We start from the raw sequence: 60,948 nt of genomic DNA on the forward strand, positions 1-60,948 counted from the left end.
GCACCGTACCATCAGTCCCAGAGGATCTGTTTGTAGCATCGGCTTAACACCTCCCTTGCCGAACACCACAGGTGGCGTCACGAACTATTCATCTAACTACATTCCACCATTCACATCTCCCTATTACTTGGGCGTCCAGGGCCACGGTCCGGGTCACCGTTGCTGTGACACATCCCACTGATACCGGCCCGGTACCGAGTACCCCACAGCCCTAAGAGGGCGACCCAATTTGCCATCGGGTTCTGTGTGCCTGAGATTTCTTGGATTTTGAACTTTTGAAAATGTGCAGAAGACCCAATTTAATAGACTGTGACATGAGTACTAAAAATGGCCGCTGGCGCGGATAGGAAGGGCGTGAAGAGATGGGAGGTCCTAGGAAAAGACCGCAAAGAGTCTTGGGCCTCCCCTGCCTGAATTACTATGTGACAGCAACATGGCCCACCCCCGAGGGGTTCGTATACTGGCTTGGTATGGAGGCGCTGAAAGAAGATGCTGCCCCTGGAAGGAGGGGCAGAAGAAGTCAGTGGCGGGAAAGGGGCAGAGAGAGGAGGGAGAAGAACGCCAGAACACCATCTTGGAGAGAGAGGGAAGGAGGCCTGTGGAGCGCGGGGAAGCGGATCTCCCCGGCGCCATGGCTGAAGGCTCCGATCCCATGGCAGAGATGAACCGTCAGCAACTGGAGGACGAAATTGCCCAGCTGACATGCCGCCTGCAACTGAGGCAGAAGGCACTATGGACATTGAATCTGCAGCGCGCCCAGGAGAGGCCTATGCCTGCGGTACCCACGACACCGGTACCAGCTGCTGCTGCACCAGACCTCCTCCGGCAGACCTTGTGGAGCCTGCGACCGCTGCCATGTCACCGGCAGCGTGCCTTGTTCCCTCTCTGCCGCTGCCACCGGAGGAGTTGTACACAGCCCAGGGAGGAAGAAAAGCCCCTGCTCGGACCTGACGCGGCTGCGCAGGTCCCGCCAGCGACCCCCGCGGAGCCAGAGCTGCCATTGGCTCCGCCGCCGTCCCCAGTGTCTCACCGGGCGGCGTCCATTGCCACCATGCCTGCATCGGAGCGGAGACCACACCGCCAGGAGGCACCAGGTATATACCCCGGCCCTCCTAATGGGTTGCCATCCGAATTCACGTTGTCAGAGGCGGGTTTGCGGCAACTCGAAATGGGGCAATTGGAAGAGTCAGCTGGCGGCACTGGACTGTCGGAAATGGGGAGGTGGAGGAGGTCCCTACAGAGAAGAGTATGGCTGGAACAGGCGCGCACGATTCAACATCTTCGGGGAATAGAGGAGTCTAGGTCGCTTTGGGAAAGTGATCTCGGGATCCCTTCGCTGCCAAGCCCCCATGTAGTTGCCTATCAGCGCCGACAAGCTGCGGAATCCCTCGGTGCTAGGCCTCGTACCAGAGCAACGGAATCACCTATTGGGGAGGAGCAGTTGATGGGCTTTGAGATTCATCATGGGTTCCCTTTACCACAGCTTCAGTGCCCTATAGCAAGTAACCAGCAACAGAATGAAGACACCCAAAGTACCACATCTGGTAGCAGTTCCCAACAAGCTTCCAGAACCCCAGGAGGGGACCAGCACTAAAAGTTTGCACTAACTCTCGTGACCCAGGAGGGTTTATTTGCACCAGTTGACCATCATGGTTCAGTTTTGGTTTTTTCCCAGTGTTGCCCTGTGTTGTTGGCAGCCTTGCTATTGAACTAGCGATCATGAACTTGGAGTGATCAAAAAACTTTTACTTGTAAATAGTTGTACCTCTTTAGGTGCCCTCTCTTGGTTTTACATATGGACACTTTTCGAAGAAAGAGTCTACCTCAACGGACACTGCAAGAAATCCCGGCTGGAAGCGGTGTCCAGCACTTAAAAGAATTTTTGAAAAGTTTTACTGTGAAATATTTGATAATGTGTCTTATGGTAGTAAATGGCTTTTATATTGAAGTAAGAATGTTTTGATACGTAGAGATGAGAAATTTGAATAAAGAATTAAAAATTTTAGGTGACGAACCAGGTATTTACGGTTGTCATCCCGAGTCTAGAAGAGACAGTGAAAAGGAAAGAAATGTATTGATGAAGAAATACTGAAGTGATAGAGAGTAACAGATGACAGCACCTTGAATTAAGTAAAGATTTGCACTTTTGACTTAGAATTTTAGATAGGCAAGTAGGAATTGTTTGCAACATTTAAGAAACAGTGCCTCTCATATTGGAAAGTTATAGTATAAGAGATGTTGTTCAGCATTGCAAAATTTTGTATGTTCCTGTACTGTCAACTTTGTTTATCTTGCAGCCTGCGGACGTGCTGTGTTTAACGGGGGTATGTGGCGCCCCTGAGGCTCTGTCGCCACAGAGGTACTGCACCTTCTCCTAAGGTGTAGTGCCCCACCATCCAGGTGAGGTGGGAACTCCTTTCCACACTCCAACACTCGCACCCCACACAACAGGGTAGTTCTGCATAACCACATTGCGGCTCCTTGCTCAGAGGGTAGCAGAGCACCTTTGGTGGTTCCCTGCTTGGAACACTGGACGTGCTGGGAGGTGGGTGGAGTTAAGATACATAAAAGAGTGGGACAGTGTAGGATGACAGGGTGAGTCTTACAGAAGGTCAGTCGGGTAGGAAGTCACTCAGACAGGAGTGAGGATCCCTGGAAGAAGGGATGGAGGAAGGAGTGCTGCAGCTGCCTCAGTGATCTGAGCCAGCAGGCACGGGAAAGGAAAAGAAGGAGAAATACGTAGAACTCAAATCTAAGCTTCCATAAGAAAGAAAGACAAGTACGGAACGAAGGAGTAGAGAGAACAGAGAGGACGTGGGTTAGAAGAGGAACCCTGCCTATAGGTTCTCAGTGCAAGGCCGGGGCCCGGTCCCCAAGGTTGTATGGACACTTATGGTTCTGCAGCAGACACCGGTGGAGTAGTTGGCTGTAAATGCACAACTCCCATCTAAGACTTGGGGCACAACAGCAATTGGATAGAGAGCCGGGACTCAGGAGAAGGGAGTCCCTGAAGCAGGCTACAGCTGTCTGCCGTACAAGTAGAGTTGTTGGGAACATCAGTCAGGAGGAACTCCAGTGTAACTCAGTACTAGGAGATCTTCACACTTTAAGGTGCTGTAGAGGAGTCGTTCAGGAAGGTACATGTTGGCGGAGTGTTGGAGGGGAGAATCCTAACTTGCCCGGAGGTTGATTGAGTCTCTGACCTGGAGGGCACGGCACAGAAGCGGGCACTACAGACTGTGAGTAAAGCGTTGGAACTGCATGCCCTGGTGTCCTCCATTCCTTCCTGTGTCCGTCCGCCCAGCACTGCTACATCCCCTGCGCCGGACACTACACCATCTAAGTGTCTCCACATCTACACTGCCCTGGGACAACGGCCCTGCCTGTGGAGGGCTATACCAACATTGCTGCACCACACCATCTGTCCCAGAGGATCTGTCTGCAGCGTCGGCCTAACACCTCCCTTGCCGAACACCACAGGTGGCGTCACGAACTGTTTATTTAAACCATTACATACCCCCCATTACTTGGGCGCCCAGGGCCACGGTCCGGGTCACCGCTGCTGTGACACATACCACTGACACCGGCCCGGTACCGAGTACCTCACGGCCCTGGAATGGCGACCCACAGCCCCAGCGAAAGATCCGCGAGGGACGTTACTGCGACAGGAGCAAAGGTGCAAGTACCCGGGCCTGGAGACAGAGAACTGTAACGAAGCTACGACGACTAATAAAATCCGGGACTGTTACAAGTGGAATCTGTCTCCTATTCGTCTTTGCCTTGTCTGGTAAGCAGCGGTCCACCCCCCAAGCCCGGCCCCTACCACACATACAAAAATGAGGTCAAAATCTGGTTCATGTAAAACCCTTGCAAAAGACAAGGGGGCATTCTGCCAATCTGGAGAAAGAAAGGTTCAATCTCCATAGAAGACATAAGAATCATTAGTCTGTGGAACATCCGACCTCTGGACCCGGTTACAGAGGTTGGTCTCAGAAAAGGCTTAGATGCTGTTATAGAAGAAAATAAATTATTAAGCAGTTGTATAGAATTCTTGCTCTGAGTTGATCTAAACTCGGGACCAGGAGGGAAAATGTGCTCTTTTAGGGCAGACTGTGTCATGCATTAAGGATGTACCCATAATAACCTGTTACCTTTATCCTCTCTTTTTGTCCATGGATTGATTGAAAATAATAACTGGAGGCATATTTTTCTTTCAGTGCCCATGCCAATTACCAGCAGCAGTGGTGCTATGACTTGCAAACGGGGCAGACGCCGCTTCTGGAGACCCCTAGATCCATGGGGGCACTGGAAGGCGAGTATGCCTCTGTTTATTATGTTTAATCAATCCATGCCTAAAAAAATGATGTCCCTGTTATTAATTCCTCAAAAAAATATAGAGATATTCTGTTCTGATTATGGTGATGTGTTTGCTGCCACCTACTGGCCCTTTTGATATAGCAGTTCATTTATGAAACCTTGTGTACTTGTCAATAAAGTTTTTGCTGTATCCTACAAGGCTTCTGAAGATGTACGCAGGCCGCAGAGGCTGGTTTTCTGAGAGTGTGGAGCGTGACCTCGTCCACATCTGGGGTTAGGAGAAACATTATTATGCTCTTCAGTTGAAGCTGTACATGCTGTTACCAGGGGCACAGATATATGGCTGCAGTAGTGAGGCCGCCATGATAAAATATCTCTGATGAACTCACAACAGACCTGAGGAAATCCTCACACAACAGTAAAGAGCAGGAGAGGGAATGTACCAAGGTGGGAATGGCTGCAGTGCTGACTATAGACGCTTCATGACTGGGGAAGGTTCAGACTGAAAGGAGCGGTCCTAGATTAGAATTTATTAATTTATTTTTACAGAAATATAGATTAAATAAAATACTAGAATTGCCCCTCATTACAATGAAATCTGGATATAATACCATATCAGGAACTAATACTGGGATTATCAGGGACAAACATTACCACAATGATCCACATAGAATATGATTCCACCATTCCATCCCCAGATATTACCTCCATACAGTGGCTGAATGATACCATAGAAGCTCAATAATGCCACCATTCTGTGGCTCAGTAATGCTGCCATATAGAGACAGGTTGATTGTAGTCATCCACTTCTACTGTTCTCTTCATTTGATACAGGCTTTAAATTAAAGGGAACCTGTCACACGAACAAAAAAAACACTATTAGGCTGTGTGCCCACGTTGCGTTTTTTTCAGCGTTTCCACAGCGTTTGTGCCGGCTCAGACGCTGCAGAAACGCTTACAAGATGCTTCAAATTAATTTGCATGCTTTTTTAGCTTTTTGTGCCAATGCATGCGTTTTTAACCGCTCAGGAATCGCTTAGCGGCTAAAAACGCAACATGCTCATTAATTTCTGCATTGCTAAGCGTTTTTAGCCTTCCCCAATGCTCCCAGAAATCACCTGTCAAAAAATGCGTCAAAAACGCGCGGCTTTTTTGCCAAAAACGTGCAAGAATCGCGTGAAAAAAAGACGCGCGTTTTCTGGGAAGGGGATCAGTTTCCTGAGCGTTTAAAAACGCTAGCGTGGGCACATAGCCTAAGGCTACTTTCAGACATCAGTATTTTAGCATCAGGTGCGATGCGGCGAAAAATGTAAAAGCCGGATCCGGCGCCGGTTGCCACCGGATCCGGCTTTTATCCCATAGACTACCATTATTGCCGCATTGCCCCTGATGGCCATGCTGCGTGTCCGGCTTTTGCCGGATACGGCAAAAAATGCCTGTCCGGCATCTGCAAAAAACGTTCCCTGCAACGTTTTTTTGCAGCAGCGGAACGGCTTTTTACACAGCGCATGCCCGGACACTGTGAGTGTTAACCCCACAAGTGCCCGGCAAGAGAGAGATCTCTCTCTCTCACCTGGACACTTGTGAGAGATCTCTCTCGCCCGGACACTGAGTGTTAACCCCACATGTGTCTCTCACTTTAACCGCCACCCCCTCCCCTCCCCCCATACCCTTCACGGCTGTCTCTCTCATCCTCGATGTATCTTCCTCCTGCGGCTCCTTTAAATCCTGTCTGAGCCGTATCAGACGCCGCATACACATCCGGTGTCACCGCTGCAGGCCGGACACACACCGGATGTCTGAAAGTAGCCTTAACCTGCAGATATGTGGCCCTGTCTGGCACCCACACTTAGAGCCCCGCTGCTGGGACGAAATGAACTTTATTCCCACTGCAGCATTCAGTGTTAATGCCTGCTTCACACTTCAGTTATTTGACGTCAGTCAAAATCTGCCATTTTTTAGGAAAAAACGGATCAGCTATTTTTTTGGCGGATCTGTTTTTTTTTTCCCCATGGACTTGCATTAGTGGCGGATTTTTAGTGATGGTCGTCCGTTGCATCCTTTTTTTGACGGATCCGTTTGAATTTTAGCGTTCGCTGGCTGGAGTAGACAGACAATGTAACATTTTTTTCCAGCGGCGACCGCTATTTGAAACTGCGCATGCCCTGAAGATTTTCCCTTTCATGCAGTTTAGCCCTAAATGGCATTCTGGAAGCAGTGAAAAAATCTCTCTCCTTTAAATTTCAAGTACTTAGTGGATCCTTCCATGAAACGGATCCGGTGGCATCTGTTTGTTACAAAACGGAAACTGATCCGTTTTTTCACACTTTGGCGGTTTGCAACTGACGTCAACCAACTGAAGTGTGAAACAGGCCTAAGTCATAGGGGGTCTCTGGCACGGGGTCAGTCACCACTATATGTACAGAGAGCGGCAGCTGTTACCATACCCCTGACACTGACTGACAGCTGGTCCTAATGCTGAGCTGCTGTCAGTCAGTCCCAGGGGTGTGGGTAAAGCCAACTCTCTCTATACACAGAGCGGAGACTGAAACCATGCCAGTGCCACCCCTAAGACTGAACGCCGAACACTCCTGGGGGGAATAAAGTTAATTTCCTCTCGGAAACAGAGCTCTAAGTGCGGACACCACGGATGGTCAGAGAGCTACTACCTTGCAAAATAACCCCATATCTGCAGGTTAAAAGCGTTTTTCACATGACAGGTTCACACATTTAATATTTGGTGAGCATTTTACCTCAGTATTTGTAAGCCAAAACCAGGAGTGGGTGATAAATACAGAAGTAGTGACATGTTAGGCCAGGGTCAGACTTGCGAGAAACTCGCACGAGTCTCGCATCTTAATACCCGGCATTTTCACAAGAAAATTATTTCAGGTCCAATTTTTTTTATTTTACCAAGGGTAACAGGTGAAATTGGAACCCAAAAGTTATTGTGCAATTTGTCCTGAGTATGCTGATACCCCATATGTGGAGGTAAACCACTGTTTCGGCGCATGACAGAGCACGGAAGGGAAGGAGCGCCATTTGACTTTTTCAACGCAAAATTGGCTGGAATTGAGATCGGACGCCATATCACGTTTGACGAGCCCCTAAAGTGCCTGAACAGTGGAAGCCCCCCATAAGTGACCCCATTTTGGAAACTAGACCCCCCAGGGAACTTATATAGATGTGTGGAGAGCACTTTGAACCCCCAAGTGCTTCACAGAAGTTTATAACTCCCGGGCGTGAAAATACAAAAAATCATATTTTTTCCACAAACATGATCTTTTAATCCCCATTTTTTTATTTTTCAAAGGGTAATAGGAGAAATTGCACCCTATAAGTTGTTGTCCAGTTTTTCCTGAGTACGCCAATGCCCCATATGTAGGAGAAAACTACTGTATGGGCACATGTCGGGGCTCGGAAGGGAATTAGTGACGTTTTGGAATGCAGACTTTGATGGAATGGTCTGCGGGTGTCATGTCTCGTTTGGAGAGGCCCTGATGTGCCTAAACAGTGGAAACCCCCCATAAGTGACCCTATTTTGGAAACTAGACCCCCCAAGGAATTTATCTAGATGTGTGGTAAGCACTTTGAACCCCCAAGTGCTTCACAGAAGTTTATAACTCCCGGGCTTGAAAATAAAAAGTTGCCCAATTTGTCCTGAGAACGCTGATACCCCATATGTGGGAGAAAAATACTGTATGGGTAGGGCATATGTGGGGGCTCGGAAGGGAAGTAGTGACGTTTTGAATTGCAGACTTTGATGGAATGGTCTGCAGGCGTCATGTCGTGTTTGGAGAGCCCCTGATGTGCCTAAACAGTAGAAACCCCCACAAGTGATCCCATTTTGGAAACTAGACCCCCCAAGGAACTTATGTAGATGTGTGGTGAGAACTTTGAACCCCCAAGTGCTTCATAGAAGTTTATAACGTAGAGTCGTAAAAATAAAAAAAATCTTATTTTTTTCCACAAAAATGATATTTTCGCCCCCAATTTTTTATTTTCCCAAGGGTAACAGGAGAAATTGGACAGCAAAAGTTGTCCTGAGTAGGCAGATACCCCATATGTGGGGGTAAAACACTGTTTGGGCACATGGCAGAGCTTGGAAGGGAAGGAGCACTGTTTGACTTTTTCAACGCAGAATTGGCTGGAATTGAGATCAGATGCCTTGTCGCGTTTGGAGAGCCCCTGATGTGCCTAAATAGTCGAAAACCCCCAATTCTAACTCCAACCCTAACCCCAACACATCCCTAGCCCTAATCCCAACCCGAACCACAAACCTAACTTTAGCCCCAACCCTAACTTTAACCCCAACCCTAACCCTAACTTTAGCCCCTACCCTAACCCTATCTGCCACCTTAACCCTAACTTATCCCCGACCCTAACCCTAACTTTAGCCCCAACCCTAACTTTAGCCCCAACCTTAACCCTAACTTTAGCCCCAACCCTAACTTTAGCCTCGACCCTAACCTTAACCCTAATGGGAAAATGGAAATAAATATTTTTTTTTAATTTTATTATTTTTCCCTAACTAAGGGGGTGATAAAGGGGGGTTTAAGTTACTATTTATGGTGGGTTTTTATGTATGGCAGCTGTCACACGCTAAAAGACGCTTTTTATTGTAAAAATAGTTTTTGCATCACCACATTTTCAGAGCTATAAGTTTTCCATATTTTGACCCACAGAGTCATGTGAGGTCTTATTTTTTGCGGTACGAGTTGACGTTTTTATTGGTATCATTTTCGGGCACGTGACATTTTTTGATCGCTTTTTATTCCGATTTTTGGGACGCAGAGTGAACAAAAATCAGCATTTCAAGAATTTCTTTTGGGGGGGGGCGTTTTTACCGTTCCGCATGTGGTAAAATTGATAAAGCGGTTTTATTCTTCTGGTCAGTATGATTACAGCGATACCTCATTTATATCATTTTTTTATGTTTTGGCGCTTTTATACAATAAAAACAATTTTATATAAAAAATAATTATTTTTGCACAGTTTTATTCTGCGAACTATAACTTTTTTATTTTTATTTTTCGCTGATGATGCTGTATGGCGACTTGTTTTTTGCGGGACAAGATGTTGTTTTCAGCGGTACCATGTTTATTTATATTGTCTTTTTGATCGTGTGTTACTGCACTTTTTAATCGGCGGTATGATGATAAAGCATTGTTTTTTTGCCTTGTTTTTTTTTTTAAAGGGGTTCACTAAAGGGATTAACTAGTGGGACTGTTTTATAGGGCGGGTCGGTATGGACGCAGCGATACTAAATATGTGTATTTTTTTTTTTTTTCTTTTTATTTACAAAAAAAAGAATTTATTAGGGAATTTTTTAATTTATTTATTTAGGATTTTTTTAGAATTGTTTTTATACATAATTTTTTTTTTTAAACTTTATTATATTGTCCCATGTGGGGACATCACTGTAAAGTGTCAGATCGCTGATCTGACACTTTGCAGTGCACTGTGTGATCTGACAGGCACTGCAGAGGCTTTCTGTCATGATCCAGGTTGGATATGACAGGTTTTGAATAAGTAACCTTTTTTTTCCTTTGAGCTGTTTGCTCAGGGTTGGTTTTGCCCCCGGTGGCCATTAGGGTCTTTGCACAGTGGTGTCTTTTGTTCTAGTTTGCCCCCGGTGGTGGTGTCATGTCGCCGTCAGATTCAGGGCCTGCTGTCCCGACTTCGGCCGCTAGGAGGCGCCGGACTGTCCCATCGCCGTCTGACTCAGGGCCTGCCATTCCGACCTCAGCCACTAGGAGGCGCCGTGGCTCGCGCCCGAGTGATGGCGGCGGCAGTGGAGGGGCTTCTGCACAGGCGTCTAGTGGACGCAGACTCCGCTCCGCTGTCAGTCGTGAAGGGGTTGGTGCATCATCATCAGGTCTGGTCCTAGGGGTGGTCCTGATGACATCATCAGCCCGAGAGCCTGTGAGGGATGACCTGATCCCTCAAATACCTTGGGACTGGGCTTGCAAGCCGCCGGATATATTCTTGGTTCCCCTGCGTGTTACTGTGTGAATTGCTATAGTTGACTGACTCTGACCTTGGCCTGGACTTCTGACTCTGCTTCTGCCTAACGATTCTGTACCTCTGCTGCCCTCCTGGTTTATGACTCTGACCTTGGCCTGGACTTCTGACTCTGCTTCTGCCTAACAATTCTGTACCTCAGCTGCCCTCCTGGTTTATGACTCTGACCTTGGCCTGAATCTGACTCTGCTACTGTCTACTGTTTTTGTACCTTGCTGCCCGACTGGTTTAGACCCGGATACCACTACATTTTTGTCCTGTATTGGAACACCTTTCTGGCGACCGTCCTGCTCTGGCCACTGCTCCTATTCAGACAGCGCCTCCTGGGCTCTGCTATAAATCCAGATCCCTGTATCCATATACAGGGTAAAGGGTATCAGTGTTTCTCGGGGTGTTGTCTGGCTGCAGCCCAGACCGCAGACGGACGTCACAGGTGGTTAGTGTTATTGCACATGATATTGAAGCAGGTATGATTCCTTGAGTCCTGCCTATAAAGGTGTAGCAGGTGGTTTCACTCTCTGTTGGTGATATTGGTCTTTTCCAACCATCCTTGGTGAAGGAAGGAACTTAAGAGGAGTCCCGGGCAGCTCAGTCAGAATCCTGGAGTGGCAGCTATGGTGTCAGCAGGAAGTTCTTGCAAAGCTTGGAGGAGTGGCAGCTATGGTGTCAGTGTGGAGTTCTTGCAAAGCTTGGTGGAGTGTCAGCTATGGTGTCAGCGAGGAGTTCTTGCAAAGCTTGGTGGAGTGGCAGCTATGGTGAAAGCTGCACTCAGATGCTGGACTCTGTTGCTGGAAGAGAGCTGCACTCAGATGCTGCTCCACTCGGATGCTGGACTCTGTTGCTGTAAAGCTGCACTCACATTCGGGACTCTGTTGCTGGAAAGCTGCACTCAGGTGTTGGATCCGGTTGGAGGAAAAGATGCACTCAGGAGTTGGACTCTGTTGCTGGGAGCATTAGCAACAGAGCAAAGCTAAGTGGTGTTTCCCTGTTTGTCACTTTCCTCAATGTGTGTTTTAGTGCAGTGGTGGGATTAGAATCTGCACCGTCCACTTCACTAGTAAGGGATTGGTTCAGGGCGAGCTAGGGATTTCAGGTATCCTGATCGGCGCCCGGTGCGGAACCAGCCTAGGGATCGTTAGGAGTGTAGAGACACTGACTCAGGGGAGTGCAGGAGGTCTCCATGTCCCCGTTCCCTATCGCAGGGCCACCATTGTAATTGTTTTCCTGGTTTCCCCTTTATTCTGAAATTCGCCCTGCTGGAGGCGGTGTATCCAGACATACGTGTACTACTGAAATTCGCCTGCTGGAGGCGGTGTATCCGGCTGCACATTCTATTATTTAAATTCGCCCTGCTGGAGGCGGTGTATCCAGGTTCACGCGTATCATATAAATTCGCCCTGCTGGAGGCGGTGTGTCCAGTCACACGTGACCATGACACTTTCTCAGTGCCTGCTCTCAGCAGGCACTGAGAAAGCCGCCTCCCTGCAGGACCCCGAAGGCCCCCGTGGTCATATTGGATCCGGGGGCCTGCAGGGAAGAGGCCCTCGGAACAGCGCGATCACATCGCGCTGTTCCGAGAGTCTCAGGGAAGCACGCAGAGAGCCCCCTCTCTGCGCGATTCTTCCCTGTGCCCCCGGTACACGGCGATCACGTTTGATTGCAGTGTGCCGGGGATTAATATGCCGGGGGCAGTCCGTGACCACCCCTGGCACATAGTGCCGGGTGTCAGCTGTGATAATCAGCTGACACCCGGCCGTGATCAGCGGCGATCCCCCCGTGAGCGCCGCTGATCGACTATGACGTATGATGTATGACTATGATGTACTATCCCGTCCATGGGAATTAAGTCCCAGGGCACATGGACGGGATAGTACGTCATATGGCAGAAAGGGGTTAACATTGGGTACACAGGCCATGCGGATGTATGCGGATGCCTCCGCATGCGTCGTTTTGACACTGCGCTGAACTCCGTCGAACGCAACATGTTGCATTTTGTTGCAGTCGGCACAGCGTCAAAAGGACGCATGCTTAGGCATCCGCATACATCTGCATGGCCTGCGTACCCAATGTTAAAGATAGGTACGCAGGACGCATGCAGACATAGAAGCTGAAGGAAGAGGTGCGGCAGTGGGCAGGGCTTAACGGAGAAAGAAGGCTGCCATCCGCAGCTCTGCCGAACACTAGTGTGAAACCAGCCTTGGTCATTTACAGTACCACTTACTGTTTCTTGTTACAGAATTGCAGTACATCAGTAATAATTGGATGATATACTGTGTCTCTGGATGGCATCCAATTTTTTTTCTTTACGTGTTTATATTTTTGAGGAGCCAATTTGCAATTTGTTTTTGAAGAGACAATTTGCATAATTAGCATGTTTTTGAGGAGACTCAAGCAAACACTGGGAGAACTATGAAATCTCATTGAAGGTGTCCTTGGTGAGATTTGAACCCATGAACTAAGTTCTGCAAGACAACACTACTAGTCTCTGTGTTGCCAGTGACACACAGTTATGCATAGGTGATAACTGAAGGCCTAGAGAAGAACTGGAATATAAGTTGGTGTGCATGCAGCATGTAAGCGCATATTCACACTAGCTACTAAACAGAAACTCAAGATAAAAACTTAATATGCAAATACCGTACAGTAAATAAATAAACAGCAATAGTGCATGAAAATAGCATAGGGTGGCTCAATTCACATCCTATTGTACTTACAGAAACAGCACTCAGACTCCCATAATTCTAACATATATCACCCATTAGGGTGTGTGCAGACGATCAGTGAAAGCTGCGGATTGGTCGCTGCGTACTTATGCAGCGCCCAAACCGCAGAGATCAGATGTTAAAGCATTGTGGATGGGGTTTCAAGTAATCCCGCGCTCACTAGGTGTCCACAGATTCCCACGGCTTACCCGCAGAGATGGACATGCGGTGCGTCTCTCCAGGCCGCAGCATGTCATTTTCTCCTGTGGAGACAATAGAATGTATTGGACGTGGTTAATCCGCACGGTTCAGTGGACACATGCGGATTCACCTGCGTTCAATAGACGGCAGCACTTTGGACACAGTGAACATGCGCTATGTCCAAAACGCTGCCATTTCCGGCCTTAGATATGTGATAAATGTTTGTGGCTGGAGAACCCCATTGATGTAAACCAATTTACTTTCCAGAGTCTGAAGGTGGAGCCATTGAAAACACGAGCCATCAAGCTGATTACCTTTTCAGTAGCGATGCATCACATCGTGACACCCAGAGGTATGTATGATTCTATAGTAAATCATTACACGCTGACATTCAAAGTGATGCAAGAAGGAGATTAGTGTCAGTGCCGCATGGAAATATGTCAAAGAGTAATCACCATTTTAGAAAATGGTCCAAGAATTTTCTTATGGATTATACAGCGTGGTTCTAATATTTTTTTTAAGCCTCCATCGAGTTTTGGTCTAATGTGTCTGATACAAGTTTGTATGTAGAGTTGATAGGATCAGTGATGTTAATAAAGTTATACTGGGCCCCATTCACAAGTCCGTGTTTACACACTAGTGAAAAAATGGTACCGGTGTCATCAGTGTTTTGGATCAGTGTATGGCCGGGATCACACATGGGTTTGCCTCTCTATCTGGACATCTCACATCCATGAATTGTCTGGTTCCTTATTGTGCCTCCTGATGAACCGTGTGGACGGGGAAACGCGTCGAGGCTGGAAGCTAAGTTTGGGTTAACCCCCAGCTGTTTCTATAATTTTTTTTTTTTGGCAATAGGTATCATCCATTGCCTTCTATGGGAACCAATATGGATATAATTCTGATGTTCCTTTATTGAAGCACGCTATTTTTTACCTCTTGTCTGTGCTTGTCTGATTTTACTGCAGAGTTTGTTTGTTTTTGGCTTTATTTGATAATGCATATGGAATCTATGTTTTCTGTAGTCTATTAATACCCAAAAAGACAAGATTGCCACTATCTACTGGTAGCTTATGGAATCTATATTTTCTGTGGTCTATTAATACCCAAAAAGACAAGACTTGCTACTATCTATTGGTTATACAAGAGGTTTCTCTAAGTTTACAAGTAACAGCCTGTCTTTTATACATTGTACATTACAAGCCTGTGTATTATATTAATCATTATCTTTCATCTCTTTTATTTGCTTATTGTTTTCCCACCTGTAGTTTATAAGGGTCATTTAGGGCGAGTCTGGGACAGCCGCCGCGGAGTGGGGGCGCCAAATCGTGTCTTTTAGGATGCCAACCTCCACTGTCAGGAGGGACAGCAGGCTAGTGTAGGGCTATCGTAGGCTATTATTGTATAGAGTTTGTTAATTGTGTTATTGCACTAGGGGGGTGTTTTTTACCTCAATTTATTAACCCCTTCCTGACATCCGACGTACTATCCCGTCCATGGGACCCGGGCCCCTATGCCCATGGACGGGATAGTACGTCTACCGCTACCGCGATCAGCGGCGCCCACGTGGTGAGCGCCGCTGATCGCGGCCGGGTGTCAGCTGATTATCACAGCTGACACCCGGCACAATGTGTCAGGGGCGGTCACAGACCGCCCCCGACACGTTAACCCCTTGCACACCGCGATCAAACATGATCGCGGTGTACCGGGGGTTAAAGGGAAGCATCGGCAGGGAGGGGGCTCCCTCCGTGCTTCCCTGAGCCCCCACGGCAGCGCAATGTGCAGCGCTGCTGCGGGGGGCTCCTTTCCTGCAGGCCCCCGAATCCAAGATGGCAACGGGGGCCTTCGGGGGCCTGCAGGAAGCTGGCTTCCCTCAGTGCCTGCAAAGCCCAGGCATGAGGAAGCCTTCTGCACTGCCTGTGACAGATCGCTGATCTGTCACAGTGATCTGTGATGTGACAGATCAGCGATCTGTCACAGGACAGTGATGTCCCACCTGGGACTATTTAATAAAGTTAAAAAAAAATAAAAAAAGTGTTAAAATAATTTTTAAAAAATCGCCAAATAAATTAGAAAAAAAAAAAAATATTCCCCCAAATAAATCCATTTTTTGGAAATAAAAAAAACAAAAAAACAATAAAAGTACACATATTAGGTATCGCCGCGTCCGTAATGACCCGCCCTATAAAACTGTCCCATTAGTTAACCCCTTTAGCGAACCCCTTAAAAAATAAAAATACAAAACGAAGCAAAAAATAATGATTTATTATCATACCGCCAAACAAAAAGTGTAATAACGCGCGATCAAAAAGACGCATATAAATATCCATGGTACCGCTGAAAACGTCATCTTGTCCCGCAAAAAACGAGCTGCCACACAGCATCATTAGCGAAAAAATAAAAAAGTTATAGATCGCAGAATAAAGCGATGCAAAAATAATAATTTTTTATATAAAATAGTTTTCATTGCATAAAACCGACAAAACATAAAAAAGACCTAAATGAGGTATCGCTGTAACCGTACTGACCCGAAGAATAAAACCGCTTTATCAATTTTACCGCACGCGGAACGGTGTAAACGCACCCCCCCCAAAAGAAATTCATGAAACGCTGGTTTTTGTTCATTCTGCGTCCCAAAAATCGGAATAAAAAGCAATCAAAAAATGTCACGTGCCTGAAAATGGTACCATTAAAAACGTCAACTCGTCCCGCAAGAAGTAAGACCTCACATGACTCGGTGGGTCAAAATACGGAAAAATTATAGCTCTCAATATGTGGTGATGCAAAAACTATTTTTACAATAAAAAGCGTCTTTTAGCGTGCGACAGCCGCCAAATATAAAAACCGCCATAAATAGTAAATCAAACCCCCCGTTATCACCCCCTTAGTTAGGGAAAAATAATAAAATAAAAAAATGTATTTATTTCCATTTTTCCATTAGGGTTAGGGCTAGGGTTAGGGTTAGGGCTAGGGTTAGGGTAGGGTTAGGGTTAGGGTAGGGTTAGGGCTAGGGTTAGGGCTAGGGTTAGGGCTAGGGTTAGGGTTAGGGCTGAGATTAGGGTTAGTGGTGTGTTGGGGTTCGGGTTGCAGTTAGAATTGGGGGTTTCCACTGTTTGGGCACATCAGGGGCTCTCCAAATGCAACATGGCATCTGATCTCAATTCCAGCCAATTCTGAGTTGAAAAAGTCAAATGGTGCTCCTTCCCTTCCAAGCTCTGCCATGCGCCCAAACAGTGTTTTACCCCCACATGTAGGGTATCAGCCTACTCAGGACAAATTGCAAAACAATTTTTGGGGTCCAATTTCTCCTGTTACCCTTAGGAAAATAAAAAATTGGGGGCAAAAATACAATTTTTGTGGAAAAAAATATTTTTTTTATTTTCACGTCCGAGCGTTATAAACTTCTGTGAAGCACTTGGGGGTTCAAAGTGCTCGCCACACATCTAGATAAGTTTCGTGGGGGGTCTAGTGTCCAAAATGGGGTCACTTGTTGGGAGTTTCAATAGTTTAGGTACATCAGGGGCTCTCCAAACGCACATGACACCCGCAGACCATTCCATAAAGTCTGAATTCCAAAACGTCACTGCTTCCCTTCCGAGCCCCGACGTGTGTCCATACAGTAGTTTTCTCCCACATATGGGGTGTCAGCGTACTCATGACAAATTTGACAACAACTTTTGGGGTCCAATTTCTCCTGTTACCCTTGGGAAAATAAAAAAATTGGGGACTAATTGATCATGTTTGTGGAAAAAATACGATTTTTTTATTTTCATGCCCGGGCATTATAAACTTCTGTGAAACCCTTGGGTGTTCAAAGTGCTCACCACACATCTAGATAAGTTCCTTAGGGGGTCTCGTTTCCAAAATGGGTCATTTGTGGGGGTTTCCACTGTTTTGGTACATTAGGGGCTCTCCAAAGGCAACATGACACCCGCAGACCATTCCATCAAAGTCTGCATTCCAAAACGTCACTACTTCCCTTCCGAGCCCTGACATGTCTCCATACAGTAGTTTTCTCCCACATATGGGGTGTCAGCGTACTCAGGACAAATTGGACAACAACTTTTGGGGTTCAATTTCTCCTGTTACCCTTGGGAAAATAAAAAAATTGGGGACTAATTGATCATATTTGTGGAAAAAATACGATTTTTTTATTTTCATGCCCTGGCATTATAAACTTCTGTGAAGCCCTTGGGGGTTCAAAGTGCTCACCTCACATCTAGATAAGTTCCTTAGGGGGTCTAGGTTTCAAAATGTGGTCATTTGTGGCGGGTTTCCACTGGTTAGGTACATTAGGGGCTCTCCAAAGGCAACATGACACCCGCAGACCATTCCATCAAAGTCTGCATTCCAAAACGTCACTACTTCCCTTCCGAGCCCCGACATGTGCCCATACAGTAGTTTTCTCCCACATATGGGGTATCAGCATACTCAGGACAAATTGGACAACAACTTTTGGGGTCCAATTTCTCCTGGTACCCTTGGGAAAATAAAAAAATGGTGACTAAAAGATCATGTTTGTGGAAAAAATACAATTTTTTTATTTTCACGCCCGGGCGTTATAAACTTCTGTGAAGCACTGGGGGGTTCAAAGTGCTCACCACACATCTAGATAAGTTCCTTGGGGGGTCTAGTTTACAAAATGATGTAATTTGTGGGGGGTTTCCACTGTTTAGGTACATCAGGGGTTTTCCAATCGCGACATGGTGTCCGATCTCAATTCCAGCCAAAAACGTCAAATGGCGCTGCTTCCCTTCTGAGCTCTGCCATGCGCCCAAATAGTGGTTTACCCCCACATGTGGGGTATCAGCGTACTTAGGACAAATTGCACAATAACTTTTAGGGTCCTGTTACCCTTGGAAAAATAAGAATTGAGGGTGAAAAGATCATTTTTGTGGAAAAAATATGATTTTTTAATTGTACGGCTGTATGTTATAAACTTCTGTGAAGCCCTTGGGGGTTCAAAGTTCTCACCACACATCTAGATAAGTTCCTTTGGGGGTCTAGTTTCCAAAATGGGGTCACTTGTAGGGGGTTTCCACTGTTTAGGTACATCAGGGACTCTCCAAACGTGACATGGCGTCCGATCTGAATTCCAGCCAATTTTGCATTGAAAAAGTCAAACGGCGCTCCTTCCATTCTGAGCTCTGCCATGCGCCGAAACAGTCGTTCCCCCCCACATATCAGGTATCAGCGTACTCAGGACAAATTGCACAATAACTTTTGCAGTCCAATTTCTCCTGTTACCCTTGGTAAAATAAAAAAAATTGAACCTGAAGTATTTTTTTTGTGAAAAAAAGTTAGATGTTCATTTTTTTTTAAATATTCAAAAAAATTCCTGTGATGCACCTAAAGGGTTAATAAACTTCTTGAATGTGGTTTTGAGCACCTTAAGGGGTGCAGTTTTTAGAATGGTGTCACTTTTGGGTATTTTCTATCATATAGACCCCTCAAAGTGGCTTCAAATGTGACGTGGTCCTAAAAATAAAATGGTGTTGTAAAAATGAGAAATTGCTGGTCAACTTTTAACCCTTATAACTTCCTAACAAAAAAAAATGTTGGTTCCAAAATTGTGCTGATGTAAAGTAAACATGTGGGAAATGTTAGTTATCAAGTTTTTTGTGTGCCGTATCTCTGTGATTTAAGGGCATAAAAATTCAAAGTTGGAAAATTGCGAAATTTTCAAAATTTTCGCCAAATTTCCATTTTTCTCACAAATAAACGCAAGTTATTTGAATGAAATTTTACCACTAACATGAAGTACAATATGTCATGAGAAAACAATGTCAGAATCACCGGGATCCATGGAAGCGTTCCAGAGTTATGACCTCATAAAGGTACAGTGGTCAGAATTGTAAAAATTGGCCCGGTCATGAACGTGCAAACCACCCTTGGGGGTGAAGGGGTTAAAGTTTCATATTTTTAAAGGGATTATATGATTGCACTATGGCTGGGATCACACATGCAAGAAACACGGCCGAGTCTCGCATGTTAATACCCGGCAATGACGCCGGCACTCAGATCGGAGCATGCGGCCGCACAGCAATACATGCAGCCACAGGCTCCGCTCCCGAGTGCCGGCGGCAGTTCCGAGTATTAACATGCGAGACTCGGCCGTGTTTCTTGCATGTGTGATCCCGGCCTATGTGTGTCTCTTTTTACCATCATCAGGATTTTTCTTGAATGAATAAATAAATAAATTGTAAAGTTTCTCTTATCTATGGCTGAGTTAAATATGGACAGTACACGGATTTCACACGGATGCAGAATATGTTTTTCACAGACCCATAGACTTCACTTGGCACCTTTTATCAGTGATACTAGAGAAAAACAGACATGTCTCTGTGAGTTTGACATGGACACACAATCCGTCAAAAAAATATGGACATGTGAATAGCCCTATAGACTTTAATGTGTATGTATTCTAACTGTGAAAAGCACAAAATAAAACATGGATGTGTGAATGAGGCCTAATGCAGAAATATGACGTTAGTTTTAGGGCCTATTTACATGTCAGTTTGAGAAAAACAGGCCAAGTCTCAGCAGTGATTTTCATCAGAGTGTCATCCAAGTTTCATCAGAGTTTGATTCGATTTTCGTCAGTTTTTCTCATATGTGAGAAAAAAAAAGTTTATTTACTTTCTCCTGTCCAGCATTCCGTGAAAATCAAACCACACTCAGATGGAATCTGAGTGCTGTCCAATTTTTTATGGACCCATAGACTTGCATTGCTGATTTTGATCGGACACTCAGATTAACATCGGACATGTCTCCGATTTTGCACGGTTTGCTCAGTCTGTAAAGATGACGAACGTGTAAATGGCCCCTTTCTCTATTATCGGTAAGAGTGCTATCGGTGAAAAAAACAAGGAGTAATTAAATGAAAAAAAGTTATGTCTGAGCCATTATGATGTAAAGTTTAGTTTCTTTATTTTTTATTTTTTTCTTAGAATATATAATAGTCTGGAATACATTGAAAATAAAGCTACTGTTTTTCATGCAAGTTTCTTGAGACTACATACTCAACTAGAAACCAAAACTATGGTGACGCTGGGGAACTTTATTCTGCCCCCACCCTCTATTCATAAAGGTAATCCTTTGTAACCTTTACATCTTCAGGGTAACGTCTCATTCAACTTACTGGGCCCTTTCTTGGCCGGTTATAAGATGTGTACTAGCTTTAAAATGTAATTTAAAAACACTAATAATAAATATTATACAGCTCTGGCAAAAATTAAGAGACCACCACATCAAAACTCTGTCATGGGCAGCCCATTCTCCAGACCTGAATCCCATTGAAAACCTCTGGAATGTAATCAACAAGAAGATGCTCTGCTACATCCACCCTGTAAACCCCTCCTGACCCCACACATAAACTTCCCTCATTCAGCACCATGACAACCAGCACAGCAGAGTCCTGCGAGCACTGAGGCTCTTGATCATGTGACCCCGGACTCCTCCCCTCCTGTGACCTCATCACAGGTCCTGTGCACAGCCTAGCGACGTCATTGTAGGCTGTGAGGGGCTGCATGCGTCTCTGGGAGGCGAGGATGGGGTGCATGGCAGCTTATCTCCCTGCAGTGCGGGAAAGAAAAATCCAGGACGGGACAGCGGGGGGTCCAAATCAGGACCGTCCCGTGAAATCCGGGACGGTTGGGAGCTATTACCGCCGTGCTCGTAGAGGGCCGGTGGCAGGAAGAACAGGCAGGCCAGTGTGGCCGCATCAGCTGGCAAGCAGCCAGATGAGCGGGCGCTGCCAGCCCGCGGCCCACATGACAGCAGCCCAGTGGAAAAATGCCCAGTTGGGCAGATTATCAATCCGGGTCTGGTGCACATGATGTCCTTTTAATGTCTGTGAATCCTGTGAGTTTTTCATGTGGAAGACGCTTTTTTTTTTTGCTTAAGCTGTATTAAATACTATTGAGTAGCTCCCTAGCGGTAGCCGCCTGAAAAATGGTTAGGTTACCTATTGTAGCTGCTTGGCGACTTAAAAACTTGAAACTCAAAAGACTGAACATATAGTATGTGCAGCAAGTGCAGATGGTCATTCTTTTTAGTGATTAATTAGCACTTTTTCAGGTGGGTTACATAGCAGATCTGCCTTAAATACATGTGTGCACATACTCATAGTTTGACTTATCAGTAAGGGGTGTGACCACTTAGGCCTGTTTCACACATCAGTTTTTTTGTCAGTTAAAATCCGCTAAAATTGGCGGACAACGGATCCGTTGCTGTACTGACCACATCGTTTGGCACCGGACCGTTGTTTTAACGGATCCGGTGAAGGAAGAATTTTAAAGGAACCGCTGCCCGGGGAGGAGAGAGAGAGAGAGAATCATGAATGCCAAATACGGCTCTGGGAACAGCAATGCATTTCTGGGCACTCAGCAGCCTTACTCCTTTTAATCGTATACAAATAAAACTGAAAATTGTATACCGTTGAGCTGGATTTCCCCTAATACATTCTCATTATCGTTGTTGGTGGTAGTGACTTTAATTCCATACTCCGGAGGGACTAGGCAACCGCAGTAAGCTGTGTTTTTTGTACTATACCATATTTCAACTTTATAAAAAGCACTACACTTTTCCATGAAAAGACCAGAAAAAGCCATACACCTGACAAATGCTATTGAGAACTCTGCTATTAGAAGTGGAAAGGAAGAACAAAGACAAAAGAATCTAATTAATAAAAATATTGGAGAAAGAGAAACCAATCACAAACTAAAATGTTTCTATACTAATGCACAAAGCATGGGCAACAAACAAGGAGAATTGGAACTACTAACACAGGAAAAGAAATATGATGTCATTGGAATCACTGAAACTTGGTGGGACAATACACATGATTGGAATACAAGACTAGAAGGATACAACTTATTTGCAAGAAACAGACTTGATAAACGAGGAGGGGGTGTCGCATTGCATGTTAGAAATGCGTATATCTGCACAGAGATTGAAGCTTCAGAGACTGGGAGTTCTGTGGAAACTGTTTGGGTAAGAATACAAGGACAGAACAATGGAAGGACACCATTGTAGGCATTTACTACAGGCCGCCTGAGCAAGCTGAAGGTATGGATGAACTCTTTATGCATCAAATGGCCAAGTTCTCCAAAAAATATGACATAGTTGTCATGGGAGATTTCAACTATCCAGACATTTGTTGGGAATCTCTCTCAGGCAAAACTAACAGGTCAAGGAAATTCTTATCCTCTCTTGCTGACAACTTTATCTTCCAAAAGGTAAGGGAGAAAACAAGGGGAACTGCTACCTTGGATCTAATCCTTATAAACAGGGAGGAAATGGTTGAGGAGGTAAAAGTGGCTGGGACCCTAGGAGGTAGCGACCGTGCTATTTTAGAATTTTGGATAACTAGAGGCGGAAGACCTGTGAAGACTCAGACGTCAAGGTTAGATTTCAGAAAGGCAGATTTTAAGGGATTCAGAAAGAGAATTGGAGGGATCCAATGGCTGGATATCCTTAAAGACAAAAATGTCCAGGAAGGATGGGAAATCTTGAAAAATGAAATTCTCAAAGCACAGTTGTTAACAATTCCGAAAAGAGGGAAGAATAGGAAGCATTTAAGGAAACCAGGATGGATGAACACAGAACTTAAGCACATGCTAAAAAGGAAGAAAAAAATGTTTATAAAATGGAAAGAGGGAGGCATATCTAAAGAAGAATATAATGCTGTCTGCAGAACCTGCAGGGCACAAATCAGATTATCTAAAGCTGAAAATGAATTGAGGCTTGCAAGAGATGTCAAAAGCAATAATAAAGGATTTTGGGGATATGTCAAAAGTAAAAGAAAAGTCAAAGATGCTATAGGATTTTTACAGGATGAAAATGATGAAATGGTAAGACACGATGTTGAGAAGGCTGAACTTTTAAATTCCTATTTTGCATCTGTTTTCTCTCAGAAAGGAAATGTAACATCAACTGTTATTCACTGTCCTATTAAGGGAATAGAAGAATCCAGGATATCTATAAACAGAAAGATAGTGAGGAAACACTTAGCTAACCTAAATGAATTCAAGTCTCCAGGTCCAGATGAATTACACCCCAGAGTACTGAAGGAGATAGCAGAAGAAATTTTTGAACCCCTCTCCATAATCTTTGAAAATTCTTGGAGAACAGGAGAAGTGCCAGAAGACTGGAGAAGAGCAAATGTTATTCCTATCTTCAAAAAGGGGAAGAAGGTGGACCCAGGCAACTATAGGCCGGTGAGTCTGACTTCTATACCAGGAAAGATCTTTGAACAAATTATTAAACAACATGTATGTCAATACCTGGATAAGAATGAAGTGATTAAACAGAGTCAGCATGGGTTTGTAACTAATAAGTCATGTCAGACTAACTTAATTTCCTTCTATGACGGTATCACTGATTGGGTGGATCAAGGAAATGCTGTAGATATAGTATATCTTGACTTCAGCAAAGCATTTGACAAAGTCTCTCATACAATCCTTATTGAAAAAATGGCTAAGTATGGAATGGACAAGGCAACTGTTAGGTGGATTCATAACTGGCTTAGTGATCGGACCCAAAGAGTGGTCGTAAATGGCTGCACATCCAGTTGGAAGAATGTCTCAAGTGGGGTACCACAGGGCTCTGTCCTGGGCCCTGTATTGTTCAACATCTTTATCAACGATTTAGATGAAGGAATTGAGGGTAAACTGATTAAATTTGCTGATGACACAAAGCTAGGAGGGATAGCTAATACTAGAGAAGAGAGAGAGGATTCAAAAAGATTTAAATAAACTGGAGAAGTGGGCAGCAACTAACAGAATGGTTTTTAACAGGGAGAAATGCAAAGTACTACATCTGGGCAATAAAAATGAAAAACGCATATATAGAATGGGAGGAATAGGGCTAAGTGATAGCACATGTGAAAAAGACTTGGGTATACTAATAGATCACAGACTGAATATGAGTCAACAGTGTGATGCAGCAGCAAAAAAGGCAAATGCAATTCTAGGATGTATTAACAGAAGCATACAGTCTAGATCACGTGAAGTCATTATTTCCCTCTACTCCTCTTTTGTCAGACCTCATCTGGAATATTGTGTCCAGTTTTGGGCACCACATTTTAAAAAAGACATCAACAAACTGGAGCAAGTTCAGAAAAGAGCGACCAGAATGGTGACCGGTCTGCAAACCCTGTCTTATGAGGAAAGGTTGCAGGATTTGGGAATGTTTAGTTTGCAAAAGAGAAGACTGAGAGGAGACTTAATAGCTGTCTACAAATATCTAAAGGGCTGTCACATTGTAGAAGGATTAACTTTATTCTCATTTGCACAAGGAAAGACTAGAAGCAATGGGATGAAACTGAATGGGAGGAGACACAGATTAGATATTAGAAAAAACTTTTTGACAGTTAGAGTGATCAATGAGTGGAACAAGCTGCCACGAGAAGTGGTGAGTTCTCCTTCAATGGAAGTCTTCAAACAGAGGCTGGACAGACATCTGACTGGGATGGTTTAGCGAATCCTGCTTTGAGCAGGGGGTTGGACCAGATGGCCCAGGAGGTCCCTTCCAACTCTACGATTCTATGATTCTATGATTCTATGATTCCATGCAAATAGATATTTTTAGCAATAGAAGTTAATGGAAAAGATATACAACTCTATAGGCATGGAGCCTCTGGCGCAGATTATGTCATATTTTTCTTGTAAAATGTTGGCAACCTTTACGGAAACAAGAAAGACAATGTGTTTGCATCTAAATTGGAGCCTTCATCATAGGTTATGTCATATTTTCCTGATGAAATGATAGACACTGTGTTGTTGCACCCTATTATAAGTCATTATAATCCACTGGGCTCCGTTGGTGTCCATCATGTGATAGAGTTGAATCTGATAAATGTTGCAGTCGCCATCTGTAGCTGTTTTCAGCACCTGCACACCAGTTTTTCAGAGCTGGTTATACCCGTGTTACTTTTATAGTGAAAAATCTAAAAATGTATTTTTCATGGCAGAAATCAAAATGAAAATTGGTAACTTCTTATGGGAACAAGATAAATCCTCACATATCCAACAGGTCAGTAAAAATATAATTCCAGGTATTAAAATACGCATACAAACCCATTTCAGGACTCATGTTGGAATAATATAAACCTATAGACCTAATCACTTATTACCTGAAAAAAGATTGTACTGCAAGTTACACCAAACAATAATACATTCTCCGAGAAATATCCTCCAAGGTAGTAATCTTCCACAATTTTTTAAATACATCCGTATCCCCAAAACATATGAGAACAGCATGATGCTTTTAATGTTAACATTCAATTATATGAGTGTATTCAAGTTGTGGTAACAAAGCGGTTTTTACCCACAACCAGGGGAGGATTAAGGGTAGCCAGGGCCCCAGGCTGTTCAGACTCTGTGGGCCCCCGGTCATGCGACGAGGTCATGCGATGGGGGTCATCATATACATGTATATACTGCACACACACCGGGGCTCTGCATACAGCTATAAACGTATATACCGCGCACACATCGGGGCTCTGCACACAGCTATACACATATATACCGCACACGCTGGGGCTCCGCACACAGCTATACACATATATACCGCACACACCGGGGCTCTGCACACAGCTATACAAGTATATACAGTGCACACACCAGGGCTCTGCACACAGCTATACAAGTATATACCGCGCACACATCGGGGTTTCGCACACAGCTATACACGTATATGAAGCACACACCTATACACTTATATACCGCACACACTGGGGCTTCACACACAGCTATACACATATATACCGCACACACCGGGGCTCTGCACACAGCTATACAAGTATATACCGCGTACACATCGGGGCTTCGCACACAGCTATACACGTATATGCCGCACACACATATACACTTATACCGCACACGCTGGGGCTTCACACACAGCTATACACATATATACCGCACACACCGCGGCTCTGCACACAGCTATACAAGTATATACAGCGCACACACCAGGGCTCTGCACACAGCTATACAAGTATATACAACGCACACAGCTATACACGTATATACCGCGCACACCCTGGGGCTCCACACACAGCTATACACGTATATACCGCGCACACAGCAGGGCTCTGCACATAGCTATACACGTATATACCGCGCACACCGGGGCTCCGCACACAGCTATACACATATATACCGCTCACACAACGGGGCTCTGCACACAGCTATACACGTATATACCGCGCACACAGCGGGGCTCTGCACACAGCTATACACGTATATACTGCGCACACAGCGGGGCTCTGCACACAGCTATACACGTATATACTGCACACACAGCGGGGCTCTGCACACAGCTATACACGTATATACCACGTATACACCGGGGTTCAGCACACAGCTATACATGTATATACCGCACACACTCGGGCTCTGCACACGGCTATACACGTATATACCGCGCACACTCCGGGGCTCCGCACACAGCTATACACGTATATACTGCGCACACACCGGGGCTCTGCACACAGCTATACACGTATATACCACGTATACACCGGAGTTCAGCACACAGCTATACATGTATATACCGCACACACTCGGGCTCTGCACACGGCTATACACGTATATACCGCGCACACTCCGGGGCTCCGCACACAGCTATACACGTATATACCACGCACACAACAGGGCTCTGCACACAGCTATACATGTATATACCGCGCACACAACGGGGCTCTGCACACAGCTATACACTTATATACTGCGCACACACCGGGGCTCCGCACACAGCTATACACGTATATACCACGCACGCACCGGGGCTCAGCACACAGCTATACACGTATATACCGCACACACTCGGGCTCTGCACACAGCTATACACGTATATACCGCGCACACACCGGGGCTCAGCACACAGCTATACACGTATATACCGCGCACACTGGGGCTCTGCACACAGCTATATACGTATATACCGCACACACCGGGGCTCTGCACACAGCTATATACGTATATACCGCGCACACAACGGGGCTCTGCACACAGCTATACACTTATATACTGCGCACACACCGGGGCTCCGCACACAGCTATACACGTATATACCACGCACACACCGGGGCTCAGCACACAGCTATACACGTATATACCGCACACACTCGGGCTCTGCACACAGCTATACACGTATATACCGCGCACACACCGGGGCTCAGCACACAGCTATACACGTATATACCGCGCACACTGGGGCTCTGCACACAGCTATACACGTATATACCGCACACACCGGGGCTCTGCACACAGCTATATACGTATATACCGCGCACACAACGGGGCTCTGCACACAGCTATACATGTATATACCACGCACACAACAGGGCTCTGCACACAGCTATACATGTATATACCGCGCACACAACGGGGCTCTGCACACAGCTATACACTTATATACTGCGCACACACCGGGGCTCCGCACACAGCTATACACGTATATACCACGCACACACCGGGGCTCAGCACACAGCTATACACATATATACCGCACACACTCGGGCTCTGCACACAGCTATACATGTATATACCGCGCACACACCGGGGCTCAGCACACAGCTATACACGTATATACCGCGCACACTGGGGCTCTGCACACAGCTATATACGTATATACCGCACACACCGGGGCTCTGCACACAGCTATATACGTATATACCGCGCACACAACGGGGCTCTGCACACAGCTATACACTTATATACTGCGCACACACCGGGGCTCCGCACACAGCTATACACGTATATACCACGCACACACCGGGGCTCAGCACACAGCTATACACATATATACCGCACACACTCGGGCTCTGCACACAGCTATACATGTATATACCGCGCACACACCGGGGCTCAGCACACAGCTATACACGTATATACCGCGCACACTGGGGCTCTGCACACAGCTATACACGTATATACCGCACACACCGGGGCTCTGCACACAGCTATATACGTATATACCGCGAACACAACGGGGCTCTGCACACAGCTGTACACTTATATACCGCGCACACACCGGGGCTCTGAACACTGCTATAAAGTACACGTATATACCGTGCACACAACGGGGCTCTGCACACAGCTATACACGTATATACCGCGCATACCGGGGCTCCGCACACAGCTATACACGTATATACCATGCACACACTGGGGCTCAGCACACAGCTATACACATACCTTATATACCGCACACACCGGGGCTCTGCACACAGCTATACAGGTATATACCGCACGCACACCGGGGCTCTGCACACAGCGATACAGGTATATACCACGCACACACACCACTCACTCTCTCCCCCTCCCGGTGACGGCTGCACTGCGCAGCTCCTGACGCTCTCGCCTCATGTATGTAAAGTGCACCATGGAGACATAAGAGCTGCGGCCTTGGAGCACCTCACTCTGACAGAGGCTGCACTGGAAACACGGTCAACACATCCACCGGCGCCATTTCCTCCACAAAAATTTCCTACCAGAAGAGGATGCTGCGCGCTGTGGGCACTTCCGCTCTCTGGTCTCCTACCACTTTCCAAAATGGCTGCCCTAGCAACCGCCGCTTAGCAACCGGGGTCTGCACGGACGGACTAGGCGGCGCAGTTAGTGGCAGGTAAACAGCACCGTGCCGCTCTGCTCGGACTGCGCTCCTCAATGGGGCAATTTACCCTGGGCTGGAGGCCCCCCCCACTCCACTGGGCCCTGGGCTACCGCCCAGATTGACCTCATTATAATCCGCCACTGCCCACAACGTACAAGAATGCTTGGACAAGTTATTCCATCACATCTACAGGGCAGCTCCATATATAGCTCACCCTCACCCCAAGCCTCTACCAGAGACATCATCCCAGCATGGGATACCAGTTTTACTCATATACCAGCATGAGTTATGACTAGAGTTGAGCGACTTTTGGTTTTTTAGGGTCGCGTTTCGTTTCGTGAAACCCGACTTTTCCAAAAGTCGGGTCGAGCAAGATCGTCCGATTATAGGGAAAAGTCGGGGTCGTCCCGAAACACGAAACCCAATGTAAGTCAATGGGGAATAAAAGTCGGCAGTGAGAGGAGGACAGGAAACACACCTACAGTGCCCATTTGAATGCCAAAAGCATCAATTCTTCTTACTTAAGCTTGTCAACCTTAATTAACTTCATAATACAAGTTACGCACTGAAAAATGGGGGTTATTTGGCTAAAGTTGTGGGGGGGGAGGGCTGGCTGCAGGTTTTCATGTGCCCTGGGCGAAAGAGCGCCCCTTTAACACATACCACAACTCATCATGCTCCGATACGGCAGAGAAATAGCGGTATAGTACAATGAAAAATACCTCACTTTTTACATCTCATGACGAGGCCCATCTATTTCTCCATACAGAATCATTGGTCCCATATAATGTTTGAAACAGTATATGATGAGCTCCACATAATGCTACAGTATATGTTGGTCCCCATGGATGAAGCTCCACTGTCTTATGGGCCCAAATAATGCTCCAAATATAATGGGCCCCATTTCTAATGCTCTAGTGTATAATGGGCCCTGTAAATGCTGCTCCAGTGTCTGATGTCCACCTTTGGAATGTTCCAGTGTATGGTGGGCCCCATCTATCATTCTCCAGAGTATAGTGCTCCCCAAAAATTGCTGTCCCAACATTGAAAACAATCAAATAAGTCTCCTCGCTAGGGAATCCCTGTACTTGTCTGGACTCCTCGTCGTCCCCATCTTCCATCTCACTGCACAGTATTTCAACTTTGCAAGTGCTGTGATCCTGGGCAAGCAGGGGGGGCCCACTCGTTGGCGACGGCACTGGCACAGGGCCCCTGATAGTACGGTGGTGTGTCTGATGGCGGGTGGGCCGAACCTGCACTTTCATCTGCAGCTTCCTCTTTGTCACCGTGTAAGATGGAACTGTATATGGGAAGGGTAACCTGAGTTTCATCAGGGTCAGATTCAGGTCGTGTAGCGTGCGAGGGGAATGTAGTGGTCTGGGTCAATGTACCAGCAGATTCATCGAGCAGTGGCTGGGCATCAGTGCACTTGTGTCGCCCCCAGGAGTACGGTCGCCACAGTGGCATTACCTTCTTCCTAGGGAGTGTGATGTCATGCTTGGGAGCAACGAAGGATCTCTCTAGCAGGTTAACTGATTGGGCGGCGTTATTCCCACGAGTCATGACCCTCCAAACAGCGTTCATGAAGGCAAAGTGTTTGTTTTACGTGGGCAGTATGGTTGCAAAGCTGAACCTTAAAGGAATGTCCAGAAGGGCACCACCAGGAGTGGAGCCTACGGTTAAATTCGACTCCACCTGGGAAACCTCAACCATGCCAGCTACAGAACAGATGCACACATTGCAAGCTTAATTCCGTTAACGAACGAGACTCCGTCATGCCCCGCAGTCCGAGTCCGGCTTACTAGAGGGACACGTGAGGCTCTGGCACATGAGATTGGCCAATAACTGGTGTGTCATGCCCTTACATGTCCGTGGCTGCATGGGCGCTACACTGAAAAGGCCAGCGTTTGTCGCTTACAGGTGCAGATAACCCGCTGAACAACGTTAGTGATGGGGATCACTGATTACAATTATTACCCGCGAACAATGATTTCCTAGTAAGTGCAGGTCAACCGCAGTTCCGGAATTAGGCCTAACCGTCATTCCTGAAAAAATGAAAAACTTACGTGTGCAAACCACAGGTGCTGTAGCTTGCTTAACAGCTCGCCAGCCGTTCTCACGCCCAGTATGGATTACACGTGATTGCACAAATGTGAGAAAGGGTACCGTATCCCCAGATAACATGTATGGATAGCGTACACATTCAAAATATATGTCTATACATCAGGAGGCAGGCTCAGACGGTGTTAGGCCCAGTATGGATTGCACGTGATTGCACAAAGGTTAGAAAGGGTACCGTTTCCCCGGATAACATGTATGGATAGCATACACATTCAAAATATATGTCTCAGGAGGCAGACTCAGACGGTGTTAGGCCCAGTATGGATTGCACGTGATTGCACAAAGGTTAGAAAGGGTACCGTTTCCCCGGATAACATGTATGGATAGCGTACACATTCAAAATATATGTCTCAGGAGGCAGGCTCAGACGGTGTTAGGCCCAGTATGGATTGCACGTGATTGCACAAAGGTTAGAAAGGGTACCGTTTCCCCGGATAACATGTATGGATAGCGTACACATTCAAAATATATGTCTCAGGAGGCAGGCTCAGACGGTGTTAGGCCCAGTATGGATTGCATGTGATTGCACAAAGGTTAGAAAGGGTACCGTTTCCCCGGATAACATGTATGGATAGCGTACACATTCAAAATATGTCTCAGCAGGCAGGCTCAGACGGTGTTAGGCCCAGTATGGATTGCACGTGACTGCACAAAGGTTAGAAAGGGTACCGTATCCCCAGATAACATGTATGGATAGCGTACACATTCAAAATATATGTCTATACATCAGGAGGCAGGCTCAGACGGTGTTAGGCCCAGTATGGATTGCACGTGATTGCACAAAGGTTAGAAAGGGTACCGTTTCCCCGGATAACATGTATGGATAGCGTACACATTCAAAATATATGTCTCAGGAGGCAGGCTCAGACGGTGTTAGGCCCAGTATGGATTGCACGTGATTGCACAAAGGTTAGAAAGGGTACCGTTTCCCCGGATAACATGTATGGATAGCGTACACATTCAAAATATGTCTATACATCAGGAGGCAGGCTCAGACGGTGTCAGGCACAGTATGGATTTGACGGCCCAGATTACACAGCGGAGGAGCAGGGAGAGGTAAAGATTGCAAATGCTGGGGCCCTGCCCAAGCAAGGGGGGCCCACTCGTGGGCGTCGGTACTGGCACTGGGCCCCTCATAGTACAGCGGTGTGTCTGACGGCGGGTGTGCACCACCACCGTCAGAGACACTTGATTGCACTATGAGGGACCCTGTGCCAGTGCCCGCGCCCAAGAGTCGGCCTACCCACCTGTCCAGGGCAACGGCACTCGCACGGTGTCGTGCGCTAGGTGGTGACCCCGGCCATGGGGGGGGAGGCAGCACAGTTAGGGAGTTTTAGAAAGTGGCCTATGTTGATGTTGGACATTCAGCTGATGCAAAAGGCGAAATAGGTGAAGTCCCAGGAAGAGGTGGACCAAAGCAAGCCATTTTTCTGTCACCCTATGTGTCATCAGGGGAAGGTGGGACAAAATCCTTGGAAACCCATGCATGGTTCATTTTAATGAAGGTTAGATCATCCACATTTTGGGTTGACAGACAGGTCCTTTTTTCTGTCAGGATTGATCCAGCTGCACTGAAGACTCTTTCTGATAGCACACTTGTAGCTGGGCAAGCGAGCTCCTGTAAGGCATATTGGGCCAATTCAGGCCAGGTGTCCAGTTTAGCGGTCCAATAGTCAAAGGGGAATGACCTGTGTGGAGACCATCGATATGGGAGGAAAAGTAGTTTGTAACCATAGTTGACAACTGCTGTCTCCTGTCACTTTTCATCGATGCAGTATTACCAGTTGTGTGAGCGGTATTTGAAAAATCAGTCCACAACATTGTCATGAAACCCCTGTCTCCAACGCCACTTCTGCTGTGTGTACCACGAACACCTCTGCCAAGCTGCCCCCGGCCCGTACGGCTCGTGTGAGAACCATCACCGCTGCTGTGTGCTGGGAATGCCTCAAGCAACCGATTTACCAGAGTTCCTTGTTTATTAGCCAATATTAGGTCAAGGTTCTCCTGTGGCATGATGTTTTGTAATTTGCCTTTATAGCGTGGATCCAGGATGCTGGCCAACCAGTAGTCGTCATCGTTCATCATTTTGGCAATGCGGGGGTCCCTTTTTAGGATCTGCAAGGCATAATCTGACATGTGGGCCAATGTTCCCGGTGTCAATGATGCACTGCGAGTGCTGGGTGGAGGAGCACTTTCTGGCAAATCCACATCCCTCCAGTCACGCACAAACCCTGTACCAGACCTTGCCACGCCAACATTTTCACTTGCCCCACGAGATGCATCCTCCTCCCCTAAGTAATCATCCCCATCATCATCCTCCTCCTCTTCTTCCTCCACCTCGTCCAGGAGAGGTCCCTGAGCAGACAATGGCTGAATGTCATCAAAGATTCCCTCCTCCTCTTCCTCCTCATCAACATTGGCTGCAGACGCCTGCTCCTTAAGGTGCGTCAAAGTTTGCATGAGCAGACGCATAAGTGGGATGCTCATGCTTAGGATGGCGTCGTCTGCGCTTACCAGCCGTGTGCATTCCTCAAAACACTGAAGGACTTTACAGAGGTCTTTCAGCTTCGACCACTGCACACCTGTCAACTCCATATCTGCTCTCAAAGTGCCTGGCCGTGTATCCTCCCACAAATGCATTATGGCCTGCCTCTGCTCGCACAGCCGCTCCACCATGTGCAGGGTGGAGTTCCACCTTGTTGCAATGTCGATAATGAGGCGGTGGTTGGGAAGGTGGAGCAATCGCTGCAGCTTCTGCATACGAACGGAGTGTACAGGCGACCGGCGGATGTGCGCGCACAGTCTTTGCACCTTCTGGAGCAGGGCTGTTAACTCCGGATAATTTTTGAGGAAGCACTGCACCACCAGGTTCAAGGTGTGAGCCAAGCAAGGTATGTGGCTGAGTTTTGAAAGGGCTATGGCTGCCACAAAATTACGGCCGTTATCACTAACTACCTTGCCTGCCTCAAGATGTACACTGCCCAGCCATGACTCAGTTTGTCGCTTCAAGTACTCGGCCAGCACCTCGGCGGTGTGTCTGTTGCCCAAACACATCATCTGCAACACAGCCTGCTGACGCTTTCCACTAGCTGCTCGATAGGGGGACACATCGTGTGCAACAGTGGCAGCTGCAGATGGAGTGCTCGTACGACTGCGCTCTGTGGACGAGCTTTCGCTTCTGGAGGAGGAGGAGGAGGAGGAGGGTCGAACGCCTACAGCCAACTGTTTCCTATACCGTGGGCTAGGCAGCACTGTCCCACCACCGCTGTCCCCTGTGGACCCTGCATCCACCACATTAACCCAGTGCGCAGTGATGGACACGTAACGGCCCTGGCCATGCCGACTGGACCATGCATCAGTTGTGAGGTGCACCTTTCCGCTCACTGACTGCTTGAGTGCATGGACAATGCGGTCTTTCACATGATGGTGGAGGGCTGGGATGGCTTTGCGAGAGAAGAAGTGGCGACTGGGTAGGTCATAGCGTGGTACTGCATAGGCCATGAGTTCGCGGAAAGCTGTGCTTTCCACCAACCGAAAGGGCATCATCTCAAACTAGATTAGTTTGGCAATGTGGGCGTTCAAACCCAGTGTACGCGGATGAGAGACTGAGTACTTTCTTGACCTACTCAGTGTCTGGGAGGGTGAGCTGGACTTGAGAGCTGCATATGGTGGAAGTAGCGGTGGACAGGGCGGACTGAGAGAGGGTTGATGATGGTGATGGAGTTGGTGTTCTTTCTGATGGCCTAGAATCAGTCTTTCGTTGATATAACAGTGGGATTCCCTGACTGCTGTGGCCTTGCAACGACACCTCAACATTTGCTGCTGTGCTAACCGGTGGGCTTACAGTGGGGGAAACAATGTAGCGTTGCTGACTACCTTCGTTGTGATCAGTTGCACATGTGGCACTTGAGGTTTGGTGTTGTGTCCACGCTTGCAAGTGCATGCTGGTTAAATGTCTAAGCATGCAACTGGTATTCAAATTTTTCAGATTTTTCCCTCGGCTAAAGGTCTTTGCGCACTTCTTACAGATAACCTTGGCCTGATCATGAGGATTTTGTTCAAAAAAGTGCCACACTGCACTCTTTCTACTTTGGCAGACATTTTGCGGCCTAGCACGCTGTGATCTTTTGACCCTCTGGACAAGCTGTCCAGCAACTCTTTTGATGTTTGGAACCTGTCTTTGGAGTGCTACGGGCCTGCCAGATAACAGCTGTTGCGATGTCGATGTCTGCTGTGGATGCTCCTCATCTGAGCTATTGGAAGCAGCACCCTCTTCCCCCAATGGATGCCAATCTGGGTCAACAACTGGGTCATCCATCACCTCCTCTTCTATGTCATGTGCACCTTCCTCTGTGTCACCGTGTATGGTGGTATAGTGTGCGGGAAGGGGCACCTGAGTCTCATCAGGGTCAGAATCTGGTTCTGTACACTGCGAGGACAATGTAGTGCTCTGAGTGAATGTACCAGCAGAATCATCCATCAGCGGCTGTGCATCAGTGCACTCCATGTCAGATTCATCTTGGCCTGGGTAATTCACCATTTGACTTGATAATCCAGGCATGGTATGTGAAAACAGCTCCATGGAGTAATCAGTAGTATGGCCTGCGTCATCCTTCAATCTTGGTTGGGGTGAAGGACACAAGGAAAGGTGTGGTTCATGAACATGAGCCTCCAATGACGACTCAGTGCTTTTACTTTTTACAACTGAAGAAGAGGAGGCGATAGAGCTGGAGGCTGAGTCAGCAATGTAAGACAAAACTTTTTCCTGATGCTCTGGCTTTAAAAGCGGTTTGCCAACTCCTAGAAAACTAAGCGTTCGAGGCCTTATGTAGCCAGACGATGACGCAGGCTCAACACCTCCTGCATTCGGTCCTATTTTGCTCTTGCCACTACCATCAGATCCACCACCAACACCATCATTACCAGCTGCCAACCCCCGCCCAATTCCACGGCCTCTTCCACCAGCCTTCCTCATTTTTGGTAGAAATGTAGACAAAATCCAACAAACTATATAGTAATGTAAAACAAGGTACAAGGTGTCTATAGGACAGGGGAGATTTTGAATTTCTGCAGACACTTGTGGACACTGGACACTTTTGGATTGTGTGAGGCCCACTGATATCTGAGCGCTATGTGACAGGCTCGATGGCACAGCTGTGACCAAAGTGACTAGAGGATAAGGGAGATTTTGAATCTCTGCACACACTTTTGGACACTGGACACTTTTGGATTGTGTGAGGCCCAATGAATATCTGAGCGCTATGTGACAGGCTCGATGGCACAGCTGTGACCAAAGTGACTAGAGGATAAGGGAGATTTTGAATCTCTGCACACACTTTTGGACACTGGACACTTTTGGATTGTGTGAGGCCCAATGAATATCTGAGCGCTATGTGACAGGCTCGATGGCACAGCTGTGACCAAAGTGACTAGAGGATAAGGGAGATTTTGAATCTCTGCACACACTTTTGGACACTGGACACTTTTGGATTGTGTGAGGCCCACTGATATCTGAGCGCTATGTCACAGGCTCGATGGCACAGCTGTGACCAAAGTGACTAGAGGATAAGGGAGATTTTGAATCTCTGCACACACTTTTGGACACTGGACACTTTTGGATTGTGTGAGGCCCAATGAATATCTGAGCGCTATGTGACAGGCTCGATGGCACAGCTGTGACCAAAGTGACTAGAGGATAAGGGAGATTTTGAATCTCTGCACACACTTTTGGACACTGGACACTTTTGGATTGTGTGAGGCCCAATGAATATCTGAGCGCTATGTGACAGGCTCGATGGCACAGCTGTGACCAAAGTGACTAGAGGATAAGGGAGATTTTGAATCTCTGCACACACTTTTGGACACTGGACACTTTTGGATTGTGTGAGGCCCAATGAATATCTGAGCGCTATGTGACAGGCTCGATGGCACAGCTGTGACCAAAGTGACTAGAGGATAAGGGAGATTGGATTGCTTTTAAAAAAGCAGTTTGCGGAGCAGTGGGTAAACAGCAATGCCAGCCTGTCAGGAAGCCTTAAAAGGCAGCCCAACAACCAACACCACTGATACACCACAATATAGCCTCCCCTTGCACTGCACACACAGTGACTGGTGTGTTGTGCAGGCCAAATTGCTAGCAGCAGAAGCAGTTTTTTTTTCTTCTCAGCAGGACAAAAAAAAAAAATTGGGATTGCTTTTAAAAAAAGCAGTTTGCGGAGCAGTGGGTAAACAGCAATGCAGGAATGTCAGGAAGCCTTAGAAGGCAGCCCAACAACCAACACCACTGATGCACCACTATATAGCCTCCCCTCTCCCCTTGCACTGCACACACAGTGACTGGTGTGTTGTGCAGGCCAAATCGCTAGCAGCAGAAGCAGTTTTTTTGTCTTCTTCCCTGCCTAACGCTCTCCCTACAGAATCAGCAGCAACCTCTCCCTATACTGAGATCGGCAGAAGTAAGATGGTGGTCGGCGTGCACGCCCTTTTATACCCCCTGTGACGCCCACCAAAGCAAGCCAATCACTTGCATGCCCTTCTGAAAGATGGTGGTGACCCCTGCCTATGTCATCACGTTGCCCACAGTGTCCGTGGATCCTGATTGGCTGAAAAAGAGCGCAAAACAAACTTTTGAAACGCGACTTTGGCGCGTAAGTCGCCGACCTCGTGGCCGACCTCATCCTAGGGTCGGGTTTCATTTCATGAAACCTGACTTTGACAAAAGTCGGCGACTTTTGAAATTTTTCGACCCGTTTCGCTCAACTCTAGTTATGACATATTGATACATAATGTTGTTGTTTTTTTTTCTCTTTTTTTAATTAAAGGGGATTTCCCCACAAACAAAACTTAATTTTAATCAATAGATCTTGGAATAATAATCTTTTGCTTCCTCCCCTTGCCAAGAATCAGACCATGCTCCTGCACTCTCAAACACAGCCATTACACAGCACACAGCAGGGGCACATTTATAAGATTATTTCAGCACAGGAACATTTTATTTTAACACATCCAATTGTGGAAATTATTATTAATCCAAGATATATTAATTAAAATTAACTTTTGTTTGTGGTGAAATCCCTTTAAGCTTTATTCGTTTCTTTTCAAGTGCAACAATTTACATTATCTGTGTCTTGTGTATCCAGTGGTCAAGAAGATATAAATAGTCATTGTTATCTTCCAGTATAGGCATAGAGTCAACAAAGGCTTCAATTATAAAGAGTATGTGTTTATTAAATGTGTCCATCTGCAAAGGAAAGCATAGTGTACTATACTTGTTTATGCAATAAAAATGATATGCTGACACATACTGCTTCAGGATATGCCAATTAGGGCAGAGTCACACTGCCGTATTTTTTGTGCGAGAATCGCATCATAAAACTTGCACTGGCTGTCGGCTCTCCTGACCTGAGCATGACAGCTGCATAGTAACCCATCACGCTGTCATGCTCAGGTCAGGAGAGGTGCCGGCCAGTCCGTTCAGTGCGATGTGATTATCGCACGAGAAATAAGGTAGTGTGACTCCAGCCTTACATCCATATGTGAAATCGTACCTCTGCATTTTTTGCCAGGTGATGCCACTGTTCATTTTGAGCAATGTGAGGTGACACAAATGCAGTTCTCTTGTTTGCTATGATGTGTGGTTCTGCCTATGCAGGAAACTTCTGGGTTAAGGCTATGTGCCCACGTTGCATTTTTAAGTGTTTCCGCTGTGCTTTTGCTCACTATACTGAATTTGACAGTTCAGAGAAACTTCCAAATTGTGTAACTAGAGAAACGTTTTTTTTTTTCTTCAGCGTACAGATCTAGAGGATGAGCCATTGAACCCTGAATATGATGAGAGGTAGATTTAGTATTTTAAACATTTAATATGGTGTAAGCTATATACACACACACACACACACACACACTTGGAACTAGAAGTTTACTTACACTATATAAAAAGACACATATGCGTGTTTGTTTTTCTCAATATCTGACATGAAATCAGAATAAACTTTTCCCATTTTAGGTCACTTAGGATTACCAGAATTATTAATATTTGCCAAATGCCAGAATAATGAGAGAGAGAGAGAATGTTTTAAGGCATTTTAATTGCTTACTGCAAAGTCAAAAGTTTACATACATTTTGTTAGTATTTGGTACCATTGCCCTTAAACTGAATGACTTAGTGTGACGGACTCAGCTTCTGCTGAGCCCATCTTGCTTTTTAGAGTGGACTCTCTGGACCGTGGCACCCACCCACCTAGGGTGAGCTGACCTAGTGAGAACCCACCCCCTGTACAGGGAGTGTCAGGGGCAAGACCAAGGGGGTGAGCCACCACGACTGCTGGGACCAGACGGCCGGCTCAGGGGGACACTACGGGAGTGTCTAACGACCAGGGACAGGCAGGAAACAAGACAAGACAAGAGGTAAGTGCAAGGTATCTTCATTAAGATCTTCAGGATCACATTCAGTGTAAAAACGTGAGAACAAGCAAAACGTGCTAAGTGTGTGCGTGGGCAAACCAAGGTCCATAGCATGGTACGTGCCAGGTGGCACGCCTAGGTACAGGTAAAGGCACAATGGCATCGGACTCCGGACCGCTGGCAACAATCGACATGATCAAGGCATCAGGCTGTGGACATCAGCTCCGGACATCAGGCCGCAGTCATCTATCTTACGATCTCTGGCAGCGATCGGCAGGTACCGGGCATCGGGCAGGCAAACCAGGGTTCAGGCAAGGAGGCACGTCAGATATCCAGGCATGGTGCGTGTTAGGGAACACGCCAAGGTCCAAGGCTAGGTGCGTGTGTAGGGGACACGCCAGGGTTCACAAAACGAGACAAGGTGCGTGTGTAGAGACACGCCAAAGCAAAAGGTAAGACAGAGTGCGTGTGTGGAGACACGCCAAGGCACAAGGTAACAAAGCAGAGTCCTGCGCGTGCAAAGAGGCACACCAGGGTCAGGCGAGGGAGAGTCCTGCGCGTGCAGAGAGGCACGCCAGGGTCAGGCGAGGCAGAGTCCTGCACGTGCAGAGTGGCACGCCAGGGTCAGGGTTCCAGGACAGGGTTAGGGCCTGTGCGTGCAAGAGGGCACGACAGGGGACATGGCAAAGACTGCGCGTACTTTTACAGAAGCACGGGGAGGTATGCCATGGGCAGGCGAGGGCCTGCGCGTGCTTTAGAGAGCATGCAGAGCACAGTGCGGAAACAGCGTGAAGTGCAAGGGAGCACAGAGAGCACTGGCTAGCTGATCGGGCTGCAGCACTGACAGACGGGCAAGACTCCAGCGAACCCGACTGAGGCATGGCAGGCGACACAGCTGTCACTGACCAACGAGCACGGCTGAGGCACAAGCAGGCGGGCAGGCTAGGGCGGACACGGCTGAGGCACAAACAGGAGGCTAGGAAGGCCAGGCGCATGCAAAGGGCACACGAAGAAACAGAGCAAGGAAGACAAGACAAGAAACCAGGGAGAGCTTAGACAGAGTACAGAACCAGGAACGGAAGCATAGGCAGAAACACGGAATCAGGTCAGAGCAAGAACAGAGCTAGCAGCGGAGCGTAGGCCGAAGCCCAGAGCCGGGCCAAGGGAGAACCTTGGGACTAACCTAGAAACGTACAAGAGAGCATAATAGGAAAGAGTCTAGCAGCGGAGCGTAGGCGAAGCCCAGAGCCGGGCCAAGGCAGAGCCTTGGGACTAGACATGGAAAGGAGAACAAAAGGAAAGAGAGGAGGAATGGTGCGTGTGCCAGGGAGCACTACAGAGCACCATAGGAGAGAGCGAGGCAGAGCAAGCAAAGACTGAGACCATAGGGTGGAACAAGGCAGAGCAAGGCAAGGTACGAAACAAGGCATAGAGAAAACAGGCAAGGGAGAGAATAGCAGAAGGACTACAAGTCCAAGCAGGACAAGGACGAACATGGCACAACGGACAAACATAAGACAAGGCACGGGACAAGAGATGGAGTACGAGCACGGAGCGTGTGCAGAGATGCAGGACAGAGCAGAGAGCAAGGGCACAGAATAGAGGGAGCGCCCCACAGACCAAGCAGCCATACAGGGACACCACACAATACTCAGGCCCTGATCATAGGAAGGGGCGGTCTAATATAGGGCATAGCACCTCCTCTTCCGGGTCAGGACCAGGGGAGAACTTCCTAGTTCAGATGCTCCAGGATCACAGAGCGCAGTCACTTGATCAGGGTTTCAGACATGACGAGATGATTCCAGAACCAGACAGTGCAGGATCCTAGGAAAGGTCACATGATCAGAGTTTCAGACATGACGAGATGATTGCAGAACCAGACAGTGCAGGATCTTAGGAAACGTCACATGATCAAGGTTTCAGACATGACGAGATGATTGCAGAACCAGACAGTGCAGGATCCTAGGAAAGACACAAGATCAGGGATTCTAGACATGACGAGAAGATCACAGAAGACAAAGCAGAAACGCAGGCATCTTGCAGCTCAGCAGACATGAGATGAGTGTGCACACTGCTCTAGGGAACAAGCAGGATAGCAGACATGAGATGCGCGTGCACACCGCTCCAGGGTCATGAGGCAAAACAGACATGGCGGACATAACAGACATGGCGAGCATGACACTTAGGTCAAACCTTTGGGATATCCTTCCACAAGCTTCTCTCAATAGTTGGTCGGAATTTGGTCCCATTTCTCCTGACAAAACTGGTGTAATTGAACCACGATTGTTGATCGCTTTGCTCACACCTACCCTTTCAGCTTTGCCCATAAATTTCAAATAGGACTGAGATCAGGGCTTTGTGGTGGCCACTCCAAAACATTGACTTTGTTATCCTTAAGCCAATTGTCACCATTTTGGCAGTAGGCTTTGGGTCATTGTCCATTTGGAAGACCCATTTCCGCCCAAGCTTTATCTTCTTGGCTGGTGTCTTGAGATGTTGCTTCCGTATTGCCACATAATCTTCTTTCTCATGATGTCATCTATTATGTGAAGTGCACCAGTCCCTCCTGCAGCAAAACAACCCCATAACATGATGCTGCCACCCCCCGCGTTTCACAGTTAGGATGGTGTTCTTAGGCTTCCAAGCTTCTCCATTTTTTCGCCAAATGTAACGATGGCCATTATGACCAAAAAGCACAATTTTTGTTTCATCAGACCACAGGACATGTCTCCAAAAATTAAGATGTTTGTTCCTGTGTGCATTTGCAAACATTAATCTGTCTTTTTATGTATCTTTTGGAGTAATGGCTTCTTCCTGGCTGAGTGGCCTTTCAGCCCATGTTGATACAGTACACTGTAGATATTTACACAATCTTACCAGCTTCCGCCATCATCTTCACAAGGCCTTTTGCTTTTGTGATATGCACATGTCGAACCAAAGCATGATCATCTCTGGAACCCAGAACCCATCTCCTTTCTGAGCGGTATGATGGCTGGACAATCCCATCTTGTTTGTACTTGCGTATAATTGTTTGTACAGATGAACAAGGCACCTTCAGGTATCTTGAAATTGTACCTAAGCGTGAGCCAGATTTGTGCAAGTCCACAATTCTCTTCCTGATATCTTGGCTAATTTCTTGAGACTTTCCCATGATATTACAAAAAGAAGCAGTGTGTTTCAGGTGTGCATTAAAATGCATCCACAGGTCTATCTCTAATTAACTCAGATGTTGCCAAAAAAACAGTCAAACCAAAATCAGAAGCTTCCAAACACATGACATCATTATATGGGCAGTCCAGAATTGTTTAAAGGCATAGTAATCTTAGTGGATGTAAATTTTTGACTTTGCAGTAAGTAATAAAAATGCCTTAAAACATTCTCTCTCATTATTCTGGCATTTGGTAAATATTTATATTAATATTTAATTATGGTAATCCTAACTGACCTAAAACGGGAAAGGTTTATTCTGATTTCATGTCAGATATTGAGTAAAACATGCATATGTGTCTTTTTATATAGTGTATGTAAACTTCTGGTTTCAAAATATTATATATATATATATATATATATATAGATATATAGATATATATATATACATATACACAGCTCTGGCAAGAATTAAGAGAACACTGCAAAATGTTCAGTTTGTCTGAAAATATATTTTTGTGCAAAATGTAAATTGCTCTTTTATTCTATAAACTACTGACAACATGTCTTGGAATTCCCAAGCACTAAACTTTGTATTTATTTTCAGAAAATGAGAAATGGGCAAAATAACAAAAAAATGCAGTGCTTGCAGACCTCAAATAATGCTAAGAAAACAAGTTCATAATCATTTAGAAACAACAATACTAATATTTTAACTCAGGAAGAGTTCTGAAATCAATATTTTGTGGAATAACCATGATTTTAATCACAGCTTTCATGCGTCTTGGCTGCTTTCCACCAGTCTTTCACACTGCTTCTGAGTGACCTTATGCCACTCCTGGTACAAAAATGTAATTTAAGCAGTTCTTTGTTTGATGGCTTGTGACTATCCATCTTCCTCTTGATTACATGCCAGAGGTTTTCAATGGGGTTCAGGTCTGGAGATTGGGCTGGCCATGACAGGGATTTGATGTGGTGGTCTCTTAATTTTTGCCAGAGCTGTAATATATATATATGTTTATTTATTTATTTATATTGATAAATGTCAGAATGCTTGAAAAAAAGGAGTTTTGCAACGTGTTGCTTGTTAAAATTTGTGGACATTATATTTGTAGCCATTATTGAGATATTATGACTTTATTTTGTTTACAATTCATTGGATCGCTGCTGTCTAGCTTGTAAGCTCTGCACTGAAGCTGACCAGGATTAGTAGGTAACAGTACACTCTAGCGATCTAGGCCAGCTTCTAATCAGCTTTAAACTAGTACTTACAAGCTTAATAGAAAAGAATTAGCAAGCATTGTTGTTCTGTGGAAGAAGTATTCGGTCTGCAATTCAACAAGCTGTAAACAAATGTTAAAGTGGCCGATTCATTAAGACTGGCATAGCACTCCCCTGGCTCCACCCATTTAGACAGCTGAGTCAAACTGTCAGAAAAACGTAGAAAAGCCTCAAAACTTGTGCAACTCCCCACTGCGCAAGAATTTTGCAACTTTTCAAAGATTTTAGGCTATTTTTCTAGCGAAAAAGCTTTGATGAATCTGCTCAACTGTATTAATATTTTAAAAATAACTAAAGTATTAATTAGTGAATTGCTCAATTACTTGTATTAACAAGCACTATCCAAAGATTCCCATTTATTAAAATTGCAACAAATGTAAAAATGAAGCTCTCTTGTGTCACATTTTAGAACATCTTTTGTGCTAACATCAATATTGTTTTCTGTTAAGATCCAGGACTGATTGGGAAAAATCAGAGGCTCTGCAGCTTCACACCCTTCATAAGTACCCCGAAAATAACATGTTTTCAGGTAAAACAATCATAACAAGTTTATTGACCCCTTAACGACAGCCGATTCGCCTTTTAATGGCGGTCATTAAGGGTGCTTAATTCTTAGTGCAGCTGTACATGACAGCTGACACCCTGCAGTATCGGACCAGACCGGTTTTGCTACTGATCGAGGCCGATAAACCCCTTAAATACTGCTGTCAATCACAACAGCAATATTTAAGTTGTTACAAGGGGTCACAACACCCCCTTAGTAACCATCGGACCCCCCACGATGAGAATCGATGGTTACCATGGTACCCCGAGGTCATGTGATGACCCCAGGGTATGGTGACCTGTGAGATCCAGGAATAAGATGGGTCTCACAGGCTGAGTCAGTGTGTGTCAGTGAGACACTGACTGCTCTTATGCACTGCTGTACATGAGTACTGCAGTATATGAGACCACTGATCAAAGTAAAAATTATACATGTCCCACAGTGAAAAAGTGTAAAAAAGTGAAAGAAACGGAAAATAAAACATGTAAAAGAGTTAAAAACACAAAAAAGCACACAAAAATCACTAAAATCCGTTTTGCCACTCAAAACTCACCGTTTCTGATAAAACAATAGCAAACAAAAAAGTACACATAATTGGAATCGCCACATCCGTAATGACCTGCTCTGTAAAGCTGTCACATTATTTATTCCGATTGGCGAACACCGTTAAAAAAATAAAAAACACGCCCAAAATGTCGCTTTTTCATCATAGTGACTTACAAAAAGTGAATAAAAAGCTATTAAAAAGTCATATGTAAAAAATCTGATACAAATGAAAACGTCAAACCCTCCTGCAAAAAAAACAAGCACTAATAAGGCTCATTTAGCGAAAAAATAAAAAAATTACAGCTCATGCACGTATAAAGAGGGTCCCCAGGATGCGCATATGTGCATGAGGTAATAGCACTCTGGATAGCCTTTTTGCAAGCATAATTTATTCACTATATACGATTTAGTTTTGCACAATACTATTACCATGGCCTTACATATTATTTATTTTGCTGTCTAAGATGAGTATGTGATAATTAGTCAATGCACTGGCATTTCATTTATGCACTTGCACTTTATCACTTACTAGTCCTTACTTCATTATTTGCACGCATTCCATTTATGCACTTGCACATTAATTCTTACCAGTTCCTACCTCATGTTTTGCACGCAATTCTGATTGTATGCAGTACTTCTTTTCATGATATGCCGATATATTTGGTCATTACCTGTATACTCTAGTGTCCCCTGTGTTGTGCCCTTTTCCTTGGTATTGGTCCCCGCCCCTTTCACATTCATTTTAGTTCATGGTATATTCTTTAATAAACTTTTGTAATAACTGGACATTGTTTTTGGCACTTTTCTTTTTCTGTCCATTGTAATTCCAAGTTGTCCTTCATGATTATCCATGCGTGCAGAGTTTGTGGTTATAATTAATTTTCTCTTACATGTTGTTATCTCACATTATTTATTTGGGTGCACTTTTCCTTGAGTTCATTGTTTAGCTCTCAGAATAGCAAGATGCAAAAACAAGTTAATTTAGCTAAAATATTGTTTTTAGTGTGTAAAAATAGCAAATCAAAAGGAAAATTATGTAAATCTGGTATTGCTGTAATCATACCGACCCAACGAACAAATCGGTCTTATGACTTTTACCATATGGTGACTGAAAAATTTAAATAAAAGTGCTCAAAATATATTATGTACCCCAAACTGGTACCAAAAAACTCTGTAACTAGTCCCGCAAAAAATAAGCCCTTGTACAGCTCTATTCGCCAAAAAATAGCATTTTTATTGTGTTATAGCAGCAAAACCTAAAAAAAATATGAATCTGGTGTGAGGTAGCGCTGTCATCTAGTAGGGGATCACTCGCTTGGCAGCGAACAAAACACATCCGGCACCAGGTTTTCCATAAAAACATAGCAGTCCATGCGGTTTATTCACCCTCATAAACCACAGCAGCAATGTACCACAGCTTCATATCACCAGCATAGCGTCCATTAAACAGGCTATTCAGCCCCAGTGTTATCTCACCCGTCAGGGTTCCTTATGCAGCTTATCAGGATGTTTTATGTTAGTTCCCTCCAGGGAGCTCTCAGGCACACATCGCCCTTGCACACGCCCAGCCGCTCCACAGGCTGTTAGTGAGGAGATCCTTCTCCTCACGGGACCTTCCAAACTGGACCAACCTGGTCCCAGCATTCACCCCCTGTGACCAGACCTCAGGTACCTTATATGGTCCATAACCACACCCACAGGTGATCACATGACTATGACCTCACCCAAGGTCCTATTGCACACAGCAACACAGGCTTCCCTGACACATTGTAACGGAATGTACTACTCAGCAGTACCTCTGCTGATCATTATGATCTTTCAGTATCCTACACCTATCAGGGTAATGGAAATGCTTATACGGCTGTCCTGGGACACCCACACAGTGCCCCCTAGCGGACACAGCGGTCACTGCACCACACTGGTATCACAATAATCTGTAATCACAACAACCTGAAGAATAAATCTGCTTCATCACTTATACTGCACAGTGAACAGTGCAAAAATAATAAGAACTATTCTTGTACTGCTGTCTATTTGTTCATTCTACCTCCCAAAAATTGGAGTATGGCTTGGCTCTCAATTATCCTGTGCGCTCTGCTGATTGCTTACATCAGGGGTTTCTGTGTAAGTTCCCTAAAACCACAATTCAGAGAACCCCATATGCAACCACTCACGTATGAAGCAGATGGAGTCACTTTGGACTTGTCTGTGGTCCAGCAGTGTCCCATCAGTTTAGGCGTCTTTTTGCGCACAACTGTGGACAACTACAGATCTGTGTATGCATAAAAAGATGCAGACACCAAACGTAGTACGAAGTATCTCCATCTACATCATGGTGGGTGGTTTCCTCGGGCTTTCATCGGAATCGCATTTTCGTGAGATTTACACAGAAACCCTCATGTAAGTGCTCAGCGTAGAATATGATCCTAGCTTTATCAAATAATATTATATTCCCCAAAATGTTACTAATAAAAACCTTAATTTATCCCGCACAAAACAAGCCCACACTCAGGTCCATCATCTGTCACTGGAACTATAGGGGGTTCCCATGTTACTGGTAGAACAAAGATTCTTGAAAAGCGTCAGGGCTCCCGCCCCTTCAAATTAAATTCAGTGAATTCTGCACTACCAAATCCAAATGCCCCCCTCCTGTGCCCTACTGTGCCTAAACCACAGTAAGAGGCCACATGTTTGTCATTATTGTAATGGACAGAAGCCACTTAATTTACAGGTGCGTATCTCCAGAATGTCAAGATGGGTACAATATGCCGCTACACTGTATGGGGGCACAATGTATGGGTACTAGACTGCAAGTTTTGCAATTCTCCAGAATAAAGCACAAAGTGGATGTTACAAAATGGTTATTGCAGGCTTAATGACTTTACTGAGAGGTGCAGTTTCTACAATGGGTTCACTTTTGGTGGTTTTCTACTGTTCTGGCACCTTCGGGGCTCTGCAAATGTTGCCCGCAAACTATTGTAGCAAAATCTGTGCTCCAAAAGCCAAATAGTAATTACAATTTGCCAATGAAGCCAACTGATCCCTAACTAAAGATGGTTAAAAATTAACTTTTAATAATCGATTTAAAGAATACGATTAAAAGATACGACAGTCAGTGTGTATGAGGGGAGATCGGGATATAACCGTTTTTTCGCTATGCTCACAATATAAAAACTCCCTATATCCCACACTAGTGAGTATTAATAAGTATTAGCTTGGTGCGGCCGCTACCATCTGCTCCCTAATATTGTTGCCAATAACACAGACTGACTGAAGCTAGTAAAACCTAAAGCCTCCCCGAGACTCTCCGTAAACTCTTAATGTTGCTCTTATTCGTTCTCGTCTGGACAGCTGCAATTCTTAACTAATCAGTCTCCCTCTTACTAAACTCTACCCTATCCAATCAATCTTGTATGCAGCAGCCAGGACCATATAACTCTCCAACCGTTACACCGATGCCTCTACCCTGTACCATTCATTGCACTGGTTGCCCATTAGTCCATTATAAAGTTATCACTCTCATCCACAAAGCTCTCCACAGTTCTGCACCATCTTTTGTTCTGCTATTGACTTAAGAAAAATATCCTCAATAATGCGAAACTCCCACTCCCATCTCCAAGACTTCTCACATGCTGCGCCACTTCTTTGGAATGCACTACTTAGTACAATTGGATTAAATCCCAATACCCCCAGTTTTAAGTGTGCCCTAAAAACCCACTTCTTTAGACTGGTCTTTCGCCTCACATCAGTAATGTAACTATTCCAGTTTTGCCTTTTCAAAATTTTCTTCAAAATCAGGCCCCTCATAGCATCTGTTTACACACTCTCCATGCACTTTCTATTTGTACTTAAACAGATACTGGTTGGTGACTGGTTCATGCAGCATTATTTGAATACCCTATTTTATATTGATGGCTGGACTGTACAATACAAGCACATTTTACCATTTAACATTTGTCTCCCCTATTTCCTCATAGGTTATAGGCTTGCGATCAGAGCCCTCTGTCTTCTTGGTATCTGTTGAATTATGTGTTCACTCTGTTAAGTTTTTGTCTGTACAAGTCTACACTGAATTGTAAAGTGCTGCGGAATATGTTGTCGCTATAGAAATAAAAAAATATTATTATAAAATTATTAATTTTATTGGTATCCTTGAGGTAGGCCTGGAGTTGATCGTTACATGGGTGAAAATGTGTATCCACATATCTAGATAAATTAAAGGCTGGCCACAGCAGAAACGTTGCCACACCACATGGGCTATTAAAGTCCACTTTTGTTTATCATTTATATTATTCATGCAAATGGATATTTATATGGAAGGCTTTCCAATTCATCTGTACGGTGCTGTTCCCTTTTTTCTTCTAGATGAATTATCAGTTAGACAACCTATACGAGAAATCATAGGTTGTCCTGGTGGATTAGTGGCATTTTGGGGATGTGATAATAAAACCCTCAAGCGGGTGGCATTCTAAGTACAAACTCCTATTCCTTTTTATTTAATATGAAGAGGGAGGTTTCCGGTTTAGGTGATCTTACAGCGCTGCCCAGTCCAGATCGAGAAAAGTAGGTTTTAAAAATGTTATTTGCAATTAAATCAACAAGTTCTGGATTCTGTGGGGGGATCCTGTAGGTGGAGCAGCAGCCCTTTTGATTCACACGTTTACCACAGGGTTGTGCCTGGATGCACAACCACTAAAGGTGAGCCTTTGACTAACCTTTATCATTGGTGGTCTTGGTTGATGTGCATATGTTGAGATTTCTTTCCTTCCTTTATATGTTTATTCAATATGCCATCTTTATGTCCTTTTATTTTTTAATTGTGCTAATTCCTAGTATACTTCTTAGTAAGGTCTTGTTTCAATTTACAATAGGTCCACGTATCATTCAATATACTCAGATTCTGCATGATAGAAGGAAATATCCATAACCACTGTACTGTGTGCACTCTCACACAAGCTTATTAGACCATGATATGTGCATGCTAACAAGCTTGATAGCCTGGTGACCCAGGAACCGTCATTAAACCATGGCAACGAACGGGCCATCGCGATGAAGCTGATTGGAGGGGAGAGGGAGCCCCCTTCCCTCTCCCTGTCTTCTAAATGCTATGATCAATATCAATCACAGCATTTAGAGAGTTAAACTGTCGGAAGCGGTGCAGGTACCACTCCTGGCAGTGAGAGCTGGGTGTCAGCTATGATGTTAACTGAACACCCTGTGGCGATCGCGAGCGACAGCTTCTATGAGAGCAAAATCGCCATGACGTACCCAGTATGTCCAACGTCTGGAAGTCATTCCCTTCCATGAAGTACTGGGTACGTCTAAGTTCAGGAAGGGATTATTCTGTTGTTCTCATATGCAAAAAAAACCTGACAATTCAAACAGTCCTTATACAATAAAACACCCAAATGTACCATAGGAAACGGTCAAACTTGCAGATTTGTATTTAACAACTTCAATAAGGTCCATTCAACCAGCCAACAATTGAAACCTAATAAAAAGAAGACAAGTGGTAGCACAAAAATGCTATTGAAATCAACTGAAATATCAACTAAAAAGCCTCTCTAAATATTAAAAAAAAAAAAAAAATACTAAAAACAGAAGAATATAGAGGTAAAACAAAATAAGTTGCCAACTGCAAATATTTGAAATTACTCTGAATAAACTGTAATATTTCTATATCGTTAAGAACATTTTTTTATTTTTCATTTTGGCTTTTCTCAGGTTACACTTCCATTGACCAGCTGAAGAAATTCTCTGGAGAACTGCATGATTTTATTCCAGATGCTTCAGAATATTGTGTTTTATATGTTCATGGGGACTGCAGCGACTTTTCATCAATTAAAACTGTTCACAACAAAAAATAGGTTCATTATCTTTCCTCCATAATAAGTGTTCATGCATGTATTTCAATTTTATTTTTTTGTGCAACACATAATATAAATTAATACAGTTTTAATACTTGTTCTGCATCATTTAAAGTTCATCTCTCCCAAATAAAGGTGTGATATTTTACAATGTATTTAATTTAATAGAGAATCGTTTGGAGCTAAATAAAGAATGGGTATCACGATTCCACCACACTGTGAGTGACAGCGTAATCACCCAATCTGAGGCAGGGGCATGCTGGGCTGTTGGTATTGTGATTGACAACCCAGCTGCCCAATTTTTCAGGTGCCACAGTACCAGTCTCAGGACATTTTTCAGTGGGCGGAGTTCATGCTTTGCTCTAGCCCCAGTGTGGCTATGGAATGTGCTCCTCTGCGCGCCTATTGCTCCTGTGCTGCTGTCTTTCATCTTCCCTTCATCTACAGGATCCTTAGTATATGCAGCAGTCTCAGCCTCCTATGATGTGTATACCCCAGTCTCAGCCTCCTATTATATGTAAAACCCAGTCTCGGCCTCCTATAATTTGTATACCCCAGTCTCGGTCTCCTACACTCCCTGAGCCAAGACTGGGGTATACACATTATACACTCCCTGACAGAAGTTATGTTGCTTATCCATGTTATGTAAATAAAAGCTTATAACCTGACATTAAATTCATCCATTGGTTGTATAAATTATTCTTTTGAAAGCTGAAACTGTCATGAATGGGTCACCGAGGAGGATGGCAGGAACAGGCTAAGCCACCAGAAGACCAGAGAGGTTGGTAACTAAGCGAATTGCAGACCCCTGATCCTATCCGCACAACTAGCAGTAGCCGTGGAGCGTTCCTACGATGCCCTAGACGCTTCGTCACAGCCGGAGGACTAACTAAGCCTAAAGACAGAAAGATGAAATCTAAACTGCCCCGGAGCAGATCCCCAAAGGAATAGACAACCCCCAAACATATATTGTCAGTGAGACAAGATGAGACACAAACACAGGCAGAGAGCAGACTGAGCAAACGGTGGGGCCCAAGCTGTCTAGACAGGACAGGACAGAAAAAGATACTGTGTGCAATCACGCACAAAACCCTGAAAAAGTCCAACACTTCTGATATACAAAAAAACCTGAGATCACACGATCTCATCCCCGCTAGATCAGCACTCTGGTATAAACTGGCAGCAAGCAAAAAGATACTAACATAACAGGGGACTGAACAAGCTGCAACATATGAAGCAGGGCCCAGTGCTTCCCCCAGGGGGCTGAACCCTAGCTGCAAAGCAAAAAAAAGACACAACCAGATTATATGCAACGGATTAGCAAAAGAATCACTTAGCTAAACATGCAGATCAGGCAGGGGACAAAAGAGCTCCAAATGCACACAGAGGAAAAAATCACCAGCAACCTTCAAGAACAGCCAGCTCCATTATATGCTCCCAGCCAGTAATCCCAGATTCCCAATTATCATCGTCAGGTGGAGAACCTCCATCCACCTGGCCTGCTCCACTACTCTCAGTAACCACCAGAGGGAGGAGAGGGAGCTTCGGCTCAGAAATCAGAGCAAGGGAGTTCACAACATGAAACCCTCCGAAATGTGGTTTAGGTTAAGAAAATAAATTGGCATCAATGCAGAAATATTGATCATTTAATGGACACAGAATGGTCAGATTTTGGCAAGACAAAAGTTTTGTCGGTCACAGAAAGTAATATGATATTCAAACACATAATTAACTTAAAATACAAATATACAGTTTCTTCCTGAAAATGATTGCAAACTCAAATTCTTTGTTATTATTATCTTCATTTAATTTGTCTTAAAGGAAAAAAACACAAAAGAGAAGGAAGCAAAAAGCAAAACATTAATCATTTCACACAAAACTCCAAAAATGGGCCAGACAAAAGTATTGTCACCCTCAGCCTAATACTTGGTTGCACAACCTTTAGCCAAAATAACTGCGACCAACCGCTTCCGGTAACCATCAATGAGTTTCTTACAATGCTCTGCTGGAATTTTAGACCATTCTTCTTTGGCAAACTGCTCCAGGTCCCTGATATTAGAAGGGTGCCTTCTCCAAACTGCCATTTTTAGGTCTCTCCACAGGTGTTCTATGGGATTCAGGTCTGGACTCATTGCTGGCCACCTTAGAAGTCTCCAGTGCTTTCTCTCAAACCATTTTCTAGTGCTTTTTGAAGTGTGTTTTGGGTCATTGTCCTGCTGGAAGACCCATGACCTCTGAGGGAGACCCAGCTTTCTTACACTGGGCCCTACATTATGCTGCAAAATTTGTTGGTAGTCTTCAGACTTCATAATGCCATGCACACGGTCAAGCAGTCCAGTGCCAGAGGCAGCAAAGCAACCCCAAAACATCAGGGAATCTCCGCCATGTTTGACTGTAGGGACCGTTTTTTTTTCTTTGAATGCCTCTTTTTTTCTCCTGTAAACTCTATGTTGATGCCTTTGCCCAAAAAGCTCTACTTTTGTCTCATCTGACCAGAGAACATTTTTCCAAAACGTTTTAGGCTTTTTCAGGTAAGTTTTGGCAAACTCCAGCCTGGCTTTTTTATGTCTCGGGGTAAGAAGTGGGGTCTTCCTGATTCTCCTACCATACAGTCACTTTTCATTCAGACGCCGATGGAGAGTACGGGTTGACACTGTTGTACCCTCGGACTGCAGGGCAGCTTGAACTTGTTTGGATGTTAGTCGAGGTTCTTTGTCCAACATCCGCACAATCTTGCTTTGAAATCTCTTGTCAATTTTTCTTTTCCGTCCACATCTAGGGAGGTTAGCCACAGTGCCATGGGCTTTAAACTTCTTGATGACACTGCGCACGGTAGACACAGGAACATTCAGGTCTTTGGAGATGGACTTGTAGCCTTGAGATTGCTCATGCTTCCTCACAATTTGGTTTTTCAAGTCCTCAGACAGTTCTTTGGTCTTCTTTCTTTTCTCCATGCTCAATGTGGTACACACAAGGACACAGGACAGAGGTTGAGTCAACTTTAATCCATGTCAACTGGCTGCAAGTGTGATTTAGTTATTGGCAACACCTGTTAGGTGCCACAGGTAAGTTACAGGTGCTGTTAATTACACAAATTAGAGAAGCATCACATGATTTTTCGAACAGTGCCAATACTTTTGTCCACCCTCTTTTTTATGTTTGGTGTGGAATTATATCCAATTTGGCTTTAGGACAATTCTTTTTGTGTTTTTTCATTTAAGACAAATTAAATGAAGATAATAATAACAAAGAATTTGTGTTTGCAATCATTTTCAGGAGAAACTGAGTATTATCTGACAAAATTGCAGGGGTGTCAATACTTTTGGCCACAACTGTATGTTGCATAACATTGGTGAATGAAGTTGTGGTGCTATTAGAGTCATATATAATATTTTGTCTGACTTCCATGAGCATGAAGGACTGCATCCATGTGGTTCAACAATGACTTATACAATTTATTAATGAAGTCATCAGCAATAGCAAAGAATGCATTCTTACATGCCTCCCAGGGTTCATCTAGATTCTTTGGTTTTGTCTTCCAAGCTTCCTCTTTCATCCTACCCCAAACATGCTCAATTATGTTCATGTCTAGTGCCTGGGCTGGCCAGTCCTTGAGGACCTTGATCTTTTTTGCCTGGAGGAACTTTGTTGTAGAGATGGATGTATGAGATGGAGCACCATCCTGCGACAGAATTTGACCCCTTTTATAATTTGGAATATAAGAGGTAGCTAATACTTCTTGATATTTTAGGCTATTGATATTGCCTTCCACCTTGCAAATGTATTGCACACTCCTATACTGAATGTAACCCCAGACCATGATCTTTCCACCACCAAATTTAACTGTTTTCTGGGTGTATTTTGGATCCATACATGCTCCAGTAGGTCTTCTGCAGTATTTGCGGTGGCTGTGGTGTAATTCTACTGAAGATTCATCAGAGAAATCCACCTTCTGCCACTTTTCCAGTGGCCATCTGTTTAGCAGGCTGGGGGACTTTGCAAATGCCGTTTTTTTATTTGCCTTTTGTTTAGTGCTGGCTTCTGGGCACTGATTCGTCCATGGAGGCCATTTCGAGACAGAATCCTACAAACTGTTCTAGTTGACACAGTGACTTGAGGTGACCAGGCCTGTTGGAGCTCTACTGCAGTGGAAGAGGGTCTTGCTTTGGATTTTCTAACCAACAAACGTTCCTCCTGAGCAGTTGTCTTGCGGGGTCTGCCAGACCTGGGCTTGTCAAACACATCTCCAATCTCTTCTAATCTTTTTTTAATTCTTTGTACTTGACGCTGGTACACAATAAAGGTGCCAGCCACCACTGCAGTGGATCTGGTCTTCAGTCTCTTGATAATCCAGGCTTTGGTCGCAGGGTGGATTTTTGGCATGTTGTCAGAGCTCAAGTTGCAGCTCAAGTGAAGGTCTGGGGTGCTGGGTTTCTTTTAATACACACCCACTAATTAACCTATCATTTACTGAGCACAGGTGAGGATGTAAACTAGGATTGGGTGCATTATATGACCAGGCGACAAAACTTTAGTCTTGCCAAAATCTGACATTGTGTGTCCATTAAATTATCAATATTTCTGCATTTATGCCAATTTATTTTCTTAACCTAAACCACATTTCGGAGGGTTTTAGCTTTCAAAAGAATAATTTATACAACCAATGGATGAATTTAACGTCAGGTTAAAAGCTTTTATTTACATAACATGGATAAGCAACATAACTTCTGTCAGGGAGTGTATAATGAGTATACCCCAATCTTGGCTCATATGATGTGCATACAGTAATTTTAGTGTCTACTATGTCATGTGTGTACCACAGTCTCATTATATCCGTTGTGATATATACAGCCTAATACATAGTATACTGTAGTATGGTGCTGTGTTTATATCTATATATATAAAATTGAATGTATGTGTGTGTGTATGTGTGTATCACCAACCAATGACGAAGCATCTTTAATTTCTCCAGACCTGTTTAAACGAAGTTGAGCAGTGATTGGTTGCTATGAGCAACAGTTTTCCCACTCGACAACACCTCTGCAGACACTGACGGGGTGGGTGAAATCTAGCATCCCTGGGAACTTTAGTTCCAGCCATTGTTTACCCCCAGAAAGGAGCAGAGAGCACAAGACAGAAATGAATACCCCCCCTCCCGTGCCCATATACCTATACCCATCACACATCCTCCATCCCATAGGCACATCTTCCCTCTTAAAGGGATCTCTGGTATGGAAGTTAGGGCAAACCCATCCAGAGCTTTGGTTTTGACACCAGACTTCTACTAAACGGATCATTGGTATGGAAGTCAGGGTATATCCATCCAGTACTTGGTTTTGACCCCAGGTCTCTCTTAAAGGGATCCCTGGTATGGAAGTTAGGAGCGTTCCACTCAGCTCTGTGGTTCTGACCCCAGGGTCTCTTTAAGGGATCATTGGTATGGAAGTTTGGGCAATTCCACTAAGCCCTCTGGATCAGACTCCAGGCCCCTCTTAAAGGGATCCCCGATATGGAAGTGAGGACAAATCCACTCAGCGCTCTGGTTCTGACCCCTGGCCTCTCTTAAAGGGATCTCCAGTATCGAAGTTAGGGCAAATCCCTCAGCGCTCTGATTCTGACCCCAGGCTTCTATTAAAGGGATCATTGGTATGGAAGTCAGGGCAAATCCACTCTGCGCTCTGGTTCTGACGCCAGGCCTCTCTTAAAAGGATCCCCGGTATGGAAGTTAGGACCGTTCCACTCAGCTCTCTGGTTCTGACCCCAGGCTGACAGGATGATGTGGGATATTAGGGGTAGTAGTCTGGTGGCTCTGGCTGATGGGATGATGTGGGATATTAGGGGTAGTAGCCAAGTGGATCTGGCTGACGGGATGATGTGAGATATTAGGGGTAGTAGTCTGGCGGCTCTTATGGGATATTAGTGGTAGTAGTCCGGCGGCTGTGACGGGATGATATGGTGTTAGGCGTCGAGTTTCCCTACTGCACAGGGGGAATCTCAAGCCATGTCCTCTCCGGCCGCAGAGATTCCTGCTCAGCAGAGGCGTCGGTCCAGGCGTCTTGCCCAGGCTAATGCTAGGCGTCTGATTGCTTCTTCAGGCTCTGCTGTAACACCATGCTTGAATAAGCAGCAAGCAGATGCTCCAGGGACTAAGTCCTGTATTTTGCCTACTGAGCATGCCCGTGGGACGACCTCTCATTGGAGGTCGGAGGTCACATGCGCAGGTCCCGTTCCTGCTCTGAATGGTCCACTACTGGGAAGGTCCTGGAAAGACGCCGCTATAAAAGAGTCGCATGGCCGCTCGGCCATACGCTAGTATAGACTCTTGGTGTATGTGTGAGTGATGATGGATGCATGTAACTGGTGACTGACTTATTAAGATTCCCCTCCCTTTGATACGCATGTGTTAGGGAACTGTGGTAGAGTCAGTGCCTATCAGTGGCTTTGCCTTTGCACCACAGTGCTTCCACTCACAGCACTTCACTTAGCGCCATATTGTGCCATCCAGCACAAGGCACCTTTGTACAGCCTCAAGCAGCTGCAACCGCCAGTAGCGGTGCCGTGCGCGAGTTGTGCGCATTCCTTGCCCTAATCAGGGAGGTTAGTGGTGTCCGCCAGAGCGGTGCAGCGCGCACCTGGTGTGCTTATACTTCTGTTGTTCTTCCTGGCATCGCAGTTGCGGTGCCGAGCACTAGTGTGTCTAGAGGTACTCTAACTTATCGTCTCAGGGGCAGAGTCCTGTGACTATACACTAGTGCTCATATTGCCGAGCTCTGTGAGCATTAACAGGCTCCGGCGTTTAAGTTGCTGCGGCTCTGTGAAGTAACAGAGGTCGCTCCAGTACACACCGGGTCAGAGGTTAACCCGCCGGTGTTCAGTTAGCACTCCGCCATTTCTTAGCAGCAGTATTCCATCTCTGCACGGTGGACCCCAGGCTGTGAACGCACCTCATTAATAATTTATTTGGTGCGTTCTGCCAGCCTAACATTATACTAGCGCCAGGGTCTGGCTAGTAATGGTGGACGACCATTGACTGTTGCAGTACATCCGGCAGTTGCAGGGCAGGTTGACGGCTCTCGAGCGTTCAGCCTCAGCTGCAGATGTTAATGCGGTCGCTGTTCAGGCAGCCATGGAGGCTGTCTCCCGTGTGACCACTGCCATCCCTGCCCCGACTTTGTCCCGCTTCCTGCTGCCCAAGAAGTTCTCGGGCGATAGTGCTTCTTGTAGGGGTTTCGTGAGCCAGTGCACTATACAGCTGGAGCTGCTGGCAGCACGATTCCCCTCTGAGCGGGATAAGGTGGGATTTATTATTTCCCTCTTGTCGGGCAGGGCTTTGGAGTGGGCCACACCGCTGTTGGATCGTGGTGATCATGTGGTGCAGAGTGCCTCACAGTTCTTGGGCACTCTGAAGCAGGTCTTCCTTGGACCGCGAGTCACCCATGACACCGCACTCCGGCTGCTGGCATTGTCATAGGGCTCGTACATGGTCAGCCACTTTCCATCCAGTTCCGGACGCTGGCCTCGAAGTTGGAGTGGCCAGATAAGGTCCTCATTCCGGCATTCTGGAGAGGTTTGGCTGACCATGTGAAGGACGCTCTGGCCACCAGGGAGATTCCCGCTACACTGGAGGAGCTTATCACCGTCTCCACCCGTACAGACCTTCGCTTTGCTGAGCGAAGGTCGGAGCGGTCCCAGTGTAGGCAGAGGTTTAGGTTGGCAACCAGTTTTGCTGAACCCCTGGAATCTCCCAATCGGGCGTCCGAGCGTCAGGGGGCATCCCGTGAGGGATCCCGTGAGGGATCCAGGCCCCGGTCCGCTCGAGCTCCTGTGATCTGTCATGCTTGCCGGCAGTCCGGTCACCTTGCCAACTGGTGCCCACAGCGGCAGGGAAAACGTTCACGTCTAGTGGCCGTAGGAGGCGGCTCACTAGAATCAGCAGCGTTTTCCTCCAAGCTGTCCTTTAAGGGGACACTTGAGTTTGGTTCTTCCACTCTAGCGGTGGAGGTTTGTGTGGATTCCGGAGCGGAGGGCAATTTTATGTCGTCTGCCTTCGCTCAACGGCATGCAATACCCCTGGTTATGATACCTATACCAGTCACCGTCAGAGTGGTGAACGGCACAACTCTTCCCTCTCAGATTACCCACCAGACCGCCCCCTTGTTACTCTTGGTGTCTCCATCTCATCAGGAGACGATATCCCTCCTCGTCATGCCTGAGGATATCGACCAGGTTCTTCTAGGGGTCCCCTGGTTGCGGTATCACTCTCCCCATATAGAGTGGTCCTCAGGGAGGATTCTTGGCTGGAGTAAGTCCTATGAGGGTAGATGTCAGAGGGAGTGCGTACAGGTTGCCTCCACTTAAGTCCCCGCAGATCTTTCCACGCTCCCTAAGCACTATCAGCAGTACGCAGACGAGTTCTCCAAGAATTTGGCAGAAACTCTTCCGCCGCACAGCCTGTTAGGGGCTGGCAGAACGCACCAAATAATAAAATAATAGTAAGGTGCGTTCGCAGCCCAGGGTCCACCGTGAAGGGGTGGTAAACTGCTGCTTAGTAATGGCGGAAGTATAAAGCGGTATACAAGAGGTCACACGTGGGTTAACGTCACCCAGTGTGAACAGAAGTGATTAACGTCACCCAGTGTGCCAGAAGTGAACTCTGTTATGACACAGAGCTGCGCCACTGCTGAACATAAATGGCGGAGCCTGTTAAAATCACAGCACTCGGCAAGAGAGCGCTCAGTATGCGGTCACAGAACTCAGCCCCAAGGACACGAGGTCTGAGTCCCTCTAGACCTACTGAACGTGCAGCGTCACACCTGCAGACGCCACTATAGCTACTGACTAAGGTGGAGAGTCGAGCACAGGCACCATGGTGTGCAGAGCCACCGGTGGACACTGATGTTAGTCTCAGACTCTGCCTCTACCTACACCTAAGCCTGAACACTTAACAGGCTAGGCTGCCCAACACATGCGTACCAAGGGTAGGGGTTTCAAATGAGTCAGTCACCAGAGACATTCATACTTGCATACAACACTCACTCCTCATAGTCTGGTAATGCAGTCTATACTAGCACATGGCCGAGCGGCCATCCGAACCTTTCATAGTTGCATCCTTCCGGGACCTTCCTGACCTTTCTGATGGTCCAATCCGAGCTGGAAAACGACTTGAGCATGTGACCTCCAATGAGAGATCGTCCCATGGGCATGCTCAGTGGACCGAATGGAGGACTTAGTCCCTGGACTAGCTTGCTGCTGACAAGCATGCGTTGCTATAGCTGGACCAGAGGTGGCAGCAGCAACCAAACCCACGGAGCTAATGTGGGCAGAGCGCCGGGACCGACGAGTCTGCTGAGCAAACTCCTCTGCGGCTGGAGAGGAATGGGAGACCGCCGGAAGCAAGGCTCGGGATTCCTGCTGTGCAGCAACAGGAACCTAACACCGCCCCTATGACTGTCCTATAGACCTCTTTCCTGGTGCCGAGCCTCACAGGGGTAGTGTGTATCCCCTGTCTCTCCTGGAGAAGGAGGCCATGTCACAGTATATCAGGGAGAATCTGGCAAGAGGATTTATTAGGAAGTCGGTGTCACCAGCAGGGGCAGGATTCTTCTTTGTCCAGAAGAATGGAGAATTGCGGCCATGCATCGATTACAGGGGTCTTAATGCCATCACCGTTAAGAATAAGTACCCACTGCCCCTGATATCGGAACTGTTTGATAGGTTGCGGGGAGCGAGAGTGTTTACCAAACTTGATCTGCGGGGGCTTACAACTTGATACCCATCCGTGAGGGGGACGAGTGGAAGACGACTTTTAATACCAAGGATGGCCGTTATGAGTATCTGGTCATGCCCTTTGGCCTCTGTAATGCCCCGGCCGTCTTCCAAGACTTTGTAAATTATATCTTCCATGATATGCTTTCCTCTTCGGTGGTGGTCTGTCTGGGTGATATTCTCATCTTCTCTCCAGATATGGAGTCCCACCGGAGAGAGGTTTGCAAGGTGTTCGCTCGCTTACGTGCTAACTCCCTCTACGCCAAGTTGGAGAAATGTCTGTTTGAGCAGGAGTCCTTGCCTTTCCTGGGCTATATCTCGGCCCAGGGTTTGGCTCTGGGTCCTGCAAAATTGCAGGCAGTAATGGACTGGCAGGAACCCCACTCCCTCAATGCGGTGCAGCGCTTTT

At 45.8% G+C, this 60,948-nt stretch overlaps 1 protein-coding gene across 1 annotated transcript; it reads left to right on the plus strand.

Moving 5' to 3' along the window:
- Positions 1-4,526: 4,526 nt before the first annotated feature.
- TERB2 (telomere repeat binding bouquet formation protein 2) lies at positions 4,527-50,774 on the plus strand. The gene is made up of 5 exons (XM_073579601.1): positions 4,527-4,590; positions 13,512-13,596; positions 20,195-20,334; positions 25,219-25,302; positions 50,632-50,774. The coding sequence occupies exons 1-5, from the start codon at positions 4,527-4,529 to the stop codon at positions 50,772-50,774; spliced, it is 516 nt and encodes a 171-aa protein (XP_073435702.1).
- The last annotated feature ends 10,174 nt before the right edge of the window (positions 50,775-60,948 follow it).

The sequence above is a fragment of the Dendrobates tinctorius genome, unplaced genomic scaffold (genome assembly GCF_039654945.1).
Source record: "Dendrobates tinctorius isolate UK_male_01 unplaced genomic scaffold, ASM3965494v1 ptg000062l, whole genome shotgun sequence".
NCBI classification, from domain to species: domain Eukaryota; kingdom Metazoa; phylum Chordata; class Amphibia; order Anura; family Dendrobatidae; genus Dendrobates; species Dendrobates tinctorius.

What these genes read in the sequence shown, in the direction of transcription:
- TERB2 (XM_073579601.1), top strand. Translation starts at nt 4,527, where the DNA reads ATGTACGCAGGCCGCAGAGGCTGGTTTTCTGAGAGTGTGGAGCGTGAC. An exon ending in CCCACCCTCTATTCATAAAG is followed by an intron (nt 20,335 to 25,218) that starts GTAATCCTTTGT and finishes TTTTCATGGCAG; the next exon opens with AAATCAAAATGAAAATTGGT. An exon ending in CAGTAAAAATATAATTCCAG is followed by an intron (nt 25,303 to 50,631) that starts GTATTAAAATAC and finishes GGCTTTTCTCAG; the next exon opens with GTTACACTTCCATTGACCAG.